We start from the raw sequence: 71,515 nt of genomic DNA on the forward strand, positions 1-71,515 counted from the left end.
ATCAGTGGGAGAGTTACGGCGGGTTAAAGTGTGTGTTAAAGGCTGTATCGGTCCCTGTGGACTGAGGCTTGAAGGGTTGAATAATGTATGTGCACTCCCAGAGTAATGAAGTGGAAGTGATAGGGAGGAATACGTCTGGCCTCCCAGGGATCAGCACATACTGTATACACACTCTAAAGAGCTGCAGGCACCCTGAGCCCAGGCCAGAACCTGTCTCCCTCTCTGTTCCTGTCTACCTCTGTCCATCTCTTTCACACACACACAAACACACACACTCGGTGCAGCTGCTAAGAGGGTTAGCATGTCTCTGTTCCCATATTCTACATCATTGATGAGAAAGACCAGGGCATTTATAGTATCCCGTTCTCTGGCTCTTCCATGAAGCTCCTATTAGACACGAACAGAGCAGCAGCGGATAGCCAAGCCAATATTCCTTGGTCAGACAGCTACTCGGTGTTGGCAGCCTTGTTTGGGGATCAGACCAAGCCTGGTTTGCACTTGTACTCATGGCACTATTGGTGTCTAACAAGAGACAGATAACGTAGGCCTTGTCTTGGTGGTGAAGAGAATGGGCTATTTCTTTCTCCTCATGATCCATTTATTACTTGCCCTCCTCTGCTCTGTCCTTTCCTCTCAGAATATCTTTTCTCTTCTCACATAAGGACAGAGCAGTGGCTGAAGGCTGGGAGAAGTGGAAAAAAGTTTCCTGGGGTGACGCTGTGTTGCGTTGCTGTGATGGCAGAATCTCTCACATCCTCAGTTTGTTTTACTTTGATTCAGAAAAGCTAAAGATTTGCATTTTAGGCAAGTTTCAAAGGGGAATATCCAACATATTCTCATTCCCAGGTCGTAAAATGCTGCAGCTTAGTTAAGCCCTTTTCACATCTGATACCAACGCTAAGGTTACCCTTCTGTGTCAAATCAAGCTTGCTTGCTTTTATCATGTCACTGTCACGTGGTTAGGTTTAGGCACCATAACCACTTGGTTAAGATTAGGGAAAGGTTAGGTTTAGGCACCAGAACAGAACCTGAATGGTCTCGGTGACACATGAAAGGTCTTGCCGAAAACGGGACTCAAACTCTGGTCTTGTGCATGAAGGTCCTGTGGCTTACCACCATCCATCCCAACCACCTCTCTTTATTAACTTTCTTGCTCCTCATACTATGTCACCCTCCCCTGCATCTAATACTGTCAAAAAGGGTGTGTTTGGCTTCTAAAGTCTGCTTTTTGCGTTAATGTCAGATGACGAACGGTGCCTTTGGCAGTGGTATGTCACACAAAGGGGGCGTGACCAAGCTGCGGTATTTGACACCTTGGGAATGACAATGGGCATAACAATGGTTCTCAACTTGTCTGACTTCAAGATCCACATGGAGTCTTAGTAAATCACAGTGCACAGCTTTAAGAGCCGTTGAACTTTATTAAAATGAAAACTGCAGTACTCCACAATGTTATGGTGCAGTGATTTAACATAAAATAACCAATAAGGATGTTTTATGTAAAAATAATCTTATAACCAAAATAAACAAGAAGGCAATGAAGACTTAAACAAGTAAATGAAGTAAAAAGCCACTGCAGCAGCATTTAGAGATGAAATAATGATTCCAGAACTCTGTAAAGGCAATGATAATACATTAATAGGTGTAACTTTAAAAAACAAAGGTCAATAAAATATGGAGTTTTGTTGCTGAAAGAATAAGAAATGCTTTCTTGAACTCCAGGCTGGGCATGGCTTGTTATGTTCAATATAAAGTTCAGTGTCATACTTGCCTTTGGCCATGTTGTGTGTAGAAGTTAATAAATGACTGAGTGCTATCTTCTCACTCTAAATGAGCCTTCATAAGAAACAACAGTCATGTTTTCACCCAGGCAGCTAAAAGCATTCAAACTTCAATTTAGCCTCACCCCCCACCCTACCCACCAAGTTCTATTTTATGCAGTAATAGCAAAAACCAAGACAAAAGTGGCTCAGAAAGCATCTACATGTTAAACAGCGATTAAAATTGCATAGTTTTCAGACTTTCAGGTAGAAAATATTCAAATGCATTGCGCTGTGATTGAAAGAACTTGTGATTGGAGTTGTTTGGCCTTCTCCTGCACACGCTCTCTGCCGAGGCATAGCCTTCGTCCTCTCACATTAACATGCTTCTATCATTAACCCCCATGCCCCACCTACTGCATAATAGCTTGCGCTGGATGCAGAGAGGAGAAAATAAGAATGTGTTTCCTTTTTTTTTTTTGCGGAGCATCATGAATGAATGATTGATGTGAAGGGAGGAGGATCAGAAAGATAATCACGGTCTAACGAACTCATTGCTTTAAGAAATATATACTGGAGGAATGCTATAAATATATAAACACACCATATATTAATATGTAAGTAGGCCATTGAATATTCGAAAAGAAGGAAATAATATTGTGTATTCAGCTCCATGCACAGTATGCGTTGTGTACCAGAGGGTAACAAAGGAAGGGTGAAACCCAAACTATCTATACTTCCCCACTGCATTGCTGTTTATTCATCTATACCTCACAAGTTTTTTTTTTCTCTTATAAACTTGTGAAACCAAGATTAAAAGCAGTCATGTTTATTGTCAGTGGCTAAACAAAGTGCCATTCCCTTTGAGTGACGCATGTTTTGTGCGAGGACATGCAACGCCAGCGCAGGGAGATAACTTCATTTCCGAGCTTTGAGCACAGATGAGGGCGAGACAGTTAGTCCGTGTTCAGTATATGAGCACCTTTCACGGGACAAATGGAATGTCAATCAAGCGCTGGTACACAGATGCCGGCTCCCTGGTGGGGCTGAAGAAGCTTTCTGGTGATGCAGCTCTGTTGTTCTGGCCTCACTCTGGGTGCACTGGGAATATTTTGTCCTTTTACCCCACTGCATCCCCTCGCTCCATTTCAAATCCCCTGCCTATTGATGATTTCCTCTGCTCCCCAAGTCTGTCTCTCCAGGCTTTCCCTCCTCTCCACAAGCCTCTCCTCGAGTCAGACCCCTTGCACGTAAAGGTGCTTACCCAACTCTTCTCCATCTCTGCCTTCTCACCTCATTCCACAACTTCTCTCTCTATGCTCTCTCTTTCTCTTCATTGTCTTCATTTCATTTCTCCCTTCCACTCCCTGCACTGCTTTCCTCTCTTTTTCTGGCTACTCTTCACCTTTTTTCTCTCCCTATAATTGTCTCGTGCTGGCAAATAGGCAACTATTGCTTGGAGATCAGCAAAGAAACTGACAAAGAGAAATATCTAACTTCTTTTCAACACCACAAACTCCTCTCTTTATCCTCTTCCATCAGTTTTTCACTTGCCATCAAGTCTACACCATCGGTTGTGTCTCAAAAAAAAATACAGGTGGACCTGAGAAGAAATGAGAGAAATGTTTCCGCCTCACCGGGGCAGCTTAAGACTGGTTATTAAAAACATGACAAGCCATTCAGTTGGTAAAGGTGCTTACTCAAGGGAATGAAAAGAGTGTTTATTGTTTGATTAATTTGCTTGGAGGAGACCTGCAATTTCCCTACTCATGAATATGTGGATGACAGGGAGATTTCTCTGTGGTGACAAGTTATCTAAACTACAGGGCAAAACGATTATGCTAATATCAAGCTGTAGTCATCAATCATCTCGTGTCAATGTGCTGTCACCACATCACGTTCCTGATCCCCCCCTCTGGCCACAGGGTGTGTGTAGAGGTGTGTCTGTGTGCATGCATATGAGTGTGTGTGTGTGTGAGTTTATTTGGAGGTAAGAACTGATCACTTTCTCATTACTTCCTATGCCTGGGGACTGCTGGGGGTTGCACTTGCGCTTGCGTGGACGTGTTTTCCTGAATAATAGCTGCAAGAAACTGGGAGGGAATTAATGAGGTGAGTTCCTTCATCTTGATATGAACACTGGGCTCCACACAGAGTCCAGGCTGACGTCAGAGAGACGCGTCTTAAAACCAAAGAGCGCATCACAGGGAGTCGCATGGCTTGATCTCACACACACACACACGCACACCTACACACACACTCGCTTTGGACTGTATGATGCGCCCTGTGATATTAGGAGCACTGTCAAGGTTGCAGAGTCTAGATAAATGTAGGTGGTACGCAGGAGAACCAGGAGGTTACTTTTTGTGACCCTCTATCTTCTGCCTAAAGTGGTGCGTAAATGTTTAAGTGGTGCGTAAACCTAAATGTATGCCAACTCCGTGCGCCCTCGAGTTGGATAAAGCGGTACAAGTTGCATTAAAGGAGGAAGAATTGGCAAATTTACTTGAAAAATAGATCAGAAGTAGTGTCAGGGAGCAGAACTCTACCTTACGCACGGATGCTGTTGGATGTCGCCCCGGCTCTGCGCTCCTGCTTTTGCCTCTTTGATCTTGTTTGAGCTATGGCTTATTCACAGCTGGGATACTCCTACTCTACCACGCCGCAGGTAGGCTCATTCTTTTCATTGTTTAATAAATCAATAGTATTACCTTTTCTCCTCGATCAATATATTGTTACAAGTACATGATTTTTTTTTTTCAAAGCTGCAAAAATATTCCTCTTAACAAGTCATTTACGTTAGAGTTGAGACTTAAAGAAGTGTTGTCTTAAAACATGGAATACGCAGCTGATTTTCTTGAGTTTCCAGTGAATTAAACTGTCCCAAATATTTTCTTGAACCAAGTGACAGAACCTTTGAGAAGGGAGAATAAAGCATATTACTTTAGCAGTGCGTCGCTTGATTCCAGGGGAAAAAATCCGGAGGTTGATTTACATTTGAAACAAGAGGAATTATCTCAACACAAAACGAAAATGTTACTTTAATTTCTGCAGTGTACAAGTTTTTTCTTCTTGCTTTTGTGAGTGAATGAAATAAATTAAATATAATTTCTCTCCGACATGTGGTGGAATAGAATAAGATAATGATGCGATTTTCCCTGCAGTTTCTGATGACCTCCAGCTCCCTGGCCAGTTGTCTAGAGCCCGGCGGAACGCCTCCGTCCCACCCGGTGCTGCGCTCCCCGGGCCAGCAGCTCCCCCCTGGCACCGGCATCGGGGTCTACAGCGGCCCTTATCCGAAAAGCCAGGGCTATTACAGCGCCTGCTCCGGCGACGCCACCGCCCTCTACTCCAGGGTGAGTTTCACAGCTTAAGTTTAGTCGATTTTATCATCATTATTATACTGAATCCATGGAAACGATGGCACAAACTGATTAACAAGAAGTGGAGAAGCGCAGTTACGCATGCACCACTTGTAGCCCATGTATAACAACGCTGGTAGACATGAAGGTTGAAACTAATCCATAATGAAAACTAATTATAATCCCATGATATATTTTAGAGAGAGATACAAATCTTTAGAAAGAGAGAAAACACATTACCCGCTACGAGAATAATGCAGTAATAAAATAACTATAATCAGACATTAATATACCATAAAGTATATAACTCTCACTATAAAGTGTACAACAGATATGCACATTACTATAGGATATTAGTAATATTAGTAATATTATGATCATTTTCCGTTTAGTGACTAAAAGTTTTTGTTTGTCCATGTTTCATTTGCAGGGGCCAATAGATCCCAAAGACGGGGCCGCGTCTGTGCATATGGGGACATCTCACACGTCCTCCTACTACCCTTATGAATACACATTTGGACAGTATCCCTACGACAGATATGGGTAAGTCGAGGTCTTAATACTACAGCTGCAGGTAGACCCTGTTATCGCAATTCCCAAATCACATTTTTTTCACTTTTATTAGACATCCATCACTTATAACTGTTGACTTCAAGTTTGTATGTATTCCCACAAGGGCTTACAGTGCGTCTCAACATAGAGCTTGTAGTGCTTTATGGTCATTTTTAATCTCTTCTGATAGCATTATACCAGTAATGAGTTTGTAGTGGCCTTGCCATAAGTTATCATAAGCTTTATCTCTTATGGTGTCTCTGAAAATGACATTATAGTTATATAAGAATAATGTTTTTTGGAGATATCTGTATAGTATCTCTGTACAATTTATTATAGATTGCTACATATCTTTTTCATGAGGTATTTTTGTCCATATAGCATTTACACTAGGCTGCTTTTAGCTATTTTTAGCCGAGTAAAAATAAACACCCTGGTTAGTATTGAACAACTTTAAATTTTTTAGGTATTCCTGCTCTGATGGAGCTTCACGGCGTAAAAATGCCACCCGGGAGACCACCAGCACCCTGAAGGCCTGGCTGCAGGAACACCAAAAGAATCCCTACCCCACCAAAGGAGAGAAGATCATGCTGGCCATCATTACGAGGATGACACTCACACAGGTGGGAAAGGGTTAGTTATGTGAAAAAGAGATTTAAGGATGCTCTGGGTGGCTATTTAATGACGTTCAATGTCAAAATAGGACTTTCTTATGCCAAAAACAGAATTAACCAGCCAACTGATGAGTCTCTGCTTTCTTTTTCCTTCCTTCCTTCCTCTGTACCTGTTTCTTCCTTCCTTCTTCTCTCCTTTCCTCCTTTCCCTATGCACTACTTTAAACTCTTTCTTTTTCATTCTTTCCTTAATCCTCTCCTTTCTGTATTCATTGTTACTCCCCTTCCCTCTCTCCTTGGTTCCCTCCTTCCAACCCCTCAGGTGTCCACATGGTTTGCCAATGCACGCAGGAGGCTGAAGAAGGAAAACAAGGTGACGTGGTCACCGCGGGCTAGTAAGAGCTCTGACGACAGAGGTTGTGATGATGACAGTGATGGAGCTGAGGAGCCAGTCAAAGAGAAGGAACTGCCTGGTAGGTGTCTCCTAAAACCCTCCATTTGTATGTTTTACTTTTTGGCTTACATGTTGCACTTGCCCCATAGCTTCACTTAGTCAATAATCTGTCAACTTCATCATTCATCGTTTCAGATCAACGGTGTACAGATCTGCAAAGTGATCTTGAGGACTTTGACCTGCTGGAGTCAGATGGTTCTGACTGTGAACAGAAATCTCAGTTTCCAACTGAGGATGATGTAGCAAACCCAATGACAGATCTCTCACGTGCGCATCTCACATGTAACCCAAACCCACTGCATGGAAAAGAAAGGTTATCCCCGGATTGCCCCAAACTCACACCGGCCCAGCACCAAAACAACACCTTCTACCCTGGATCGGATCTCCGAAGTACAGAAAACAAACCAAAAATATGGTCTATTGCCCATACTGCCATTTCTATGGATCCAAGCTTGCAGCTGGAATACCCTCCATGCATGCTGTCATCTACTGGGTCCTCTTCTCCCGGGTATCCATCAAATGTGGGCCTAACTGTGGCCGACAGGCAGCAGGACTCCCCAGTTGCTACACTCAGAGAATGGGTGGACGGAGTTTTCCATGACCCTCCTTTTCAGCAGAGATCGCTGAGCCAGGCGCTTCCCAAACCAGCTGCGGTGTGGAAAGGGCTGAACGATGCCATGATGGACAGCAGAACACCAGGACGATCCTTTGAACATATGACACCCACGTCATCTTTGTAGTCCGCACTCTGGTGACTAACTAACACTTGACCGAAAGTCATTTTCAAGGACTGGACTTCAAACCAAAAAAGTGTATTTTTTGTTGTTGTGACTTAACTGTTAACAATGTCTGATTCTATTTTGTCATTTTCATTGGCCCTGTTTCTCTGACAACATAGACTGTTAAAGACCACAGTAACAATGGGCCTCACTCAATGCCAACTGTCTATACTTTGACTCATTTGGTGAATATTTGTCAGCGCAAACCTGCAGCCAGGTTATATGATTCACCTACATGAAAAATATCCAATATTGTACACTTGCACTATAGCCTGCACATGCACTGAGTCACAAAAATAAAAGGTGTATTCCGTAGCATGGCAAAGTTTTCTGAGTGTGCATGTAAGTTAGCTGTCCATGGTGCTGAACTCCTAACATTTAGTTGCTGCAAGTCGAAGATGGTGCAAATTCTAGTCAGAAATAGAGGAATGCAAGTCCAGAGCATTGTTTTGTGGGTGTGTGTGTGTGTGTGTGTGTGTGTGTGTGTGTGTGTGTGTGTGCGTGTTTGCGTGAATACATGTGTGTTTTGAGGAAGTGAAAGGGGGGAAGTGGATGGTATTCAGCCGTGACTAATGGAAACACACAGAGGATGGTGCTGCTAAATTGTTAAATCGATGCCACTTCCACCTCGGCTCCAGATATAGCTGCAATCAGTGATGCGTCCCCTTTTCATTAGGCGGCTTTTGACTTTGTCAACCTGGGACAGCAAAAGAATCTGCCGCACACAAAATGCCTTGTAGCACCTTTTTATTAATTTTGAGTAAGAGTTACACCCTACTCAATAGGCAAATGTTTACCCACATCAGCGATCTTGCAATACAACCAATGAGAGGGAACATAATAGAAACAAACAGAGAACAGAAACTGTCATCATTAGGCCTAAATGTTTTATAAAAGTGAATTTCCATCATCTTAAATTATTAACATTAAATTCACAAATTTAGGACTCCCAAAACATTTAAACCAACACTTTCCAAAAGAAGCCACTACAAGGAGCAGTGAGAAGAGTTATTTTACTTTTCACCCCCCATCTTTCTCCTCTGTTTTCGATTTAGGAACAGTGATAAAGTATTTATCAGAACAGAGGAGGGATCTGCCGAGGCTTTGTATGGAATTAACCATTTCAGATTAAATAATTCAGGATGAATTCAACCGAGAATTTCATTCTGTTTCTGCCTCATAAATAAATGAGATTTAAGATGATAAATAATGACATCTGACTTCTTTTTTCTGTAAAGTTTTCTTTCTTGTACTCACTGTTTGAAGAGCACCCTACTGTGATAGGCTACAAACGCATTTTCTTTTATTTTGGTGTCAATATTTATTTTTCCTGTGTGAAATTAGTGTAATAGACATACTACAATGCCATTTACTTCAAAAAAATATATATCACCAGTTGAATTTGACGTCAGACAGACAGAGGGTAGTGTCATTAAGGATTCAGAGTGGCACTCAGATAAGAGGTTGGGGCCAGTGCCGAGTGCAGTTAAGAGAGATAAGGTTACACCTGTTCTCTCCCTAAGGTGCTAGGAACATGAATAGTCCCCCTGGGTCCAGAGCTCACACACTGCATAAAAACAGTGCAAAAAAAAAAATTGAAATCTTGAAATCTTATTTTCTTTAAAATAAGTGGGGTGAAAAATCTGCCACAAGCATGAGATAATTTAACTTGTCTCCAAAGCAAATCAACATTTTTCTTGAAACAAATGTAATTTTCTTGATACCAAGGAAGTGATTTTTTTTTATTTATTCTGCTTTGTGTCAAGAAAATCATGCATTCTATACTTATTTCAAGAAAAGCATTTAACTACATGGTGACAATGTTTCACAGTGGAAATCGCCACAGTGGAAATATCAAGCAATCCCTCCCCCCAAACTCCACACACCACCATGGTTCAACATGGTGATGCAAACCTTAAAAGCACTTTCATAAGTGACCATAATTTGGATTTAGCTTGGAAATTTTAAGTTTTTCTTGTGACCTTTCATCCCCATCTTCTCTCTTGCCTGTTTTCATGCTTTCTGAGTTGCTCCACTGACCTTTCACTCCTATCCCCTCCTTGTTTCTGCAGCAGTGGCCTCTTCTCCCCATCTCTCCTTCTTCCCCTATTCATTCCTCAGCCCTCATCTCTCTCAATATCCCCATCCTCCTCGATCCCACCCTCTCTCTCTCTTATCCCTCCCGTTCCTCATCCCACCTCTCCTAAGTCTGCTCTACACACACAAACAAGCCAGTCAACAGCAAGTCTGACACGAAGGCCTGCTCCCTGGGCCATATGATGTGATTAAGCCCCACTGTGTTTCTTTACAGGTCGGGGAATGTTAGACCCGATGTTTACTTGTCTAGCTCACACCACCAGGCGCAGTTTTCTCCCTTGTGTGATATGAGAAAATGCACTGAGAGGTAATATGCGTGCATAAAAGATGGTATGTTTTCCATTCAAAATAATCCAGAATCAGATGAAGCACAATAATGTTGATATGGAAGTGAAATTTCATTCATTTTCAAACAACAACATTTACAATATTCTTATTTTATTCTTCTATTCTATGCCCCTGTGACCCCTCTTGTGTGCCACATCTACATTTAAGATTTTAGATGGAATGTCTGCACAGGAAGTATTGACAACTTCAAATTACTCCTCTCTGCACCTTCAGTCTGACACTTATTCCCCTCTCAACACTGTCTGTGTCTCCCTTACATACCGGAACACACACACACACACACACACAGCCACACACATACACATACACACACACACAGAAGTCTCTTGCGTCTTGTCACACACACTTTGGTTTTCCGGGGCTATCAAAGTGCTGAGTGCAAACTCTCTCCTCCAAAAACTGTCACATGTCGTCAGAGGTGTCTCGCTCCCCGCGGTAACCCTCTGAGCTCTTGGCACTAGAACAAGTCATTATTTCCATGGTAAAGGTCAGGAGCTCTGTCACCTGACTCTGAAGTGGAGCTGAGCGGAGTCGCCCCCTGACAGTGACCAAAGGTCAGTTTTCTATTTTGCTTCCTAATACAGTGGATATGGATTGGAGGAGGACACACTGCTCCCAGATCTGTGTCGAGCAGCCCCTTCTGGCCAGTGACTTCCAGAAGCTTCAGATAATTGGCTGCAGGGAGCTCTATAATGAGCCTGAAGTGCTGTAATATGACACATCTTAAAGGAGGAATATTTTAATAGGGCAATTACAACAGCGCAGAGAAAGTTTTGCATGGAGAGACTGATTGTTGTGGAGAGGCAGTGTGTTAAGGAATTCAGTGGCATTTAGCACCATTATCTATGTGGCCAAGCGGTGTGAGGAGATTTCACTGTGATTACAATCTCACTGGAGCCTATCTCTGTCTGAATTATTTGACCTCACCATGCAGGCCACACTATGTTTCAGGGTGGTATTCTCAATTATCATCTAAGATTATGCAGAGAGAAATGGATAACTGGTTGTAGTCAGACCTCTCTAGAGATTTGACAGTTTAAAACCGTGAATGAGCCTGTCGGCAAACTGCATGAGTCTGACTTCAGACAATTCCAGCATAATCTGGAGTTATCTGAGGATTATTACATTTAAGAGTATTGCTGTTCCATTGCACTGTGTGGTGCATTTAAGAGCAATGAATAATTAAACACGGTGCTGTTTAATTCAACACAATTCATATGCTCAGTTTCATTCTAAGATTTTGCCCCTAGCAATGCCAGCCATCCACCACCTCTGAACCGCTAAAACTTACCAACCACAAAGCCGACCAGTCAGCTCCCTGACACTGACCCGGCTAGCCTGCCTCATTTTAACAATGCTCCCCTCTCCCCTTCAATCATCCAAACTGGCCTGACTATAGATGAGGTTAAGTACAGCATAAGCCCCACTTCCAGGAGTCACCAGGGCCAATTATATCAGCCTGACTACTCTTCCCAACCTGAGCTCCATGGTGTGGAAAATGCAGTTCCACTGGCTGCATCACTGGGGACAGGACAGGCTAGCGCTGTCTGGAGCCTGAGCTGAGCGCAGGCCAATTTGGCATGCAGAGGTCTATGGAGAATAAGCCTGATGAAATATATATATGATCTTCTTCAAACATGTATTGTTCCGCGCTGCTGTGTCTTATCAGGCTGGCTCCCTCCTGATGTCTTCCAGGCTTGGCAGAGCGAGACTCTACAGCGCAGACTTGGGAGGGCCGATGCACAAGGAATGCTAAGGCTCTTTCAACACTCATGATAAACAGAGTGGAGGCAGGCCATATGTTGCCTACTTATTGATGACAGCAGGTTCAAAGCACTGATATCACAAGGAAACAATTGTTCATGTATTTCAACATGCAGTGAAACCATCAGTTTCCTACTCGTTAGCAACAATGAACCAGATGAGTGTGAATATATAAATCTACTTAGCTGGTTTATTAAGGTTCACAGTGATCAAGCCAGTTTTATTACAGTTAAAACTAACAGAGCTCTTAGTGTCCCATTTAAAACCATGCGCCGTTCAATGTCTTAAGTGTGCACACACTACTTTGGCTATCAAATTTGCCAAAAAAATCTATGGGACACTGCTGACCTCTGCCTGTCACAGGGAAAAGTGCATCTGGCCATGCAGTACAAACTTACAACTTCACTGAGTTGCACTAATATCAGTTGGATTGACAGCCTGGATCACGTCTTGGTGACATGACAAGCATCTGAAATGTACTTAAGAAAAAAAAACAAAAAAAACAAAAATACATTAGCTGGATTACACTTACTACCCTTCCGCAACAGCCCACAGTTTATTTAATTAATCAGCAACAAACAACAAAATAACCTTACATAATGTACAGGCTAGAACCTTTTATAAGAGGAAACATTTTAATATATAGTTGTGTTATATTCACCATTTTGGTGATGGGCAATGTAAGTTTCGCAACTTTTGTCCAAACAGGACAAAGAGAAATCAATTTCTGAGGCAGATTAAAGAGTGAGTATAATTTATTAACCAGAGCGACAATTTACAGAGAGAAGAAAGGACAGAGGATGTGTCTCAGTGATGGTGTTTCTGCTTGAACTGTAATCCACAGTAGCCACATGTGCCCACTCTGGTATCTTTATCCTGGAGACAAAGAGAGGAAACATAAACTGTCAGTATCTACATCACTGAGGGCCTGTCAATGCACTCGAAAAATCCAATACAAAATGTCATGTTTACTTAGATTGTCTTCTCACGGTAAAATGACAGATGTTTATATAACCCAGTTCACCTTGAGTCAAAGTTTAGAATCATTATTTTGCCATGTAAACACCAAAGCGCAAGTTCGTCCACTAAATACACATGTCAATAAGGTCAAAGAGGAGGTTCACCCAAAGTGCAATGGCTGTATGACAGTTCATGAATAACAACACGGTGACAGAAGTGTTGCACCGTGCATGAATAAATTACATCATTTTCCGCTTTCAGATGTTGCTGAGAATAAAACAGCTTGAATAATGGTGTTCTGGCTGCATATTAATGTGACCTGACACAATTTTCTCACGTTTTGTCTGACATTGAGCTGACTTGATCTCCCTGAGTAAACCAGCATAACATTAAATAAATCCACGTAAACTGTGAAAACGGTGCCACTTTGAACCATGCACATGTTTTTATCTAATTCAGGGTAAATGGAAGTATTGTATTGTATTGATAGCTGCATGTAACCATTTTTAGAATACCGGTCCTATATGATGAACCATGGTTTCACATGAATGCTAAAGTGGGCAATAATTTGACTCATTGCTCATCACAGCACACTATCTGAATATTGAGGCCCCTGTTACTATACCAAGCAAATGGGGTCCTGTTTGTGGAGGGGAGAAATACAATGACCACAGCATTGTCAGTCTTCTTTCAAAGTGAGCAAATACAAATATATTGAATGAAATAGATATTCTTCGAGTAAAAGTTCAAATTATTTTATTCATACAGACAGACATAATGAGTGTCTACAAGCCCTTTATGAAAAAGGGCCTTCCTAGATCAACAACCCACACCGCTATAAACTGTGTAGAGCAACCACTAACTATTTGTGCCAATGTAAGTATAGTAGCATGGTGTGTTAAACATCAGGAGAAGAAAGTATACATGTCTTTTCCCACCAATGATGCAGTCACTGTGTGAGCCAGTTAGTTAAAATGTGCATCAAGTTTCCTTAGAATCACACTGTAGCAACTGTGGCCTGACAAAGTTTGAAATTCAGACCTTGAATTGTGGTGCCCCCATCAGGCTAATCAGTGTAGTGCATCAAACCATGGGGTTTCATGCAAATCAAACCAATGATATCTGAGATACCACCTGAGATTATCACATCTGACAGATAAAGTGGCTTGTTTTGTTCATAAATTATGCAAAAATGCACATCCACAAAAAATTAAAACAGTGCTGGAATACAGGGAATCTACTTAAGAAATAAAGGAAAAATGTAAACTGCAGACTTTATGACACAGTTCCAGAGTTTTCTTATTCCACAACAGGAGTTTTTTGTGATCATTCTAGTGTGTGTGAGCTCTCACCAGGTTGATGTAGACTTTGGGGTGGCCCAGGGCTCCTCCACCTCCATCACAAGACACCACCCTGGCCTGCACGTCAGCCACTGGCTCTTCTGCCACCAACTTGATGGCAAAGTTCTCGTTCACCTGGACACAAAGAGATAAAGATGGACACAGTCCAGGAATTGGCCTCATTACCCCTCAACTAATCTCCAGTCAGCACAGTGAGGTTTTTGCCACTGAGAGGGGTAGGACCAAGCTTTCAGGGAACTGAACAAAAAATGACTGCTGTTCAGTTTGGCACACAGGGACTATCAGGATATGCGCTGTTGCTGCATTATAACTCAGGTCTTGCAATGATGTCCACTTGTGACCCTAATATGCAGTGTCTAATCCTCAATTTGTCATGCCCTCCAGTGGCCTGTAGTCAGACAGCCTGAGTTAATGCACGGCATATCTGCACACTGTTTAACTTTTTTTTTTTTTTTTTTTTTTAACGATTTAACAGCGCAATAATTTAATTCATACTTTTAGGATTTTTCAATAATTTAACAGTGCAACACCTCTGTGTATATATTGTGTATATAGGCATACTTTTTACATATGCTTAAATTCTTTTTTCTTCATTTATTGTTGTATTATTTTTTGTAATTTCTAATGCACATATTTTAATATGTCTTACTCTTTTACTCAATTTCTTATAACTTCAATCATGCTGATAAAATATTCTTCTCTAGAGAGTTGGCAACTGACCCAATTCCCCCTTGGGGGTCAATAATATCAATATCAGTATTTCTGATTCTGACCTGTCCAATTAACTAAGCAACAAAAATTTCGCCCATAGTTATAAAATTGGTTTAGTAGAAAATAAACTGCCGTTTCATGCATAAAAAGACACATTTTCTTAAAGGCTGATTGTGTTGGTTTTTGATATTTAGTGATAAGGACATAAGGTGCAATGAGGAGCAGCTCCTGAAGACTTGAGAGCAACTCTTATGTGATGTTTCTCAGGTCTTTTATGATTGTCTGTGAGCAAGAAAATCCTGCAATTTACAAAAAGTTAGACTGCACAAATTTTGGAATGGGATTCTTTTTAGGGGTAGATAACATTATGATAAATGCTAGGATGGTGTGTGCGCCATGCGGCAACATATTTGCTGGCAATATTAAAAAGTAGCTGCCTTTAAACCTTTACTTAAAGCAAGACACCTTTGTAACTTGCACAACCAGCAGCCATCACTACGCAGCTTCCACAGTCTACGACTTACCTCTTTCTGTCTGCCAACAAATCTGGCTCTCCTGTGGTCCTTTTCTTCATACACCTGAGAGTAGGAAACATGTCAACAGGATTAGGATAATCAGGTAACAGCAGCAGCTTCTCCTATTTTATTGCTATTGTTATAGCGCCCATTATACTTATCCTAGCTAGCTCAGGCAAAATAATTAGTTGTCAAAATAGTGATTTTGGAGAGATAATGGATGCCTTGCCGGTATCTGTCCGATAATGGATCCACTTGCATTATTAGCAAACACTAACTGCTAAACGGCTAAGGTTAGCTAGTCCAGCTAGCAGCGCCGTCTCACCTCCGGTCGGGAGTAAAGCCTTACGGACGTGACAGATAAAACATTACCTGTCCGGTGTGGGTGATTGCCTCGCCAGTGCTGGACACCTCCACGCTGTAGCGACGTGCAGGCACGGCGGACAACCTCAGGGGAGACGCGAACACCTTAGCATTTTTACTGAAGGACAGAAACCTGCCCGCTAACGCCGCCATGTTTACACTGAACGAAGTTTTTTCCCAAGCTTCCTTGCAAACAGCGCCTCCTCCCTCAGGCTTTAAACGGCCCCAGTGTCTCTATGTGTTAATGTCGTTCACATATATGTCCTTCACTCACGCTGTTGAATAAATGCGATACATTATATTCCACTAACAGTTTCAAAAAGCATTTTACAAACTGGTCCATACTGTCACGGGGTCATTCATATCGTCAATTAAACTTCAATGGAAAGGAAACCGTCTCGCGGAAGGACCACGGGGAGCACCTTACGTATCTCCTGACGTCGCAGACCGGAAGCAGTTGTCTCCTTGTACAAGCAGCAGCAGTACCGTGCCAGTGTTGTGGCGATTAAAACGCTATATTCCGGGCTGTTGCCCCTGTTTTTGAGCCTTTTGGGAAGTTCATAAAGGTTTGTGTTGAGTCACCGCTCATACGACTGTGACAGGGCGAGATAAAGCTTTAGTTTTGGTTGTTTTTGTGTCTGGCCTTGAACACTAGCCGCACTGCACGCTGTCTCCTTGGCGTAACAGGCGTAACGCTGACGAGCGTAGTTGTATGGTGTTATGAGAAATTGAAATGAACGAGGCAGCTAATGATGATTGTATGTGTGTGTTGCACTGTTTACGTGTTTTGTTTCGCACAGCTTTTGCATCAGGTTCTCAGTTTTGGTTTATTTTGAGACGCAGCAAAATGGCATGTTGTCAGCAGTGGACTCATGTGGGTACATAATTAACATGAATTTGTGATAATTCTGTCTCTCTCAGGCATTGACACCATGGCACCTCTGCTGCTGAAGCACCTGGCCTGTGCCCTGTCCCGCCAAGTGGTCCAGATGAGCCGGTTTACCTTGAGCTCCTCGTCACCTGCAGCTGCTGCTTACAGATGTGTCTCCAGCCTCGCTGCAGCTCCCGGCAGGCTGCTCCTGTCCTCAGCCAGAGTGAAGTCTGTCCAACCCCCGTCACCAGGATCTTCTGCCCAGTGTGCATCATCCCTGCTGGGACAGTGTCAGCATCTTCCCTGCGTCCAGCCCAGTGCAGGGATGAAAACCAAGTCCGCCCTGAAAAGACGCTGCAAAGACTGTTTCATTGTTCGGCGGAGAGGCCGTCTGTTTGTGTTCTGCAAGACAAATCCGAGACACAAGCAGAGGCAGGGATAACATGCCGCCGGTTCTTGACACCGACGCTTTGAGAGTGTGGGAATTTTTGAGTTTATTGAACTGTATGAGGAAAATAAAGTGTTTGACTGCTCATGCCTATCATCGCTTCTTCCTCAGAAAAAAGATGCAGAAATATGCCTTGTGACATATTATAAATCCCATGTCATCAAATGTATCAAAAACAACTACACAACACTTAAAAAACAACAAAGAAACTTGTTTCTAGGGTTATTTTGGCCATGGCAAAATTGTTTATATGTGAATTTGGCTATTGTAAAAAATAACTTGAAAAATGAACTATTATTAAATGTGATTGCCTTTCAGCTAAACTGTGTGGCAAAACATGATAGCCAGCCATAATATCTCAAGTCACTGCCAGTGAGATACATCTGTTTGCTCATTGGTTTTATTGCCCTCTAATATAACATTGAAATTCTTTTAACTGTGTAAAAAGTGCCTCAAGTACCACAATGGATAATATTTGCACAGATTTAACTGTGTAAGCCAAAGCGGGACACAGTCACTCGTTGGCTAAACAGAAAAAAATCAATCTGTTCAGTGGAGTCATTTAATATGCAGTGAAAATCAGTCAAAGATAGTGAGCCATCATTAGCAATGCATGTTAAACAAGTCTGCTAAGTATGACCATATGTGGTGAAATTAACTTGAAACAACAGCAGCTTTTCTTTTAGGGCTCCTTCAAATTCCTGCTCAGCGTTTTTCTCTTACAGTTTGGTACTTTGTATTACCCTGCAGTAGCAGTGCATCCAGAGATCAACACCTTTGCAACACATGGAGATCTCTGCCAGCCGCTGTCAAATTCCACAGAGCTCCTTTATCAAGTGTTGAGGCCGAGTGCTTAATAAAGTGAGTAGGTCTACCCCAAACAAGCTCCAACCACAATGTCACAGCCAAAAACTACAAAACTGGATAAACACTTAAATGAATAACAAAAAAAAAAAAAAAAAAATACTCAATTGCAATTTCATGCTGATTGTTAAACCAGTGATGGAAATTTTGTCTTTATACTCAGAAACACTTGTTTTGTACACAAACACTTTTTCATTCACAAATTGAACCACATGAGGGAGCCAAATCATATCTATTCCCTAAACAGAATCTAACCTGCCACAACATTTGCCACTTCCCCTATTTTTTACTCTCAAAAGCAGTTTATTATTTCAGTGTCTGGTGTTTATTACTTCTCAGTTCCCGCAGATCGCTGTTTAGTAGTGTGCTTTAAATATGGAGTCACAGCTACATGCTGCCTCTCACGCATACACATTTTCAACAACCAATGTCTTGCAGAAAGAAATGGCAGCTTATCCTAACCACGTTAACCACATTTGTGTTGCTGGAAGGAGGAGAGTTCAACACACACAGCAGTGTTGACAGGCTGCAACCTGCAAACAACACAGCGAGGAGTTTGGCAACAAACACAGATCCTCCGATAGCTAGGTGACTGTGCTCGAGTGGCTCTCCTGAAGGAGTTTAATGAGTACAAAGTGCTTGAGGTTATGTGTATTTTTTTTTCCTTCTTTTTTGTCTGAATGTTTGTCTAAGTGATTTCCAGACAGCAGATAGTGATGGGTATTGATCTCAAACTTCTCTTAATGTGCCGCTATTATACTGAAGCACATGGACACACTTGTCTTTGTTAGGCCACATAGCTGCTCCCCAGTCCTCCTATGTAATGTGCACTATATGTGAGGGACATTTTGTGGATATTAGGGACATCAGCGCGTAAGAATATCCCCTTGAAAGACACGGATCAAATGGAGTTACGCCTCCGATCACAACCACGGCACAGGTCATATCAAATAGACTCTCCTATTTGGCGCATATCCAAAATGCTTTACAGTAATGAGTACATTCAATTTTAATACCGGAGGAAGAGCAGGAAAACAACATCTGACTAGACAAACACCTGTAGGATAAGCCAGTCAGCCCAGTGATGTGGTGTACGTTTAACGTGTGTGACTTCTGAAAATAAACCAAAACTTCCCCTGAGTGATGAAGCTGCTGTCATCTGATAGCTGAAGACACAAAAAAGAAGTCAGGCTGGGAGAACAAATTAATGGGTGGATCAAATACAGGAGGAAACACAACATCAAATACACATCTCACCCCAAACATCTCATGCACTCCACACACAGGCTCACAGAGTTCTTATTGTGTGTGTGTGTGTGTGTGTGTGTGTGTGTGTGTGTGTGTGTGTGTGTGTGTGTGTGTGTGTGTGTGTGATGAGCTCTCACGTAAGCGGCCTGAAAAGGTTTTCCAGAAACAATGTCAGGGGATAGAAGTCTATTTTGTTCTCCTTTAATGGGATTGACACATTGTTGCTCACTATTACCTCTGACCATCCATGCCTGCATTGATGCAAGTTTATATTTCAAAAAGTTAGGCAGGTATTGTACACATTTCCTTTTTCACACACATTGTTCTATAAATACATATTATTTCTTTTAGATAATTCATTATTTGTCCTATCAATTGATATTTTCTTGTGTGGGTGTGCACCAAGTGGAAGGTGTAGGACACTAAAAATATCCAGAGCACTAATGTAAACTCCCCTCTATAATGACTTCTAATGCCTGAGAGGTCTAATTCAAGTGTATGTAAAAGCTCGTCATGAATATATTTAGCAAATCAATGAATAACATTTCCTGGGTGTGACCCCACTACCACCATGTTACTTGTGTGTGTGTGTGTGTGTGTGTACTGAGCAACACTGAATGAATCAGCCAATGACTTTATTACTGACTGAAATCAGATATTATTCCATCTGTGTGCTGTTGGCCACACAGCAGCAGCACAGACCTCAGAACAGCCGACAGAGGAAACGCTGGACTCTTATCTTCCTGCTCTTTTTGACATCTGAAAAGTAAAAAGCAAAGAGCAAAGCTGGAGGCTGAACTCTCCCTGATGGAAGAAGCCATCAGCTGCAGCGCAAACTCATGTCAGAGTGAGGAGCTCCTCTGGCTAAAGTCAACTACAGAGTCCACCTCTGGACTCACTGTTTTGGTGGAGCCTTCATCCACTTCAGCAATGTGTGAGGATTCAACTAAAGATGTTGTTTTGGAGTCAGGCCTGTTCTGTGTTATCCTGTGGCTCAAATATCACCGAAATTTCCTTCACTGTGATATTGTTCATGTTGGCCATAAACTGTGTCCCACAGTTGTTCAGCTCCTCCATCAGGATGTCTGTCCTATATTTTTCCTTTACCTTTTCCACAGTGTAGAGGGTCTCCTCATCGTAAATCGAGCGGAGTGGACTGAGCTGCTGTGAGCGCAGGGCCGAGCACAGGCAGGAATCAGCTTCATTTGAACAATTTACTTGAATACCACAGTTCAATTCTGTAGCGTTAGCTGCTTTGTGGTTGCAATATCATGATGTTTTCCTCTTCAGAAGTGCCCATAGGACAGGAATGTGGCTGACATGCCATTTCATAATTAAAACCTGTACAACAGGTCTCAGTTTATAGCATAAGTTTTAGTGTAGTGATCAACTGAAATAAAAAACTTCCACCCATAGCCACACTTACATTGTCATTATATCAGTGTCATCTTCATCTGTCATATAAATTTATGATGTCCAATAGATTCCATTTTGTTTATTGATTGATTGATTGATTGATTGATTGATTGATGATTGGTGACCCATGTCCTCTGGCCACTAGAGAAACCAGTAACTGTTCCTCTTCAGATTTGGCGTCTTCAACTTCTGACAAGGGCTGATCTGGGTTTTAGACAGGACTGTGAAAGTAATTAGTGATCCAATTACTTTTTAGAGAGATTAATTAGTACAATTATGTGATTACACTTTGTAGAAAGTAATGAGTAATTTTACTTGATTACTTTTTTGGAGTAACTTACCCAACACTAGTATCCTGTATAGTCTTTTTACTTTCATTATAGGACAATAGTTTGTTTTCATAAGGGCCTTTGTGTGTGTGTGTGTGTGTGTGTGTGTGTGTGTGTGTGTGTGTGTGTGTGTGTGTCACCTTTACACAGCCACATGCTTGCAGCCATCAGTATTCTTCATTCAACTACGCCAATTGGCCAGACAGAGTGAGACACAAACAGGAAGTTGGGTGATTTTGCTTTCAGAAATAAAATTTGAAACTCTTTGGAAGACACTGAAATTCCCATGAGGATTTTTTTTGAGTGGAGTAACAGTAGAGGGCCAAACCTTGAAAATTTTTTTTTTTCCAAAAGCAGGGGACCACTTGGCCTTTTAACAGGTGAACTGACACCACTGAATCCTCACTATTTTTATTTTTCACTGTTCGAACTGTGAGACTGCTGAGTAGAAGAGGGATGAGTGGATCAAAAGTTACACAAAAAAAAAATTGTGCATATTGTTTAACTTGCACTGGTAATCTATTTGCGCCGTTTCGGTGCTAGACCTTCATCAGGCAAATAATTGTGAGCCTGCAATCAATCAATCTTCCACATGTAATAAGACCAGGAGCAATGACCAGTGCCGGCTCTACCCATGTTGGTGCCCTAGGCAAAATTTCTCCTTGGTGCCCTTCCATACTGTGAAGCAAGTCTGGTGCTTGTCTCTGTATTTTTTGTTTTGTTCGTCATTTGTTCTAATGTTAACGTAAATCTTACCATAACCTTAACCAAGTATATTTTCTGGCTCAACCTAACCAAACTGTGATTGTTTTGATGCATGTGCACCATGGCTTGTGGCATATCTTCTCTTGTCGGTAGGGGCGCTAATTTAAGAAATGCTCATGTGGGGTGTATTAGAGGGTGAAACCATCTAACTATGTGGTTGTAGGACTTGTTGGACAGTTTACAAAATCATACATGGAAGAGTAAAACACTATGTATAATGACAATCACAAATACATCCCAATCTTGTCCTTAGATGCATACATTATATGGGCAGATTTCTATAAAATAAAATTTTAGAGTCCCAAAGGCTGACTGGATTCTCAGAAAGATACATTCACAAATGTAACACGTTACATTAATAAATCAACGTATGGTGATACATTTATGTGACATAAAGTAAAAGAATCAATGATAACAAAAATAGATTCATCCATGATAATACAACAGACTACCATGTCTAAAAAAAATTACATTGGGCAAACACTACATCAATGTGTGAAGTAATTTTCTTAGGTAATTGTCTTAGGTAATTATCTTAGGTGGCAGGTGATGCCACCACCCATAGAGTACAACAGGTGGTGACATCACTCGCCAGCAAAGACCAGGCACTCTGCTTTTCACCATTAGAGGTCAGGCTTCACAGAGATGTGGATTTGGGGTTTAGTTACTCTTTAAAGAGGAGCAAGCCTACCGAACGTGGAAACATACATACATTCCCTACCACAGTAGCATAGAAAATAGTGTCAACCCATGTGTAAGCAGAAGTACATTGCCAATACTCTTATGGACACTGTGACACAACATTGCAGCAGAGGGTTTTCCCATATCTGTTTTGGTAACTGTTGCTGCGTGTGTCATATTTATATCAAAACAAAAAATAGAATATAATCATAGAACACAGAAGGCTGTCCAAATGAAAACATGAGCTTTTTCAACTGCTTTTTCAAAGACTGGTAAAACAGAAGAAGTAGCTTTTGGTAGAAAATGGACGCTTGTTGGAAATGGCTGTCGTTCCCAGTCAACCTGATCCAGGAGCCACTTCTGCTGTGCACTGGGATCAGCCTCAGTGGCTTGGGTCTCTGGGCGGTCACGTTCTTCACTGGAGGATTTTGCAGAGAGCCAGAAGAGGACAGCATCTCTGTTAGTGATGGTGAGCTGAAACCTCAGCTACTTAAGCTGCCTTAGACACGGCTTAGCATAACTTAACCTTAGTTATTGCTTCACCCTGGAAGATAGCCTGCTCTATATTAAGCTCCTTTAACTATAACGACAACCTCTACTACTACTACTATCAAAACTGCTGCTACCACTTACCAAACTATACCTCAGCCACTGATAAGTGAGGCTATTGCACTTTCACTGATACCTCTAATCATGCTCCTTCTGCAAAAAAAAATGACTCCAGTTAAGGATGGTGATGATGATGACAATGATGATGATTTTTTTTCTCCCATCAACAACATTTTCTTGAAAAAGAACCCACTGAATCTGAGGAAGAATCTGAAGACGAAGAAGAAGTAATTGTGTCAGATCAGGTATGAAGTTGTTATCCACAGGAAAGAAACGATAATTACGACATCGCCTATGTCCACTATGGCATTTGAGTGAGTGAGTGTGTGTGTGTGTGTGTGTGTGTGTGTGTGTGTGTGTGTGTGTGTGTGTGTGGCTGACTAATTTTCTACATGATAGGCTCCACTAAATCCTGCCCAGCTGGTGGGTAGCCTCATGGAGGCTATGCAGAGGCAGCTGGGAACACAAAATGCGGTAGGTGCTGACTTTCCAAAGTTGAATTTATGTGAATTTGGATATGTGGCATCATTTCATTCATTCTGCTCTTTCAACAGTCTCTCAGTGTATTGACGAACAATGTATTGCCGAGCTCTTTGGTTCATGAAGCTCCACAAATGCTTACATCTGAATTGGCAAATGCCAACCCGGGTGGACAACTGGTATTTTATAATATTATTTCAAATAAATTCAGTCAGTTTGACCTTTGTTACAGTCTAGTGCTGGACTAGTTCTTCCTAGTAAGACTGAATATGGGCTTCTGGTGTTCAACAGTCTGGCTCTGGAGCGCTGAGCCATGTGCGGTTTTCTGATGTCGTGCACATGCTGAGAGAAGTCTTAGAAAGCGACAACCTGGATGAAGAGGTAGTTTTCCATAATATGAGAAACCCATTTTAAGTGCCTCTTTTTCATTCTCACAACTACCTCCTACTGAATTTCTCTACGCTTGCTATTAATCCCATACATGTTATTCCTGCTGCAGGTGGAATGAAGCTCCAGCTGGGCCAATACTTTCATACTGAAGAGGATCAACATGTCACAGCACATATTTAATAAAAGTTTGCACCAAGAGACCTTGGGTGACTCCTGAATTGAAGGAGCTTCTCAATTTGTTAATAATATGAATGTCTCTTACTGCTGTTTTGAGAATTTTTACTCTAGATGGGGGACCAAGGCAATTAATACAGTCAGTAAAACACATTAGAATACAAACCTGTAGCTTTAACAGAGGGAGACATGACAGACATATTTATCAGGGTCAGTTCCAACAAATCTCATGGCCTTGATGGGATCATCTGCAGGACTAACTGTGCTGGTCAAGTGGCCAGTCCCTTCCCAGCAGCTGTTGCACCGGTCAGCGGATACTCGTTCTGTACCAGAGTTGTGGAAAAGGGCCTGGATCATGCCTGCTCTCAGAAACAGCAGGCCTGAGGAGCTGAATGACTTCACCCAGTGGCTTTTATCATCAATCCAGATGAAGTGCCTGCAGAGGGAAGTGCTTCATGATATCTCCCCTCGTCTCTAATCAGTTTCCTTTTTGAGGATGGTAGGGGTGTGGAGGATGCACTCTCAGTTATGACTATTTATAAACATTTGGAACAAGCTCACAGTTGTGTTAACATTCTCTTCATTGATCTAGTAATTGCTTTTAATAATGTATGGCCTCATTTACTGGGAAACATGCTGAAGGACCATAAGGTCAATCACAACTTCATTTTGTGGATCAGTGATTTTCTGATTAATTGCAGCTGGCAAATCAGAGTTAATTCTGTGGTATCATCACCTAGAAGAATTAGCACAAGTTACTGCAGGGTTCTGTCAGCTATTTCATATACATTGTTCACAAATAATTGTCAGGCTTCTCAGTCAAATCACATTCTGTAAATATGGTAAATATACTACAATATACTAATATTTTTCAACTCTTTAATATGTTTTGACAACGAAATCAATAATTTCTTGCAAGGGTTCCCTGCCAATGAGACTGGAGGTGAATCAGTTGAATGATGCTGATCATATGAGTGCAGATGAAATCCAGAAAGGTCTGGAGTTGGAGGTGGAGTGCCTGACAGCTCTTTATATTATTTGCAAGACAAAAAAAATAATATTGGACATTCACCAGTCCAGGGTGTGCTTTTGGCATATTTCAGAAACTATTAATGAGTAAACACTTGAATGATAACACAGATGCAGTTGTTCTGTTTAGTTTTACTGGTTTAATAAGCAAGAGTTCCTCGCCTCAGTAAGTGAAGTAAAACTGAAAATTTTGCATTCTGGACAAAAACATTTCTCTGGTATAGAGCCTCCTATGCAGCATAACAACAATTAGCAATAACTGGTAGTGGAGAAAAATGACAAATTGCTGTAATTTGATAACATTCAGCACCTCACAACATTGCCCTCTTGGTAGCAAAATAGGAGGTTTGTATATGCATGTATTTATATAGGTATGTATTTAAAAGAATAGCGGTTAAGTACTTTCAGGGGAGAGCCACAGTCAGTGAGCTATGTAAACAATAAGGTAATGCACAATATTAATAGGACATACATGTGATGTCGTGGGGAATACTAAGAATTCGCCAGGGCTACATAACAAAAACAAACAAACAAATAAACAAACAAAAAAAGAGTGTTTAGTGTTTATGTGGGTGTAGAAAATGACCAGTCCCGAGCTGAGCAAACACAACACAGACACCAGTCACGTCCTGTCCCCACTGGTCCCAGCTCCTTTAGTTATGCAAAGAGTTGGTTGAGAAGCTTTGGGGCCGCCAGAGGGCAGCTCGTCTTCAAACCGTGAGGGCTTTATTTTGACATTTGTAAGCGGATGTCACGCAGTGTATCCCGGCTCGCTTGACAGTGCTGGTGAGTGATCCTCCCCGCCCAGCCCACATCATCAGCCCCTCAGGCTGCGCCAGGCGGTCGCCAACAAACAGCGGACTACCGGGGGAGTGTGTCGGCGCTGAGGAGGACACCGAGGCTGAGCCGAGCACACCACACTCAGCTGCCGGGGACTTCACACCAACACGGCTTTCCTTCTCGTTCTGGGGCTTTCCTCTTGTCAGCAATGAAGTTGCCAGCCAGTCGCCCCTCCAGGATGTATGGAAACACTAACCCCTTCGTCCACGAACTGAGATTCACCTTAACAGAGAAAATTAAGGTAAGACTGTAGGAACTAATTAACCACAGCTGTATTCAGCTCTCCAACCGGGCATGCATGCTAATGTCGTTTCTTTTCCACTCGTCCAAAACTTTGAGACATTTGTCATTTTCACTCCGCTGAGTCTTATTAAATTACATGTAGGTGTGTGACAGGCATTTCACTAACAGTGGAAAACTCCCTTTAAATACTGAGTGGTGTTGGGACAGTCAGGAGACTGGCAAGGACAGTCAGTGTTCATAATAAAAGTTGGCTAATATGGTAAAGAAGCTCCTCCAGGCAGTGATTATGACAAGGTGAAGGAAAAGCAGTGATTAGGCTATAACTTAAATAAAACATTGATTAAAGCATGCCTGAAAGGAGCTGGCATCTTCAAACTTATATGAGCTTGATAGTACTAGAGGCAGTTTGGTACTACTTCCTAAAATGCATACTAAGAATTAACTTCCACACAGATCCACCACAGATTACAGATCTCATTTAGGTAAGGTTTTAGCCTAAGGAGCTTCATTTGAGAGGGTTTTTGTTGTTATAAACTGATGCAGGCTGATACTGCAGCCGCTGTGACTGCAGTGAGGAGAGCAAACTCTTATACAGTCATGGTACAAGCATTTAGTCAGTGCAATATAGTATGAAAATAATCCTCATTTTGCAGTGGACCCCTGGAATCACATGGGGTTCCCCTGGAGGTCCTCAAACCCTAAATAATGAATGAATGAATAAATAAATAAATAAATAGGAACTTGTACATGATCATCACATTAGAAATGCATTATGAATGGCCAACAAACTTTTCAGATATACTTACATATCAGTGTGTGCAGGTTGTCAGAAAATATTGAATATTCTTTAAAAAAAGAATAATAAAATCAGTTTTCAAAGGAAACATTAAAAAACGTTTTCATTGAAATCCCCTCCGCCATGCAGGTCTGTATCAGACTGTTTTGATTTTTACATAAATTTCAGTCTCAAAATTGGTCCCGTCTTTCATTATTACTGGAATTTACAGTGCTAAAAGGTATTAAATATAACTTCATGAAACATTCAGAAAGCCTGGGCAAATATGGTCAACACATAACACAGCACATAATGAGGAAATGCATTCCCGATGTCTAAAATATGATTCAGCTGTATATCATCACACACTTTTGTAACTAGTTAAGTTTGTGAATAACCACACTCTTGCAAACCTTGTGGGTGAACTGAACATATTTTTATTATGTAGCGCAGGGTAACAAGGAACAACTTACTTCACTGTACAGGTTTTGTCTAAGGTTCAGGTGGGACTTGGCAGTATCACAATATTATATTGATATTCTGATACATAAGTAGATTTTGTGTGGGATTTTGGATGTTGTGATATCATGAGGCATAAGTGCCATCTTTTCCTGGTTTTAAAGACAGTGAAGAGGTGCAGCTTTTTGTCATCCCTACAGTATCAGTACAATATCATTGTAGAGGTATTCAGTCAAGTATATCGTGACAGTTGATTTTGTCCCTTTCCCCCCAAGTTTAAGGCTCTTATTGTCTGAGGAATTTTGATTTGCAACAAGTCAGATAGCAGCATGTTGGTGCTTTGTAGCTTCAGCGAAGCTGATGGTACATTTTGTTTGTCATCTGATGCTGTAAACGGTGTCAGTCAGGTACTCGCCACGTCCCAGCACAATGATTGCTGCTGCTCAACCAGGGCTGAGTCTTGATCCACCAGATTTGCAAAGATTTACTTGTAAAGGCAGCTGCCGTGTGCTGCCATGCTGATCAGACACCATGCACATGACTTCCACACTCTCCCTCTATCAGTTTACCCCCCCAGCTAATTCTTTTCACCCCTGCACACACACACACATACACACCATGTTTACACTTCAGTGTCAGCACAGGCGTTTGGTGATTAAACAAGCTGATGGTTAAACATCACGTATAGGCGACTCAAAGGACTGTGCTAGGCCTGTGCCATTCAGGGCGAGGTGTGTGATCCAGATCCAACATGATTGTGGACAACAATAGTGGCTGGTGAGATGCTCCACTCTTGCTGATACAGATGGATTACTGTGCCTGGCTCTGTTTAGGCATCCTTAGTCCACCGCAGAAATCAATGGAATCTGTGACGGTCAGGGTGGGATCTGTCATCATCCATCAATCTGTGGATCAATGGGTTCTCATACCGAGCGATTACTGTGGTCTGTTAACAGCACACACACACTGTAAAAAGTGTCAGTTTCAACAAGTCATTTCATGTAGTGTTGAGTGCAGTGTCAAATCAAATTTAACTTGTTTTTCTTGTTCAAACCACTTAAAGAGAGCTGCCATCTGAGGGTCTAAAGACTTTCATTTGCAAAGCATTTCCTTAGTCAAATGTCATTTCCCTGATGCAAGTGGATTGATTTGTTTTTGTTTTTTTTTGTTCCTCCCTCGTTGCAAAATATTGACTCTAAAAAAAAACTGAAAGAAATAAACATACATTGAAAACAAGTGTAATTTTAGCATCCTGTTTGCACTATTTTTTTTTTTTTCTTTTTAGGATAAAAAATAAGGCTTAATGCCGAAATAAACACAACATTTAGAAAATATAATTTTGATAATCAAATTGTTTTAGTCATTTATCAAGTAAAAACAGCAAACATATGCTGGTTACAGCTGTACAAGTGCTACGTTTTGTGTTGCTTCTTTGTGTTTCATACCATTTTAAAATGAAAACTTTGGGACATTTTTGACTCCTGGTCAGACTAAGTAAGCAATTTTAAGATACTGTAACTAGCGATTGCATTTGACATTATTTTTGACACTTTTTAGAAGAAATGATTCATCGATTTATTGATGACACATTAGTGGACACATTTTTCAACAGTGAGAGTAATCGTTAGTTGCCACCCTTTAAGATTGAAAAGGAGAGCAGAGATTGACATTTTTTGCTGTGTAGAATGGAGCATTTTTCGCCTGCACACACGCTCACAAGGGGAGGAAGTGCACTTCCCCAGCTCTGTCCCCAGTGGGCTTATCTGTTTAGCCTTTTCCCCATAGCCCCCGGCCCCAGGGGTGCCTGCTTGCATTGAAAGCCTCATATACAAAGCAGAGGGCTCAGGAAATTGGCCTTCATGTTGGCACAGTGTGGTTCCAACAATTACATTCCACTGACTCTGCTACGCCGTGACCTCCAGAGTCCTGCAGGCTCTGGTTGCGACAACATGTGAAGCCACTGCCTCAAACCATTCAGAGGTCTTAAGTTTCATAACAAGCTCAATCAAGTTTCATTGTAAAGGCATGAACTGTGTAGCTACACCAGAGGTTAGGCATGGGATCAGCAGCACGGTCTGTTTTATTTTCTTTTGCTGGATTATGTGTCTCGCAGTTGCGGTTTACAGTATATTTGATCCTCTTGCATGTTAGATTATTTATTTCTGTCTTGTGCACACTCATAAATCCAATTCGACTTCATCAACATCCCCATAATTATTTTCCACATATTATTTATCTTACATTGCCCATAGCTTTCATCACCTATATCCAGGTTGCGTTTGCCAGGTTTTGGTCTAGTGTTTTGGTTGTTAAATTGCTCTTAAAGGGTCCAGTTCACCCATTTTGAAAAAGCTGACATTATTTTAACCCCTACCTCCCACCCCCACCCCCCAGCTGTTATGTAGGACAGTAGTTGTGCTATCTTCCTCTTGTTGTTACTGAATGCTGGAAACTAGCTGGATGCTCCACATGCTAACTGTTAGCCTCCTGCCATTGAGGCCAACTTTCCCCCAGTTAGTATTTTTCAAAATAAACATCTTAAGCTACTCAAAGATGGTTTAACATCACTGACATCATGTTTCACTTTTTGTAACTACAGTGCATGTACCATTGATAAGTGCACACAGATGATAGTTTTGCTCAAATTATTATTTGCAACTATTTTTATTATCAACATCCAGAAAGATCCGGTAACCTCTGCACTTCCTGTATCACTCCATGCCAGAGGAGCAATGACAGAAGTAGATTTCATGCGTTTGCTGTTGGTAGTATTCTTCATTATTTTCAGAACTCTGTCCCATGTACTAAAAGATTACTAAAGACCACTAGGTCTCTTTTAGTCCCAAGTACTAAAACATAACCTCTTCTTTTCCTCCGCTCCCATCTATCTCTCATCTTTCACATACCTTTCAGGCACCTGCCAGCCATTGTTTTAATTTAGTTTAACAATTTGAGTGGAACAGAATGGTTATTTTTGAGAATGTTCGCTGGGGGGAAGTCCACCTCAATGGCAGGAGGCTAACAGTTAGCATGTGGAGCATCCAGCCAGTATCCAGCACTCGATAACAATGAGAGGAAGATAGAGCCACTACTGTCCTACATAACAGCTGGGGGAGAGTGAAATAATACAAAGCGTTTCAAAATGGATGAACTGTCCCTTTAACTTCAATTACTGATAGCACTTAATAGGTCTTACAAAGTCTTATAATAGGTTTCAGCTAACCTGGATTAAAAACGTTCCCAGAACTGCTCTTGCTAGAAGGATCTCTGTAAAAGTAATACTTATACCCCGTTGTCAGTTTTTCCACTGGAGTTTGTAGCAGATTGTAAACAGTTGTTGTGTCTGCCCAGTTAAAGCAGCAGTCCGGGCTATCTGTGTCTGCTTCTCACCTCCCACTACCTGCTTCTAATGTGGCAGTGAGGTGTGTTTTTCCATTTGAGACACGTGTGATCACTCACTCACACACAAACACACACACACACACACACACACACACACACACACACACACACACAAACAAATAGAAGCTGTGCCTGAACAAAAACACAGCTTACTTAAATGCCGCCAGCAGTACAGCCATGATGTGTGTCTTTCCTCTGTGGGTATCTGTCTGCTTGTAAACCTGTGTGTGTGTGTGTGTGTGTGTGTGTGTGTGTGTGTGTGTGTGTGTGTGTGTGTGTGTGTGTAAAACAGAGGAAAGCTATTGCTGTTTGATGCACAAGCACATTCCTCCCCATGGCTCTTACCCTTCCTGGAAAGCCTTTTTTTTTTTTCTAACTCCCAGCAAACTTGATCAGCAGCCGAGTAAACCAACTAGGTCAGCAAGTGAAACAAACCAAGAGCGCTCTGTCCAGCTGAGTCACACATAACTGAGCAGTGAACATCATACAGACATGGCTGCCAGCTCTCCAACTCTCAGACAAAGACGTGACATTTGACAGAGCCACGGTGTGCAGAGACTGGACTGGGACCCAAAGCTGCATCAGGAGAGAACATGAAAATGATCCTCAAATCTGGAGAAAAGTAATCGTTCTTGATTTTTGGATAAGACCATCAGCTAGCCTATATGCAAAATGTAAATGTGAAAATGTTGTGTAATTTATGGAGCCACCAGGTATGTTGTGCTGTTGCAGGATTGTCCCTCCAATCAGCATCGGTGTTGTGCTTCCTGGAAAAATACAGGATGCTGGAATAAAAAACAAAATTGCTCCAGAGACATGGACTCTATGCAAAATGATGTTGTGTCAAAGTGCTGACAAAACAGCCATACCATTAGCCCTATAGGCTTTGGCCTGGCAGAGTGTTCCTGCTGCTCGGCCTTTCCCTCCGCCTGAGCTGTCAATTACAACATGGCAGGAGAGGAAGAGGAGTGCTCCCTGGGTCCCCTGGTGGAAATCAAACTGCTCTGTCATTGGCTCTCAAATTGAAAACAATTAGCCCAGAGCAATTAGCCCACACTCCTGGGTGTCCCTTCACCATAGGATAATGTGTGCTGGCTCTCATTGCACATGGGACTTTGATGGTATGCTGTATGGCAAGGAGGAGAGTGAAAACAGGATATCTGCTGGTTTGAAAGTCCATGAGCTACATTTAAAGCCTTTAATTTTTTTTTTTTTTTTTTTTTTTTTTTTTTTTTTTTAATTATTAAAAGTCTGCTGTAATTTTTTTTCACCATTCAGTGACCAGTTTCTGTGCATTGCATGTCTTCTCTTAGTTTTATATAGAACAGGATCATCAGTGCAACATGCTTCATTTCAGCTTTACTAAACTCATGTGTCCCTTAACATTTAATGCTCTGTTTTCCATTTTCTCATTCTGCTCATTTGTTGTTTAAGGACTTTGATTAGGTTTGTTCTATCAGAAATAGTTTTCTATTTTTTAAAGTCTCTTTTATTTGTATTTCTTTAATTAGTCTAAAAAAAAAAAAAAGTTCTAGGTAGAATTGAAAAGCGCTTAAAATTTCTCTTTTTAACCTCCAGTTACCCTGGAGAACGAAGTGAGGGTTGTGGGAAGAAAAGGGCAGAGAAAGAAAGTTACAGTCCCATAAAAGATGTTAAAGTATCAGTAGGAGGGATTTTTTTTTTTACCTTTTCAAGCAAGACAAGAGAGATAGTAGTGGACAAAGGTGTCTTGTTGTCCCCAACTGCTGAAGTATCCTTTAACAAGGATTAAAGAATGTAATGGATTATTACTTCAAAAATGTATATTAAACAAGGTTTAAAGATTAATAATATAGTTTCTTTCGTAGCACTTAATCTGCGATCCAGTTAAATTTGCAGGATTGTCAGCTTCCCTTTACTGAAGTAAGACCCATTGCACCTTAAGGCTTCTGGCCCCTCTCTCCATCTGGCTCATACCTCTGCACCGCCCTGCCCCCCCCATCTGTTTCTCCCGCTGGGTGCGACACCCAACCGTGTGTGGGTGTGTACATGCTTGGCATGTGTCTATCTTGTGTCTATCTAACATTTGTCTTTGCATGTTATGAATGTGTGCATGATATGGCATGTGTGCGAGTGTTTGTGATGCACATGTATGTTCAGGGGAAAGGAAATGCCCTGCTTTACAAAGGATGAGTAACTCCATGCCTTAATGGCCTAAGACAGAAGGTGTGTGTGTGTGTGTGTGTGTGTGTGTGTGTGTGTGTCACAAGACAATGCTTTTTTTTGCAGCACCCCAGAGTCTCCTGAATATTTCACACACAAGATGACTACAAACTCTTGAATTTTCCCCTCATGACACAGGACACACACAGCTTTTTCCACTCTAGCCCTCAGTTGCAATATTACATTTAACAATGTTGAAAACAAGTCGTTACCCACTAAAGTAATACGGTTATTGAAAAACTAATATCCAACCCTCATCTCATGATTCATTTTCATCATTATTTCATTGTCCTCTACACTAAACTAGATTAGATAGGAAATTACATTGACTGTTTTTAGGTTTAAGTATTCCCACTACTTCAATTTTATTGAGCACAAGGATGACAAGACATCAACACAGGATATTGAGCTGATTTTTTTTTTTTTTTTTTTTTTTTTTTTTTTTCCCAGTTTCCAGAATTGTGGTAAACAGTGTAAAAAATGACTGAGCAACTGTGTAGTAAGTTGAGCAAGAACATCGCTTCTGACCTGAGCATTGCCTCCTGAGTTATGTTACCGCTTTGACTAAAGAGTTGCCTAGGCCCATTCTTTCACAGCAAAAGATATCAGCCGTGGAGGGGTGGTACCCACATAAAAAGCTGCAACCCCCACCCCACCCTGTCAAAATCCCATCTTGCCCTCTGAGAAAAATGTCAGTGGATCCTCCCAGATGGGTTTGTTAAGCTGCGAGGATGAGTCCACTGTGCGTTAAGGACGGGGGTAGGGAGGCCTAAGAGCGTCATAAATCACCCCCATTACTGTTTATTTATTAATCTGGCCCTGCAGCTTGCACCTGGGCTCCTAGAGAGAAAGAAGAAGAGTGTGGGGAAAGGAAAGAAGCGCAGGAGGGGGTGTGGATACAATTCCCCAGAGTGGCAACAGAATGAACATAATTGCAAAGTAGGAAGGGGAGAGAAATAGAGAGAGAGGTGTGATAGATGAACGGGTCGCTGAGTGAAGAGATGCTCGTCAGCTGGATAGATAGATAGATGGCTGGATGGATGAATGGGTGGGGCAAGGAATTCCTCTGAGATTGGAGATTACTGTAAGGCAAGCCAGGACGTTGATGAGAGAGCTGAATGAAAGAGGGAGATGGATCTAACGGGACAGACACGGGGGTTTAAGATGTCACACAGTCAGAATTTACACTGGCAGCCGTGACTTTGTGACCCTTTTAGTACACCCGCACACCATATCTGCCTCATTACAGAGTAAGAGAAAAGGCATGACAGGTCAGTCAGCTGACATCTCATCTCTGTTCGGGGATTGTGGGCTTTACTAAGCTTTAGCTCCATGACTCACACTGGAGTCACTAGAGTTTGAACTCACCCTTATACAGTGCATGGTGTTGCCTGAGGGGTTTTTTCAGTTATTGGTCATGATCCTGAGTTAAGAGATCAGAAGGAGGAGTACCTTTTAATTGTCCTCTATAATCAACTATTAAGCAAGGTACTATGGACTGGGCTCTGGCCATTTGTCTGTCCGTCTGTTTCCCTGTGGAGGAAACGTGGGGGAATGATGGATTTTGACACTGCGGTCCAGTTTGTTTGTTTGTTTGTTTGTTTGTTTTTTGACTGGTGAAGCAAGACAAATGCACAACAAGCGATTTAACATAGACACTGCATGACATCACGTGCACACATACGATATTACAGTGGAACAAACATTACATTACAGAAACTGGGCCATCAGTGTAAAAGGATGAGTTGATATAAATGACCATGTAAGAAAAAGAAAGAAAAACAAAAAAATAAATAAATAAATAAAAGATTTTTTTCCCTTCATTCCTTCTCCTTCTCTCTCTTCCTCCTTCCCTGTTGTCCCTCTCTTCTCCCCATTCCTCCTTCCCTTGCGTTCCCCTCCTTTTTTCCACTCCTTCCCTTTTCCTCTTCTGTTTTGTTTTAAAATGTATTTGTTGTGGGTTAGAGTTTGATTGATTAATGGATTAATCAATAAATAAATACATTATTGAGCACAGTAAAACAAGGCTGTCCCTACTGTGGTCGAACTACAGACCCCCTGGGAGGTGACATGAGGTGGCAAGACCCTTTCTCCCAACCGGGTCCACTCAGGGTCCACCTGATCGGCCCAACACAGCTCCGCCGTCAGGCCAACAGGGCTCTAAGCCCCACCCGCAATATTTCAGAGACTGCTGGGACAAATCTGATGAACTTGTGGTGAATGAAACGTTTTTATATTGATATCCAGCATCTACAAAATAAAACTGCTTGGCTCGGTACAGATTTAATCCATCATGATGGATTAAATAAAAGCACAGGTATGTCACAGAAATGGCTCAGTATTAGAAGAAACAGAATCCACCTGCATGCTATTGACACTGTTTAGAGCTGCACGATATGGAAAAAAATAATAATTTTGCAATTATTATAATAGATGTGATGTTTGACAGATAGTTGTGGGAGATATTTTAGTGGGAATGATCATTTTTACATCATAATTTTCATTTTAACTGAAAAAAAAAAAAAAAACTTAAATAAGGATGGTGTGATTTTTGCTGGGGTCTGAACCAAGCCATCCTGTTTTTGTATGTTAGGGCGCCTCTCCATAATATTTCATTTATAATAGCTTACGGTCACATTTAATCTTTATCAAAACATTGCAGCTGCTGTGATTTCATTATTGCACTTACCCATATTGCGATTTTGATACGATTTCAATTAAGTGTGCAGCCCTAACTGTGATGCTCCTACACATAGTAGGTGGAGTTAATATGAGATATGCACACTGACTGTTCCGCTGTTTTAATCTGCTGAAAGACTGAAATTTTCTTGCACGTAAGTCGACAGTGTGCAGGAGTCTCCTGTTTCTTATGATTCATCATGGTGGACATCATCACTGCTTGCTTGTGTTTTGTCACTGCATCTGCAAAAACCTTTTTCTGCCGCTACCATTATTCACCAAAAACTCCTCAACATCTAGATTTACATGCAATCAAAACTATATTTCACTGGACGTTTCTGTGGTTGTGTAGACCTGTATGTGTTGGACGTGAGGCTGCCACAGTCTGGAGGATGCTAACCAGGACTTTGTGAGGAAGGCATGACAGGCGGTGTGTCTCCCATTGATAGACGACTGCCTTTTGCTTCCTGCCAGCAGAAATTCAATTTCCTACCCCCCCTCATGGCCCTGCAGGGCATGCGGGCATGTTCACTGCTGGAATGTGTAAATTTCAAATCAGCGTTTGACTGTTGGTGGATAAAAAGCATTCACAGGAATGTTAAATGAATGTACTGTACAGTGAATAATGGGTTGTAGAAATACAGTGGAATGCTAAAAATGTAACCCATTCATCTCTCTCTTTGTGTGTGTCTCTCTCTCTCTCTCTGTCACACACACACACTCTCCTTTCTTCTCTTCTGTAGATAGGACTGATGTCGGTGACGGTGTTCCCAGTGCGCCTGCTACTAGCGGCCTTCCTCATGCTGCTTGCTTGGCCCTTCGCCTTCATGGCTTCCCTGGGACGCTCTGAGTACACGATGGAGCCGCAGTCATGGTGGAGGAGGTGCGTGAGTGGGAAAGTGTGAAAAGCCATACGTGGTCATAGCCAGCCATGATAGGTGGGAGAGTGTGTGTAAAGTGTGTATGTGAATTTCAGTGTTCTTTCAGTGTCACTATTTGTGAGGATAATGACGGTAAAACAAGCCCATTCTCAACCACCAACTTATATTCATTTGCTTATACGATTTCTCATGACGAATGGAATGAGTAACATGGTCCCCTACCTCAACATCTACTGTTCAGTAGCTCTTGAGCAAGGTAATAAATGCCCAGATTGTTCCAGCAGCAACCCAAAGACTGGTTGTACTTGGCAGCTGCCAGTGTGATTGTGGGCAGCTGTAAATGTGAAGCAGGGCGTTGCTGGAAAAGAGCAAGCATGTTGAGTCAACCTTCCCTGAATAAATAAAGGACACACACACACACTCTTAACCATCTTTGTGCTCCCTCGTCAGACTGGTGGACCTGTCCCTCCGGGTGATCATGCGGGCCATGTGGTTCTGTGGAGGGTTCCACTGGATCAAGGTGAAAGGGGAGCGGGCGCTGCCTTCTGAAGCGCCCATCCTCACACTAGCACCACATTCTTCCTACTTCGATGCCATCCCAGTCACCATGACCATGTGCTCCATAGTCACCAAACTGGAGAGCAAGAGCATCCCTGTCTGGGGCAGTGAGTAACACACATCACCGCTACTACACCTCGACATTTTGAGGGAAATTATATTAAAGGCGTGGCATTTATATACTAGCATAATAGATGGGTTGCAAAGAAGATATTTCTTGGCTTTACTCAGGAGAATAAACATGGCGGATTTCGACTGGCCTTTCACTTGTTCCAACATGTTCTTCTGCAAGAAGCTATGAAAGCTATAAAATGAAAGCTGTACCTCTGTTTGTGCTGAAGAACAGCATCCTCTTCCTGTTTTGAGCTGTAAAGCAGTCTTTAAAGCAATCAAGATTTCTCACAAAATTTAATTTGGTGGTACAAGATGTGAAACAGTGGAGACACTGTCAGTCTTCTTGCAATTGTGCTGTTTGCTTTTTGTAATCATGCTAATGTCTCAGAATTAATGTGGTAACAATTTATTGATGTTCAAATGCATGTATCACCTTTTCAGATGTAACTTACTACATAAGAAGTTTTCACAATCACAGATCCTAGGTAGGCTTCAGCTATTGCAGACAGGCATCTTATATCTTTTGCATGCAGAAGCTGGGCTGATACAGTCAGGGAAAGGAACAGTGTAGTGTCTATTATGCTGCATTCTACGTATCTTACTCAAAAGAGCATCAGCCTGGTCCAGTATCAGCAGAACTAGAGCTGTAGCATCATACTTGTCAAACTCTGGAATCAGCAATCGGTCCGCACTCCCTTACATAAAAACCCAGTTTGGTCTTTGAATTTGTGATTTCTGATGCACCCACTTCAGAATTGTTGAGTAAACTCTGATATTGTCCATCTGCCAGCACCCATGGGTGAACTTTAATTTGACTTTGAATTAAGAATTGGTTGTGTCCTGATCATATGGAGCTGACAGAGCCCTATACTCTTGAACCTGATTTTTCAATTTCTCATTAATTACTAGTGTTTTATAATCAATAAATGTATAATAGGTTTGCAGACCTGAATGTTTGTGTTACGGGATGTGTTGTTATCTGATTACTCCAGTTGCTGGGCCTCAGCTTATTTCCCTAAACACGCTGTACTACCTGTTGCATTAAGTAGTTGGGTATTAAACATCACTTGTACAATTGTTGAATGTCTGCAGTTTCAAGTTCAGCTTTCTCACTTTACGTCACCTTCACCTTGCTCCCCCCAGCTCTGATCAGCTACATCAGGCCGGTGTTTGTGTTTCGCTCTGACCAGGACTCCAGAAGGAAAACTGTGGACGAGATAAAGCGGAGAGCCCATTCTGGAGGGGAGTGGCCTCAGGTAACACTCACACACACACACACTGACCTAAACTCAGATTACACTGTATGTCCCAGGTGAACTTGGTCATAGAAATGTGATAGCATAAATACAGTTGCACAGTTCATACAGTTCAAGGCTAATTTAACACAGTGGGCTGAAAACTAAGTGAGATGCATTTCTGTGTTGTTGTTGCTGTGTGTGTGTGCGTGTATGTGTGTGCGGCATGCATGTATGCGTGCATGCATACATGGGTGTGCCTGTATGTGTGTTTGTTTCTACCAGATCATGATTTTCCCCGAGGGAACATGCACCAACAGATCGGGTCTCATCATATTCAAGCCTGGTATGTGTTTAACTTCCTGCTTTGTGCTGACCTTGAAACCAGCTGGAAGGCAGCCATGTGTGTGTGTGTGTGTGTGTGTGTGTGTAAATGGTGTTTTGGTGTGTGTGTGTGTGTGTGTGTGTGTGTTAAACATATTGTTTATAATGCCAAAGAGGGTTTCCACTGAACAAGGAATTTCTAGGATATCAGTGAATTTAGAGAGAGGTGTTGCCGACAGGGAAAGACAGGAGATTTAATAGATGTGTTGGGGAAGTCAGGGAAAAATCTGGCACAACTTCATCCAAACCAACAAGCAGCATGGAATAGTCAGGATCACTTGAAAAGCCACTCTAGTAGATAAAAGAGAGACAAGAAATTTGTTGCTCAGTTTGTTGCTTTTGGCACATTCTTCCCTCCTCCTTAACCCTTCCTCAGGGTTAAGATCTCTGAGACTGAAACAAATTATTTGGGGCTGCCTATACAGTGTGCCGCTCTCTCTCTCTCTCCTCCTCTAGATGGTTTTCAGTTGCAAGCCCAACTGTTGTGGGACCCCACCATGCTGCTTCCTGACTCCCGCATTAATAAACCCAGGGTCAGCAACAGGTCATGAAAGAGCCCTGGCTTACTTTTGCAAAGTGATGAAAACCTAATGTTTAAAATTGTAGCCATGGTGGGAAGCCTGCCTTGCTAAAATGATTGCTAAAGAAACTCTGTACTGTACAGTTTCGTCAACAAGCCAGTATGAGCCGGTTAGCTAGCATAGTCCATGGGTGTTGCGGTTTAGAAAAATTTAAATCACAGTAAAACCCTATGTGCCATGTAAATCCTCATGAAGAAGCCAGGCACTGTTACAGACACCACTCAAGCAGAGAAAACAAAGTTTCACGGGGGTGTCCGCGGCAAGAAACCAGCATTTTTTATCCAGCAGCCACAGTGCCCAGCAGACCTCTAAATTTGCTATCCATTTTCACTATCCTGCCTACCAGACGATGCTTGGTTTTCTTACAAAGTGCTGATAGAGAAGACTGACTTACCAGCATCCCCTAAACTTTATGCTTTGGCACAGTGTTTGGCTGTGGTTGGTGGCAGTTTCCCATGTGTCTGCATGTAAGTTAGAGAGGATGCGTGCAGTCATTTCAGTTCAGTTCATTTCAGTAGGCTGTGTCTCGTGTGCTGTGCCTGTGTTTGTACATGATTATGTATGCACAGACTGGCCCTTCAGATCCCTGTGGGTGTGTCCAGCTGTTGATGTTGGGACACATTCATTTGTACACCATCTTTCCCTATGTTATGACTTGCCTCTGTTCATTTCAGTGTTTCTCTCTGAGAAGAGATTGTTTTCACACGATTTCAGTTTTTTGGACATTGACATGTCATGTTCTAAGCATTTAGCCGATGCTCTTATCCAGGTTCTAATGAGTGAGCATGTTGTGTGGTTCAGGTGCAAAACCAGTGGTAGATTTTGCTGCTCAAGCTCCTTTTATTTCTAATGGGTAATGTTTTCTTTACATGTATGTGTTTGTGTGCGAGTGTGTGTGACCTACAATAACCCAATTATGCTGCCTCCATTGTTCCCTGTCCCCTCTATCTAATCCTCTCTCTCTTCCAGTCCTCTGTTCACTGTTGTTCCCATTAAGCCCTGTTGGTCACACTCTAGCCTGCTATGGTTGTGTATGTCTGTGTGTGTGTGTGTTTTGTCCAGCTCAGTCTGTCTGCTCTGTGCCACTGGTCTTCTCTGAGTTTAGTCTCTTCTGGTTATGTCTTTTCTGGTATGCAGCACCACAGTTTTGTGGATGTGAGTCGGCGTGCGTGTGTGCCTGTGTTCACAGGCACACACGTGTGGCCGTGAACATGCTGTGTACTTAACCTCCCCTCCTTTTCTCTTTTTCTGAAGGTCTCTTAATAGAGCGGTCACTTTCATGTTTGCCCTCCTTCTCTCCATCCTCTCATTATATTCACATCATTATTCAGAGTGTTGCGTTACATCAGGCAGTGATCATTTATAAACTCCTACACCAGGGGTGTCAGACATCAGGTAGTAGGCTGCATTCGTTCAAATGAGAGCTCACAGGGGCCGGATTATTCTTTGCTAACATCACTGACTAATTTATCATTTTAAATCAATCAATTTGTAGCCTACCAGTCAAGGAGAAACTGCACGTTGGCACATGAAAATAACACGTAATGCAGAATTACATAACGCAGCGGGCTGTGTCTTTGACATCTGTCCTGCACATTCTTTCTCAACAGCCTCAAGGTCTTCAATCTGGTAAACCTGCTCTGAGAACTGTCTTTAAGGAGCTATACATGTAATTTGACTGCATATAGTTAAGCCTTTTGCCTTTAGCTGTCATAGGTAGGTTACAGTTGACATTTAATTTGAATTCAGTAAAAATATTCCCCATATTGGGTGAATATGAACAAGTATGATCATGTTTGACTCTTGGCTATATCTTGGCCTACTTGCTTTAAAAGCAAATTTAGTGCTCAGTGTTGTAAGTCACCTGTGCGCTCACTGCTATATGTTCGCTGAGTAGTGGGGGGAGAATAGACACAAGTGCCTCCTGTTTTTCCTCAAACTGCTGTGGCTTTAACTATGTTTTGCCACATCTTGGTGTTAGTTCAATTACGATTAAAGTAATTAGTAATGTAGTTCATTTGTTCTTTATTTGTTCTTTTTCACTTTATTTTTGTCATTGTGATGTGTATTTAACCAATGCAACTACCAATTTTTGCTATGAAATGCAAGGAAAACATTTTTTTTTTAATCCTGAAGGAAACACTTTACATTTTATCCACTTACATAGCCATTAAGATAAGATAAGATAAGATAACACTTTATTTATCCCCATAGGGGAAATGCAGGTGTTACAGGCAGCAGCATTAGGAAAGACGATTCAAAACAAGGGACACAATATACAATATACAATATACACAGTATAATACACTATACATAATATGAGGCAGTGCAAAGAAGAAAACAGTAGTCTTGTGCAAGAGTCAGTCTGCAAAAACACAGCAGCAAGTGTGTACCAGCACAGTGCAGCATTACACAGTACTGGAGTTAAACAGTCTGATTGCAGTGGGGATAAAGGACCTGCAGAAACATTCCTTCTTGCAGGGTGGGTGCTGCTGAAGGTGCTGTTTAGGGCCCCCACCGTCTCATGCAGGGGGTGGGATGGGTTTTCGATGATTGATGTCAGCTTGGCTAACATCCTTCTCTGTCCCACATCCTCAATGGTGTCTAGAGGGCAGTCCAAGACCGAGCCAGTTCTCTTGACCAGTTTGTTCAGTCTTTTCCTGTCCCTCTCAGAGCTTCCACAGCCCCAGCAGACCACTGCATAGAATATTGCAGATGCCACCACCGAGTCATAGAAGGTTTTTAACAGTGTCCTACAGACTCCAAAGGACCTCAGTCGTCTTAGCAGGTGGAGACGACTTTGGCCCTTCCTGCACAGGACATCTGTGTTGTTTGTCCAGTCCAGTTTATTGTTGAGGTATCTGTACTCCTCCACAATCTCTTGTTTCTTACCTTGTTTCTGAATATTAGCACAATCCAAAAGTATTGGTTCATGTCAAAACCCATATCACTTCAACCTTCATCTCACAATATTCCTCTTTTACTCAAAGGTCAGACAGTAGGTGGTAAGGCGATTTGGTCAGTAATAAATCTTGTATGTATCCATTTCTCAGTCTGTCTGTCATCTGCAGGACATTATAGGTTTTCAGTGCAGCTCCTGTCTGCCAGGGCTAGAGGTTATCCTGAGGTTGTCAGCTTGTCACTCATCCAAACCAATACACCTGACTCCAAATACACTGTTGTGCTGCTTCAATCTATTTCTGCTCAGATCAGCTTTGCTGTGCTGTCAAAGAAATATAGTATTGGCTTAGGTCATTTATGCATAAGCGGATAACTAAAAACTGCAACTACAAGAAGGTTTCAGTATCAATCAATTTAAATGTAATGTGATCCTGGCATATACATACGTTGGTGTTACAGTTGTGTAACCACTTGTTGATAAATGATTTGGACTTCTCTGACATAAGTATTTCTGACATTTTTTTTCCCTTTTATCTCTTTCCCTTGCTTGCTGCTTTTTTGCCAATGCAAGTCACAACATGTGAATTTTCCAAAAGGACAACTAATATAATTTTCTTTTTCTCCACCCCTCCCCCCACCCCCACCGCCTCCTTTCCTCCCAGGTGCTTTCATACCAGCACTCCCCGTGCAGCCAGTGGTCTTGCGCTACCCGAACAAACTGGTAATTATCCTTCATCTATATCTCTTCCTCTTCCACATTCTTGTCATCTTTTCCATACCTGCTCAACCTTTGAAGTTCAAGTTCGGTATGACTCCTCCCACATACACACACACACACATGCGCACACCTGTGATGTAATGGTTTCTTTCCCACATGTCAGCGTGTGTATGTCTCATGTTGAATGACTTCATGTTCTAGTAGGATGATATTTCAACCCCCCTCCTCCTCCCCTCCCCCCACACAGGTTTCATGTCTCGCTCTCAGCACCTCTCCTCACTCTTTCATGAATTATGCAGTTCTTATTACCTCCCTGTCCTTGTCTGTTTTCCCTAGAAAGCTTGTGTCACCGTTCCCTTTGCTGCTGTGTGTAGTCACCAAGGGAAAAGGTGGCAGTGTGGGGCAGCGTTAAGTGAGGAGAGAAATACTCGACTAAACCACCGTTGTACAAACTCATCCCCAGTGTACATATTCCTATTCTGGCTGTATATTTCTACATCATCAGCCATATTCCCTTCCATTTTCCATCCCTGTATTTAGTTGTGGTGGAATTCTGCAGCTTAAAAACCTGTTATTGCTTAGCTGGATGTAAAAAAGAAGTAACAATTGTATTTACAACAAAAATGTATAAATATTCAAATAAGTGTTGTTCTTGTAACTCTGGAGTAAGAACATCACTGAAGCATGGTCTCACAATCCAAAAGTACAACCAAGTATACAAAAAAGAAAGAAGGATATACTGACTTTTATTGAGCTAAATCAAAACATCTGTTTTGTATTCTTGGATGTTTTGCATATCTACTTCTACTTTTTGCCTTTTTCACTGTCAAGCAGCCCTAAAATGCTGAGAATGAAGACCTTTGCAATACTAACAAGCATGGCAAGACTGGTGTCTGTTGCAAGCACCCAGACGGCCTCTGTGGATCTCGAGCCAACTTAATTGCCATTTGCAAATGAAATAAAGAAATGAATGAAAGTCAAAATAAAGAAAAAAATACTTTCTTGGGGTTAAGACATGGAAAACAAAAATTGCATGGACTAAACAATGCAGCAGTGCAATGGTATGTCAAGCGCTACTTATTGAATTATACATCTGTTTCCAACCACACGTTGTGATGGGAGAGGAGTGTTCCATGAGTGCTTAACCGCAGTATATGATCTTGTATCTTAATATTTGAATATCATATTAATTTCAGCTAAAAATGGTATAAAATTATATAACAAGTGTGGATGCTTACCAACAGGGAACTTTTTTCACGGAGGGCTAAAATATAATTAAAATCCAAAGCTTGCACCTTTGCTTAACATTTGATAAAATTGTAAAATGTAAGCATATTGATGTAGCACTCCCTGTTACACTGTATATATTATTGCCTCAGTATTTGTATACTGCAGTAAACAGTAGTCGTTTAAGTGATGGATGCAGGGTAACCTTAGCAGCATTCATTACTGGGCCTATGGCATGGGCTGATACACACACACAAACCTGGCAGAGGTAACTGCAGCTGTACCACTTTAAGGGAAAGGCAAGACAGAGTAAGCGGAGTTCATAGGAAATAGATTTCTTGCAGTGTGTGTATCCTATATGTGTCTGTGTGTATTCTGAGGCGCTTCCTTTTCCCTCTTCCTCTCCACAGGATACTGTTACATGGACGTGGCAAGGTCCTGGCGCGTGAGTATCTCTCTTCCTCTCACTCACACACATACTAACTACATACAGCTGCCGTTGTTCACTGCCTGTTATGTGGTCAAAACACTAGTGACCTGTTTTCCATTGAAAGGGAATGCGGCAGACTGCTTTAGGGGAGCCCCACATTGTTTCTTGTACCATACCATCTGCTCAGCCTTGTCTTATTTTTATTTTTCTCTTTCTGATTCTCCTCACCTCATCCCACTCCTTCTCCCATTATCTTCCCATGTATTTGATTAAACAAACTCCTCTGTCTTCCAGATTTAAGATCCTGTGGCTCACCCTGTGCCAGCTACATAATCCTATAGAGATAGAGGTGAGTGCTTTGGTTTAACGATGTCACCCTGTCCTCAGACTACCTCCAGTCCCCTTTCCAAGCTGGAGAGATAATATTGGAGTTAGTTGGCAGGATATCAATATCCCTGTCACTGGGGGCGGCAAGGATAGCACTAAAGCTATGGAAGTAAGATCAAGTCTTTATTATTGCAAAAGTGTTACATTAGATCTGCAAGTATTTACTGAAATCTGCAAGTGTGTGATTAATGATCTCCCTGTGTCTACGTGGGTTTCCACCGGGAGCTTTGGTTTCCTCCCACTGTCCAAAGACATAAGACAGGTGAATTGGAGATACTAAATTGCCCATAGGTGTGAATGAGTCTGTGTGTGTCTGCCTTGCAATGAACTGGCGACCTGTCCAGGGTGATTTTTCCCACTTTCTGCTCAATAGGTGCTGGGATAGGCTCCAGCACTCCTGCAACCTTAATTAGGTTAAGCGGATTGGAAAATGAATGAATGGATGAGTGAGGAAGCAATACCAGCAGTTCCAAAGAAGCCTGTCAAATGCCTAAGAAGGTGCAGATTGAGTGACAGGGAGCATATTCACGAGATAGCAGATAATTGGAGGTTACCCGGAAACCCTCAATTAAATATAGCCCTGGACAGTATATGAGATGCCGTTATCAAAGGTGGAGAAGCTACTGTAGAGAGATCGGTCAGCTCATATGTCAGGACATGGCCTGAAGTCTTACATTGACTTCATTTAAGTTTAGTCATGTAAGTTTAGTAGAGCAGGAACTCTTGAACAACCTTTATCTAGCCTAACGAAGGCAAAGACAGGTACTACAACAAGTGTAGTCAACATGAAGATACAGGCAGGTGCTACAAGGCCATAGGGATCTCGGAACAGGGCAACCTCTGTGGAGTGAGGAAACTTCAGCAGGGAAGTAAAAGTGGTTATACATCAAATAAACTGACAGGAAGAGGCAGCAAGGCAGGCAAAGGCCTCTTCCTGGATCTCAGCCAGTGGGTAGGTGAAGATCCTGTCTGTCCATTGTGTTCAGCTGTAACTACACTTACTGCCAGGTTATAAAATAAGTTCGCCACAGGAAGATAAACTTGGGGACTTATCCAAGTGCTTAGGTCGTCTAGCAGCATCAACTGAAAGCAAACAGTTTGAGATTAATTGATCGCCTGATGTGAAGAGGGTATTAAGTTTGTAGGTGAGGGAAAAAAACATCAGGAGGGTTGACATTATAGTTAGGCTTGTTGTTGGGCAGCTGAGTGTGGGACAGTTTTGGCAAATGGAAGATTTACAGAAACTGCTTGTAAAATAGTGGGATCAGTGAGCGGATGTGTTAGATGTCCAAAGTCTACAAACTGAAGATCTTCCATGTTTGTGTTAGCCAGTTATGAATAAAAAGGAAAAAAATTCACTGCCCATAACATAAGCTTAAAGTGATATGCCCTCATTTACAAGCAGGATTAGAATTCTTGTGGTCTTGAAATAAAAACTACAAATCATAAGTGGTCCCCTGGTCATACCACGGCCATTCGGAGAAGGGGGGGACCTGGGGACATTTTCAGGGGCAGCTCCAGCCAGGGACAAAGCATCAAAAAAGGGGAATGTGCCCTGAAGATATGGGACATCTGGTCACCCTGTTGTGGGTTAGGAGAAAGCATGCTAACTGTGGCATAGTGTAGCTCTTGTAGGTAGTCTGCCTCTTATAACTTAGTGTATTTGTTTGCACATTCATATTGTAGTAGTCCCATGCAACCATATGAGTTATATAAACAGTGAATGTTGCTGGACAGATGAGTGATCAAATGAACAGCCAGACAGACTTAGCCTGAGCAGATACAATGTGGATATGCAGTCTACTGAGTTGGTCAAATAGGATCAACTGATGCTACTTAGGTTTTGGTCAGTGACACTAAACAGCCTATATTAAGTATAGATCCAGTATTTGAAATGAAACCACTGCAATCTTTATCACATAGAGAAGAATTAAACTCGGTAGGAAACTATAAATGGTTCTGAATTCTCAGATTTCCCACCATGAAAATAGTCAGATGAAACCAAGCTGCACAAAACATCAGCCTCAGCTTCAGTCCAGTGGTATTAGTACTGGAATTTGATATTAATTTGTGGTTATTTTCCTTTCTCTCTCCTCAGTACTTGCCTGTATACACTCCTTCAGAGGAAGAGAGGAACAATCCTGCCCTGTTTGCCAATAATGTCAGACAGCTTATGGCAAAGTAAGTTTGTGTATGTCATTGACCAAAGTGTGTGTCTGTGTGTGTCTATGTGTCTTTGTGTCTCTGTTTGCATGTGTGTGTTTGCACAAGTTCTTGTGTTTGACTTCCATGACCTCAGCCATTATTTAGGCACACAGATATTAATTACTTGCATCAGATGGGACTTCACAAGCTCCTCCCTGCATCCTGACAGGGCGCTGAAGCTGCCACTCACAGACCTGTCTTTTGATGACCGCCTGCTCACCCTATCACAGGGTCCGCTGCGTATCCCCAACAACAGCAGCCTGCTTGAGTTTAATCGTCTGGTGTGCCGCTTAGGGTGAGTGGACAGAGACTGGCCCGACTGGTTGGACTGGGTGCAGGATGGATGTGGGATGTGGGATTTGTGGCACACTGAAGTTGAACCAACAGTGACACCTACTGTTAGGAGGATGGAAACACAAGCAAGGCTGCTGAGCTGTGTATTATGATTAGATTGTTGAATTACATATTTATAGCATACATTATGGATATTAAACTGAATGGTGTTTTTACATAAAATGGCCAAAATGAAAGTTTTACATGTAATGTCGGCTGCACAATAATGTCCATATTAATGTTCAAGAATGGTCAAGCCTTCTCTTCAGGGTCCTGTGGTTGAAGAAGACACCATTCCTATTTTATAGGCAGTTTGGGGAATATCGCCCATGATTAGACCAAAAAGTTTAATGTAAGCTGTATGTTTGTGTTATTTATTTATTTATTTCTGCTGTATTGTGTGTATCTATAAAGTCTGAGAGCAGGGATTACAGACACTAAGCTAGAGGAGCTGGCCAAAAGAGCCAGAAAGCTGTGGGATGACAGGCTGGGTTTGGAGGACTTTGCCCAGTACCTCAACCTTCCTGTTTCTGACACCCTCACACAAGTCCACAGCTTCTTTGACCAGGTAAACAAAACATACGCTGATATGAAAAGAGACAGATCCAAGGTAACTGCAGTCGTGTTTATTCATGTCTTCATTTTTACATTAAAATCTATCTGTTTAATTTCTGCTATTTCAGTAAAGATAGTTCAGTGGAGACGTGGATTGGCGCAGATTTCATCACATATGATAAATTCCTATCTTGTTTTTGAGTAATGTTGTGTCTGTAGCATGCAGTGGGTGTCTATGTCCACTTCCAACTGAGGGCACATGCTTTCAAGAAGGATACAGTGACAGTTTTTGCAAGAAATATTAAGACTCATTTGAAGATATTTAGATCAATGCTTAGCATGGCCTATAATCTCACCGATCAACTGAAATTTTGCTGTGTTTTGTTTTTCCCAGAATGCAGATGGGCAGATAGACATGAGGCAGTATGTTGTCGCTCTGTCTTCTGTGTGTCGGCCATCAAAGGCTATGGAGACCCTCCAGCTGGCCTTCAAGGTGAGTGTTTTTGCTTTTATATCCGGTTTGACTTGGTTCACAGTTATTACAATAAGAAGTGTTTTTTGTACAGATGTATGGAGACGAGGAAAAAGGGGAGGTCCATGAAGATGACCTGGCCATCATCTTGGAATCCATGTTGGGATTTGGCCGGGTGGAACTCTCTTTACTCTTCTTGAGTTTTGAGTCACCCACCAAAGAGAAAATCACATTTGGTAAGTGTTTGTGATAACTCCCACATTTCTCTCTAAAGGTGCTACAAAGAAGCATTTTTACACTTGAATATGTCAATGCCAGATTAATTGTGATGCTGTGGCATTATCACCGTAAACAAATTTCTCCATGGATGAGGACTGGTAATTGTTAATGCTATTATTACTCAAAATAACACAACATTTCGCCAAGTGGAGATTGCTCTTCAATCAAAGGTTTCTTGTTTTACTGGAGAGAATAAACACATTGGAAAAGATTTTTTCCACAAGAGAAGACTCTTCCTGTTTTGTGCCATAAAGAAATCATGTTACATTTGACCAGCAGGTACACAATTTAAAATGCACTGTAGAGGCCATTGGAGGCTTTTTTGACGCCAACCTAAACCCACAGCAATGGCAGTCCATGGGATCTGACTCTACCATCCTATGAGAATAATTGCCTGACATCATTGTATTCCTTAACTAATTTGTTTCGGTTCATGTTCAGACAACCAAAGGCCCAGTGATCAGGGTGTCCACCTCTTGAGTAAAGATCCTGCAGTGGATGAAACTTTGACACCGATCTCAAATGTCTAGTGCTGTTTTGGTTGAATGTACATGCTCGCTACATGGAAACAATTTTTTATGTAAAAAGTACACCCAAAAATGAAAATTGTCATTATGTACTCATCTTTCCATGAACTGAAACCTTGAAATGCATTATTATCTCAATAATAATATGTTAGTAAAGAACTGATTCTTAAAACATCAATTATAAAATTTATGTGACTGTCCTCTTCATTCTACTATTGTAGCTCGGAGAAAAGTGTTACCACTTAGCTTCTGTTTTCAGCTCAGAGTAGTTTTTAGATGCAATGGCAGAAGGACAAGAAGGGTATTCACATAAGATAACATAAGTAATTGATATGCAACAAGTTAATTCTCATAAAATTCAGCAGACTTCAGTGTCACATGTTGGTCGGAAGTGGGAAATTTGGCTTTCCCACTTTATTTACCTCTAATGTGGCTTGCTCAAGCACACTTCACCTATAATTACAATACCTCAACAGGGTTTGAGGGCAGCATGTGCTTGCTACTGTTGCAACAGTTGGCACAGTGCAGAACAAACGAGAAAAGACTAGAAAATAATGAGGTAAACATTTTAAGGACTTGCAGCTACAGTGCAGCTGTCTGGCCTCACAGTCTTTGTCCACCCCGGTTGTTTTGGACAAGGCTGAAATGAAGTTGTTCACTTCACTGGTGTTTCAGCTGACATGAGAGCTTGTCAATAATGACTATATTTACTATTTCTCTGTTAAACAAAGGTGCTCCTTTTACGACAAAAAAAAAAAAAAAAACAACAACAACAACAGCAAAAATTCACTTCCCTTTTAAGTTAGTTTTTATTGGTGTCATCACTGTCTATCCTGTCCTCATTGACCACCCAGTGAACTTCATCAAACTGACCCAGATCAAATTTTCCACCATAGAGGAAGGCAGGTCCAGCCCCCATGTGTGGCCAAGACTTTGAAATTTCACATTCATAATAAGTGTCTTCAGGCAAAATAGATGCTGCCTACCCTCTTGGTGATGGTCTAAAATGTCAAAAAAATATATGTCATATTGATTTGCTAATGTTAAATACTACTTGTAGCACCTTGAAATTTAAATGTTTCTTTTCCTGTTCCATGAAGTAAAATTCATATAATACAGAGACATATCCAGTATAGCAATACAATGGACTAAACTTTACTTAATTTCTCTTTTTTTTTTCTCTCATATCCCTTTCTCTAGATGAACTCCATAATTTTATCAAGCAGAAACCTTATTTTACCCAGGATTACCTTCAATTCCTCGACTTCCCCCGCAGCACCTGCCTCGGCTGGCGTTACAGCAACAACTGCCAGACCAAAGAGAAAGACAACTGAAAGATGGATCAGAGGTTTTCACGACCCCATCTGCTTGTTCTGTCTGTCTAACGGCTTCCTCTCGTACTGCAGCTCTTCTACCACCTGTGTGCCTTTATTTAAGTCAGGGTGATGTGGTCAGGGGGCAAGAGCTGGGAAGGAAACAGGAATAGAGGACTCTGGATGGAAGAAGAGTAAAAGAGGAGATAGTAGATGTTAGGGTGAAGTGGTGAAACACGGGTATGATGAGAAAATTAATAGAAGACATATGGAGAGACTTTATGTGCATGAAGGAATTAATCAGGGACTACTTCGCCTGTCTAGATTTTCTTCTTAGCTCTTTGTTTTTGTTTTTTTTTTTTCTTGTGAGACTACAAGATGATTTAAAGAGGCATGGTATATTTTTTTTTAATGCTCTCCTGATATCTTGGGTATTTATTTGAAGGTGATTTTCTTAAGTGTAACGTATCAATATTTATTTTATCAGTCAAAAAAAAAAAAAAATAGAGCTCTCTTGTCGTCAGATTGTGCTCAAGATGTTGTCGGTCAGGGGACTGAACATCAACAGAGGTCAGCATTGCATTCTACCAATAACAATCACTTATACATAGCTTTTTAAGACTTCATTGGTAAAAACATGAGTTTGCATTTCCCATGCCTTTAAAATAGCAAGTAAAGGCCACATTTCAATAAAAAGTACTTATCAAAGAGAGGTCCAGCTGCCAGACTGATGTTGCATTCAAGGCTTGGTTGTTTTCATACCAGCTCTCTCACTGCCTTTGAAGTATGAGCCAAGATACCTTACAAAAAGACCTAAGTGTTTATCAGGGTGACAAGACAGGAACCAAATTTTAATCAATCGGCTCAGGCAGTTGCTGCCAGAATGACATTTATCATGTTTTGATGATAGGATGATGAAGACTGTTTTTAGCTGTGAACTGCCTCTTGTCACCGTTCAGAAACACTTACAGTATTGTTTGCAGTTTTCCGCTGGCGGTTCGATGACTGAGAAGAACAGTGCTGTTTTAGCTCTGTGTAAATGTCAGCACTTTCTTCCAGGAAAGGCTTTCATCCAAGGGCATATTTTCTCTTATCAGGTAAAAGTTGCCCCAGACTGATTTTAAACTTAAAGACCAAATACAACACATAGGAGCACTTCCACTACCGCTTTTCTGGATCAACAAACCTTCCCTGAAAACACAGAGTATCCACAAATCTTAAATTTACTGCGCTTCTGTATCTCTCTTCATGGTTATTGTTTAAGTAGTCATCTCAGATGGTTTACGCTTGACTTACAGATTTTGTACATTTGCGACTGTAATGTTCTAGTAATATTTGTAAGTATTTCTTTCTCAGCAATTCAGATTGAATGCAGATGTACACAACCAAACCTCCCTGCCTTTATTTTGCAAATAAAAAGCTTTAATTTATGTTTTTGTCTCTTCCTGTTTTGATCAGCAGGGGGAGCTCCGCTTTCATACACTGACCGAAAGCATGCTTGACTTCGTTGACCCCATCAGAGTAATTTACCTTGACTGCTATTTTACACATTTTACACCTTACTGAGCAGAGGCAATAGTTTCTATTTATATTTATATAAGCACCCTGGTTCCTTGTATGTTTCTGCCCCTGGATCATTCTTGCTAATCATTCAGGTGATTACTTACAAACAGACAACACCAACCCACAATATGCTGTTTCTTTAATAATAGTTCCTCTTTTATTAGTCCACATGGTGGTGCTAGCTCCCTGAGCTTTACCCACCAGAGAGACCATGCACCGCTGCCCACCTGATGGACAGGAAAAAGCATTACCTCATCCCTTCCTTTCATTCCTTCAGGTAAAAATAGACAGATTAAGCCTGGGCTTTGATGAGAGAGAGCTACAGAGGAGGTGTGGAAGCAGGGAGAGAGGGATAGAGATGGAGGAGAGAGACTAAATGGATCGTTCTGCTCCAAATCCAATTCCTAATAGCTGGAGGGAGGGCGGGTGGGAGGAAAACAGTCAAAGAAAGAAGAGAGGGAGAGGAGGAGTGGAGATATCACGTCTAACAATTAAGACCTGCCTTCAGGGTCTAAAGAAGAAGCTTTGTTGAGAACATATAAATTGCTCATTGAGCACCGCCTCTCTGCAGTCTCTCTCAGATACCCCTGCCTCAAAGGAATATGCTGTAAAAGACAGCAGCAGCCTGCAGCCCACCACACAGGAGGGCTGGAATCTGTTCACAGTAGTTTGGGATCCAGCTCCAGCCAGCATCCAGGCCAGGCAAAATCCCCCCCACAGTAAACATAAACCTGGATCTAGTCCCAGTGATGAATGGAGCTGGGGAAACATCACTGTAGGACCACTGTAAATCCCTTTGAGGTACCTGCACCTTTCAGGGTCAGAGACTCGGCTTGGTTAACAGTTGCACTGTTTACTTTTGCCACACCGGCCAAGTGGATGATCCTTTGACAGCCCATGCCTGAAAATTGGTCGGCACACTTTTCTCTGAGCCAAGTTGTGAAGGTTGACCGGGGCAGTTATTCCATTTTGAACCGAAATTGAATCTTTGTGTTTTATACAGGGTGATGTTGCAGTGACTCCCAATGTGGAATCCAGGGAGTCCTCAGTAAAATAAAGACTTTAATTTTGATAATACTTTATTCACTACATATTGAAACAATTAGGAAAACAGGACTACTCTGATCATATGTTATCACCCCACTTACAGTAGAGTTGTGGAATTTTGTACCAGTTTATATTCAATGACAAATGTCTTTTTAAACAACATTCAACATCTCCTCAGATGATGGGCTGTGGTCTAATGCTGATCTAACTGAGGACTTTTGACTCGAAAATGTTTCTGCTCTAAAGGATGATCAGTCTTTTCTGCTGCCTCATAAGGATGCTTGACCTTAATTTGTTTTAGCCATGGCTTGGATTTCACCCATGAATTTTTGTTCAGCATTTTTGTTCCATTACAGTGCACCTCAGCTGGTTTTGACTATGACCTGATTCTGCTCAACTGTCCTCTGCTACTGGGGAATGTGTTTTTTCAGTAGACCTCATCTGATGACTAATCCCCGCAAGTATGTCAGCTGCTCTCGTCGTTCTGCTTGATGTTATTCAGTGTTATCGTGCCGTCGTGAGGTTTCTCCAAGTCACCTTCCTGTTGAATTCAATAAGATAACTGACACATCAGCCTATCACAGCGAAATTACTCAAATCTAATGTTTACAACTGTGGCGGTTGAGTCACACGTTTGGCCAGAGAGTAAGGACATGCCGTACTAGACAGTTATGAAACACAACTAGAAGGTGCTTTTCCTTTTGAAAGCTAGCTGTTATTTCACCAACAGTTATATGCTGGTCACACCCAGGCCTTTAAATCCCAATACACCTCCTGGCTTCAATTGTGAATTCAGTTGTTGTGGTTCTCTATTCAGAATTCATCAAAAGGCAGTAGATAGGTTTCTGTGTTGTTGAGTGTGTCAGGGTTTTGTCATCTAAACTACAGTGTGTAACGTTTTTAAAATCCATACCTCTAGTCAGAAATTAGACATGTCAAATCAATTCATTTTCCCTTAAAAAAAAACATATTAGTGTTTTACACAGCTTTTCACACTTTATTTTTCTGTTTTGATTCAGATAATATCGATGTACATGTATAGTATATTTCTGGAACTGTTTCTATACAGAATTAAAATGAAAAAGGCATTAAAATAAGTGAGGTTTTGTACCATGGTCAGAGTTGGAAGGATTGGATGTGTATATAACCTGACCCGAAATACACCAGCGATGTTAAAGTGAAGTTGGAGTGGAATTTCTCTTTGAATGAAACATTTTACACCATTTTAACTGGCTCTGAACTATTAGGTCACACACTTCTCTGCACGGAATACTAATTTAATCTTTTTTTTTCATTTTTTTGAGTAGATGATGTAGATATTGCACATTTTTCATTACTGATCATCTTGCATGACTGTTCATCTTCTCACTTTATCTGGCATGGATGTGATGCACTCATTTTCAGGGGGGAGTGAGCGCCAATCATTATTGCTTCTTTGAATAATCAGGACACAAATAGCTTATCATTCAGTAGTATTTCATGCACTCCAACTGTATGCCAGTACTCTTTAGGATAGTGGTAAATAACGCTGTTTCAGATGTCACTACAGAATTTCAAGTAGGATTGACAAGTCATACAGGGTCATACTTCCACTTGGAAAGAAATGCATTCTGTGCTGGAAATCATCATTCAAAATCATTATGTCACAAGTGATTAAAATTATTCAGTGACTCAGTTAGGAATGGGCAAACAAGAATCTTAAGATTAACTAATCCCTTGTGCTCAGAACTGGTGCATAAACCAAAACCGGCAGCATAAACAATAGCTTGGTCTACCCTTTTTACATTTTTTAATCATTCAGGGGAGAACAGAATAAATGGTACAGCACTGATAATGGCCCAGAGCTGCAATGTTTGCCTATTCTTCTGCTCTCCCCTGAATGATTAAAGTCACAATGAAGTGGAAAAAAATATGCAAAACATTAAGGCTATCCTCTTCAAATTGAGTTGCTGTCCCTTTTGCAGAGTCCAGAGTCTCCTAGCTGAAAAATCATTTTCCAACTTGTCTGGTCCTCTTTATCTCAATCTGCTCCTTGGTGACTGGTAGATTTAATACAGGAAATCGATAAGATAACAGCTTTAACCTGGATTCACCTCCACTGTGCTTTATAACAAGAGTGAGTGTTCCAGATATTTTGTACATTCACTTTGTACGTTCCCGCACACTGGATCAGTGCTCCCAGCACATGTATTTGTACATCATATGGATGTAATATTTTGTCATGGAGTCTTCATCGGGCAGAACTGTATTGGAGGCATTGATCTGATATGTGGCTCTGTTTTCCCTAATTTCCCTGCTTCTTTTTTGTCCTAAGCGCCTGGCTAATGTTGGGATTCGCATATATTCAGTCCTTTTTCTTGTATACATTCACTGTGCAACTATCAATGCTACCAGATTTAGAACATTTCACTGTCTCAGATTTTATATCAAATCCCATTGCTGCAAAACAGCATATGTCTAGTGTTTATCTCATGATGCTCCAGAATGTGTACATACAGTATGAATCCCTGCCAATACTATCACAGATATTTGAACAATTCCTCCCTTCACCGCTTCCATTAGATAAAACCAGCTTCCCAATAAAACCAACTTCACAATTAGTGACATCAGTGGCATTGACATGAGCATTGGTGGCCTTATATTTAAACCATTTCAGTTGAAACAGGCTCTGCCCTCAAAAAGGGAGGCGAAAATTGAATCCCCCACTTTTTACAAATATCCACATTGTGGCAAACTGTTTTATTCAAAGATGACACACAAGACACTGCTTCAAAGCTAATGGCTAGCTTTGATTGCTTTGATTGATTAAATTCTGCAAATACACATAATTAAAAGAATCTCTATAAGCAATTGTCAAGGGTTAAATACTCCACTTCCAGACCAATAATGCATCAATAACACGAAAGCCTGGCATGAGCTGTCCATGGTGCTGAAAGAGCATGAACTGCGATTTGTTACAAGTAGTTTAAGACATTTTTCATTCTTAAGCAAAATATGACAAGCATGTGTTGTTAATTTAATGTGAGGGAATTGTTCACACTGTTTTTATATCAGCTGATGCATAACACATGATGCTATTCAATGCAGACTGGTTGTTTAAATTTTTGATAATAAGACCTATTTGGATTGTTTCTGTGTTGACTGCCCATGATGCTGAAAGTACACATAAAGGCCTGGTGCACCAAAGCAGCATCAAAGAACTAGTGGCAACAAAGGCCAACTGTTGGGTCGCCTAATGTCGCCTGTGTTGGGGCCAAAAGTTTCACTTGAACACACCACAAAGACTGCAGCCTGCAGCCCACTAGCAGGGACGTTCTGCACCTGCATAAGAGGAAATAACTCTCCACACCAGCAGGTGGCAGTAGTCTGTATTTATCATCCGAAAAGGGAACCTGGAAGACCCAGGAATGCCAATATACATACCATAAACAAAGCAGTGCTTGCTTCCCATTTTCATACGACTCTCACTCACCACAGACAGTTTGGTAATATAGTCACTCCTACTTGAGAATATGTCTGGTGAGAAGTTGCAAATGGCACACACCACAAATGGCACACACCACAAAAACTAGGGCTGCAGAAGCTTACTGACAGCCAAACATTGGCCAACTGTTGGCCAATTGATGCAAACCAACTTGAATCCTCGCTTCACCTTTTCTCTTATTTTAGCTCTTGAAATAGGACCCCAGATGTGTGAGGCCACCACTGGACATGAGTTGCAACATGGTGGACCATTTTTTGGGCCTCAGTAGGTGAGGGTTTGTTGCACTTCCTGTTTCAGCCGCCTTGCTGCTTTGAACAGCCACTCCTCATCTTCGTCTGAGCTGTCTGTTTCAACCAGAAATGTGTTGCATTTTGGAAGCAGGACACCATCAAAAATACTGTTACTTTGTGAATTTAAGGAACATGCACCCTACTTTTTGAATCTTTGGTGACTTTTTGTTGTTTAGATAAACACCACAGTAAAACCACAGGAAATGCTGATTGTGTTTTATGTTGCTGTCATTTAATCCATACCATGTGCTTTACAGCTATAATCAGATACGGTTTTAATTCAGAATGAGATAGAATACATCGAGCTAGCACTTAGTTTCCCTTGCCACTTTTATGCTTGACAAGCTCAATGAGTGGCTTTGGAATTAAAAAAGGCCTCTGTTGACAAGCAGCGGCAAAGCCCTTTCAACTAGCAGCCATTAAAGAAGTAAATAACTCAAAAGGATGTTGAAAATGGATGTGTTTATGTGCCTGCTCTCTGAGTGCTGCATATTGACGGCCAATGGGGCAAACTCATAGAATATTGCCATACAAATGATTCATCCTTTGTGCCGTCCTATATGTTGCTCGTATGTGGCATGGATACATCCATTTGATCAAGGAGCCCTCACCATAAAAGATACACTGTACTGAAGTCCATTAGGCCATTGAGACGAGGAGGAAGGCAATGCTTGCATTCAGAGATGGAGAGCTGTAAAGAGAGGGAGATTGTGGCTGAAAGGTTCAAGGCGAGTGCCAAGGAAATAAATCAGAACCTGGCTGATTCGATTCTCCATGTACAATCAGGATGGAGAGCATGCAGGTAGAACAGCCTTTCAGCAAAAAAAGAGCAGACTCTGGTTTCTATATAGGAGGAAAAGGACGACAAGGACAATGATGATGATGATTACAGATGGATACTGTAGGCCTGGACACAAAAGTGTAGGACATGGCCGTTAAAGCGGGTCTGATATATTACTGAATATATAGGCGTCAAGTAGAGGGTAAACCCCCCTAAACACAAATTGCCCATCACTCCATTTGCATAAAAGTGTTTACCCACATTTTCACAAGTAAACTGGGACTAGAATTCTTGAAACAGACATTACACCACATTATACCAGCTAAACTGTGTCCCTGTCTAATTAGAGGACAAGCTTTGAGTCCTATCAGCTATCTAACCTCTAAAGACTTCCTGCTCCCTTTAACTTGAGCTACATATACTCATTTACAGTTATGAAGCACTATGTTCAATTTGACATGCCTGAGCAAATTATACGCAGATTTGAGTCAAATATAGGCATGTTTTGGAGGGGAAAGCTATTTTTTTAAGCTGACAGAAATCCTGATGAAAATGCTTAGTATACCTAATAGGAAGTAGGCAACTGATGCAAGCCAAATGAAGATAAGCTCGTAAATAGAAAGGTCTTTTGATTGTGTATTTTTTGTTTATACTGGTGGCTCTTTACCCTACGTTTATCACCGGCTGGAGTTGTTTATTCATCTTCTTATTCACCACCACAACACTGAGAATAGCTCAATCTTTAAGGTATTATACATACATTACACCAGGTGACCAGGTTTTGCGGTGCTGATTAGAAAGCGGAAGCAGGTTTAATTTATCATATCTAGTTAGTACCATGCTATTCCCATCCTGGTGCCAAACGGACAGGTCCTCATTTTGCCTGCAGCAGCCTGTCATTGGGACTGAGGGCTGTGTGTGGTTGAATATGTTAGTGTTTGAGCGTCCAATCCGCCTTCAGCGTCAGTCCTTTTCACTCCGACCATAATTACCACTGTCTGAGGGTAACCAACAGTGGCGGATCTCATTATGCCATGATATGGGTCGCGTCTGCATATACAGGCACACATACACTGCCTATTTACATATGAATGTATCCAGCGTGACACACACACACACACACACACACACACACACACACACAGATATATGCACACACTCACCCATCCACCCACATGCACACACAAACACACTCACCATTTACATATAAAAGCGTTAATGTGCGACACACACGTTGGTGCACACACACACACCACAACCTATTCATACATGCAACTCACACATGTGGGCTACTCATAAATTTAGACACTTCCGTCAGAAGCCCCCCGCCAACCGACAGGGATATGAACCCAATATAGCATCCCAGAGATAAGCCGGTGACTCTGGAAGCAGAACTAATATTATTTGCACGGTGCCGAACGTTTATCTGGCGCCGCCTGCAAAGTGATGGTTCGGTGTCACTTTTGTTTAATAATGATGTGCCAATAGTAATATGCCTGCTGGCTGGAAACCTATTACAGTTCAAAAGATTATCCAAATACAATCTAATTTGGAATATTGCATTTTGACAGCCTGTGACTGGAGGAGGTGGGATGGTAATGCGATATTTTCTTTCCTTTTTAAAAATTCCAATTAACATTTTTAATGCTCAACAAACCATTGGTGACTGCAAATATGCACAGAGGTGTTTGACTGTGCCAAATCTCCTGATGGGTTTCCGACAAAGAAGTGGAAAATAACTTTTGCACAATGCAAACTTTTGATTAGGTGAGTGTCATATTTGGACTCTCCTGACAGTGACTTTAAACTGACATTGTGAAATAGAGATAATCTTTAAATATATATTTTGCCGGGGAGGACACACTGCCAAGCTGTTATACCCTATAAACACAAAGATCCTTATTTTACATTCATCATTCTTATCAGGGATGACAGAGTTGTCCTCTGTGTGTCACACTAAGTGGGATAATCTCACATACAACCTACTTTAATATCACACAGATTTACAGCAACGGCTTGATAAATGGGTATTACACAAATAGCAGTCACTGAGTACACTGTCACAACTTGCAGGAGAATAGTTTAAATAAAAAGAAGGAAATTAGTATAGAGGAGTTTGACATGGAGGCTTTCAGTGAGGAACCATATGTGATTATTATATCATTTTTTTTTTTTTTCTGAGATAGTATAAGGTCTAATCATAGAGTATGTGACTTAACTACCAATACAGCTTTATTAAGGGCTGTGTATGCATATCTGGAGATACCTGGAGCCATATCATGTATAGGTACAGCTACCTTATTATGACCTACCTCATAAATACTTAAATACACCAATACCTACAGTAGACCAAATAAATTAAATCATGTGGGGGAAAAAATGAGTTTCAAGGTTTTTCAAAATATCCGTTAGAAAGCCATCTTTTTTCTATTTGGCTTGTTATATACAGTATTGATGGTAAGATTCACCCCTTGATTGCTTTTTAAAATCAGTCTGCAATGTTCAGTGATTTTGAGGAGTTATGTTATGTTCAAGTGTTTTAAAATACTTTTACGGTGAAGCCACTTTCCTACAAACTGCCTCATCGGCTTCAGATAGCAGTTTTCTATATTTCTCAGAAAAGACTTTCAACAACCCCAGACAAGAAGGATTTCTGTGCGGTAGCTACACATGTAGGTGGAAAGGGTTATAGTTTATCTCGTCTAGACAATGCTGTAGTTTTCTTTGTCTGAAAAAAACAAAAAACAAAAAACAAAGGAAGATGTATTTCACACACCACCGACAACAGACCGAGCAAGGCATAAGCTGTAGCTACACTGCATTCTGGTGTATTGGACCTACTGTCAATGGAGAAATTGATATATCTTACTCCTGAACAATTAATTTCTCTCTTTATGATTATTGAACATTAGTACAAAATCATGCATCTAGATAGAAATCCTTCCTCTCTTATTTCCCACATTCCCCAGAATGCCTTTTGCCAGCCTTTGGGGTTGATTGTGAATTTGTTCCTTTGAGTCAAAGGTGGTTGTACTCACATACAGTATAAACATAGCCAGCCAGCTACTTTGCGAACACTGGTGCGTGTCTAACCCCTTAGTCAAAACAGCATGTCTTGTGGCAGCTTTGCATTCTGGTCGGTAGAGACTGGAGAGACTGATACAGTCAGTGGAGAAACGATATCTCTTCCTCTTGTGGGATGGATTTGACCTGTAGGATTGTTGAACTTCTGTCCAAAATAATGAGACTTAAAAGAAGTCCTTGCCCTTGATTCTGAGAGACTAATACCAAAACCTGATCTTTACTTTTTTAGTGTTAGGTAGTCTGCTTTGGTCAGTTATTCACAGAAATAATAAAAAGTCTGGGCCCTTCGTAACGAGTGCTTGCCTGGCGTTGTGCATGGCAGGGAACTGTAAGTAGTTAATTTGTGCATTTTCACCTGAAGGTGGCAGTGGAGGAAAGGTCACAAGATCACCAAAACTATCAAGATTCATCATTTGAGGAGCATGAATATGTTAATCAAATTTCATGGCAATATGAAATTTCCCTAATATATTGTGAGATATCAAATTTGATATTTTGTTCAAACAATGGTGCTGAAGGAAAGCTGATGGTGACACCAAAATTGATAGGGTTCACTCCTTGGGAAGCATGAATATGCTCAGAAAAGTACTGGAGATGGATGGATGAACTGATGGACCGAACAACCAACCAATAAACACAACCAGCCTTAGACCCTGCCTGTGGGGCAAAAATATAGAACCAAACAACAAATAGGCCCAAAGTGGAAATTTTGCACAATGCGTTTTGCCCCCATGGCCATCATTAGGCTGCGAAGGTACACTATATATAATTATATAATTTTTTCCAGTATGAATGCCTTTTTTATTAGAAGTTGAGAGGCATTCCAGCTTCCTATCTCTTTTCCACAGTAGATGAAAGCTTATCATAACAGTGCAGTAGACTTTCATGCACCCGGAGATACAGCACCCACACACAGAAACAGACACACTGGGATGGAGAGGTCTGCCAATCAGCCAAGCAGACACAGACATGTAGCAGCCCAATCCTAGGCAGTGCATTCCCCCATAGCAATGTGACTCACTGCCAGCCTCACAGTCAGTGGAGCGCGTCGGCCTCCATCTTCACAGGAGACTCCACTGCGGTTCCCACTTGCCTATCTCCCTATGCACTGTTGTACACTTAATTCATTAACAAGTGCACAAATCAAGCAGGCGACCATACATGCAAAGTGTGTGACAAAAGGGGCCATATTAGAAACAAGTCCACAACATTTAATGATACCCCTGACACAATGCAACCAGGATGCATTGATACATTTGCCAGAGAAAGACAGAAAGATACCAAGGGACGAGTCACCATAGATGCACATGCTCTTAAAGACGAACAGTGGAATATCCATATATCAGCTGACCACTAAACACAACTCATGCACGCACACACTCTATGGTTTTTGAACTCCAACACATTAGACCGGGGCTCATCTGGATCCATTATTTTTTCGTCTATCGCAACAATAGGATTTTTGGTTCCCATTTGCCAGTAATTTCATGCTTTAAATATGTGAAACCATGACATTAGGAGGACCAAAGGGTGCATCTGCTACACGTGTTATTAGGTTAAAAAATTATTTGCTATCAAACTAAGACCAGAAATGCCTCCCAAGATGTTGACTTCGTTGTCAGCTACCATAATGGGAGCGCGTGTCTGTGTGTGTGTGTGTGTGTGTGTGTGTGTGTGTGTGTGTGTGTGTGCAAGTGTGAGTGTGTTGGGAGGGTTCTGTAATGGTCGGTAACTGATTGTTAAGTGGTCCTCCTGTCAGTGTGTGACATGGGAGATGAGATGAGATGACTCATACTCACAGCTGTGAGTCACTGCACCAAAGTAACATCATGTACCCAAGCAGACCTAAATACAATTCACTTCACTGAAAACAGACACACACACACTCACACACACACACGCACTCCGGCATTGATCCATGCGTGCACGTCCATTCATGTCACACATCCCATTCTTGTTGTTTCCATACTATTGCTTGCATTTAATATTTAGTCTTTCACATTGTTGCTGTTTTTACTGTTTTATATTGACTCACTTTGTACTTCACTTGTCCTGCCTTTCAAACATCCTGTTTGAAAGGAACAAGGTTGCCTTGGGAGTTTTAATTGCTGCTGAATATTTCTATAGCTCTGTGCCTTTTGAGGCAAGCTGTGTAATATCATAAAGATTTCCTCCAAAAGTCACCTTTATAGTTTCACTGCAGAAAAACTGGTTGACTTCACTTGGGATTTTCTAAGCATATTTTTACTGTGTGCTTTGTCCAAGAGGTTGTTTTCACTGGTGGGAGACCGTGTTAGCTCATACAAAGGAAGAGAGGAAGGGTACTGATGTTCTGTGAAAATTGATTCATAAAATATAAATGAGCACTGCTAAAGGTTAGATATGCAGATCACACGTTTATTTTGGATATTTGCCCCACTCCAGTGACACTTGACCCTCATGCCATTCCATCTAGTTCATCACAGCCAAAAACACAATAAAAACAGTAAAACAATGTTAACATCTAGAGGAACCCGGGGCACTCAACCAGTCAGGATGTCATGATTGTTGGACATTTTTATTTTCAGTCATTTGTTTGTGAACTGGTTGCACCCTATTTTCCAAGCTATAACTAAACTGGAGGACCAAATAAAACAAGTGGCCTCGAAGGTGCCAGTGCAAATTTCTCTCTATTCAATGCTTCACTACTTACTCGCTTCTACTGTATATGCCTGCACACAAATGATGTGATTGGTGCAAAAAAATAAAGAGAGTGGAAGTGACGGACCAATCAGAGATGAGGCTTCTTGTTCCAGGTAGAAAATAGAGCACTTGAGGCCCAACTGTTGCTGGGAGACACAGATTGCAGGCAATTATGAAGCCAGATTACAGTGCGGAGAAAATAGGTGATATTGTCAATGGAGCAGGCATGTGTGTGTGTATGTATGACTGTGTGTGTGTGCGTGTGTGTGTGTGTGTGTGTGTGTTTGCGGGTAGGTGGGTGTGCAGCAGAGCAGGTGAATGGCTGTTGAAGAGGGTGTGAATGTGCATGTGTGTGTCTGTGTGTCAATGCAATGAGACAGTCATTAGTAGAAATACATGAACCTATGAATACAGACTTACTACAGTTGTTTACATCCTTACCCTCTTCTGTGTTAGCACATTTTAAAATTTCCCATGAGGTGTATGTGATTGTAAAGGTGCGGGGGGGTTGAGCAGGTTTTACTAAGTGGCTCTTGTTATAGCACTGTCTCTTCACTTAATTAACTGCTTGGCAAACTGATACCTGAAAAGAATCACTGAGTGAAATTAGAAATCTATTAAAGAGATAACAAATAATAGTTTCCAACCATCATTCACTGGGTTCTCCTCAGTGTAAGTGTCTTAGCTGGACTTTTTCATTGCTTTTTTTTTTTTTTTTTTTTTTTTTTTTTTCAAATAGAACACAAGTGCACTCCACAAACACAGTCTATGCAGCAGCCAGAAACCATGGCTCTGTGCTGCCCTACAAGGTGTGAAGACTTTGTGGACAGGACATCAAAGCACCACAAACAAGAGATGTTTTCAGGTTAAAATCAGGGCTCTGATCGAAGTCCTCGGGCCTCATTTATAAAAAGGTACTTGGATCCATGTCATTTTGAAATCATTTTTTTCAAATTGTGCTTATGTTTGATTTATAAAAAGATATCTGAGACAGAATAATGCTGAAAATGCTCATGGACAGAAGAGTACCTGTGTGATATGTATTTGTGAATATGTGAATCACAAAAAATATCTTGCACTTGAATGTGAATGCATCCCACCAGTCATTGCCCTGTAGCCAGTTGTGTCCTTATATTATCAGCTTATTTAAAGCATAATTTTCTCTGTCTTCAGTGTGATGCACATTGGAAGGTTCATAAGGAATCTCATGCCTCAGTTGGCAAATTTTTTGCACACTACCGATAATTGGCCACTTTATGCAACATTTTATAGACTTAAAATAAAATCCTAAACTAGCTACAATCTATTTATACTTTGTCATGTTAAGATTTTATTATTAACTACTTTGATGTGATTTTCTACCAGGTATGTAAAATCAAATATGATAATGAGGTCTTCCTCTAAATGAGGCCCCTGGACTACAACAGAAGCCCATACACCATGTAGCTCAATGAGGATCTTTTCATGAAGTGGGCTGGACGCCCTCTACTTTTGACAGTGTGACGGGTATTTTTCTTTCCTCTATACCTGGCGGCTTAGTGATTGCCTCTCCTGCATCCCTGAAATCTCTCCCCTTTGATCCCCACTCTCCTCTCCTTTCTCCATCGTCCTCTCTGTGGAAGAGCCCCTCCTTGAAGTCAGCCCTGAGCAGGATCCAGAGCACGACCCCTATCATGGTGAGAACCGAGCCCATGCAGGAGAGCCCAATCCCCGCCGCAGTGCTGAGGTGCAGCCCCCTGTTGAAGCTGATGGCCTGGGTGTCCACGAAGAGCAGATCTCCATCTCCAAATGACTCAATCTTGCGAGGGGTGGAATAGCCGACGGACAGGCTGGCAATACCTGCAGTAAGGATGAGGAGACCCAAGGCCAAGGACACCTAGGGAGAGAGAGAGAGAGAGAGAGAGTGAGAGAGAGAGAGAGAAAATGTAGTGAGACAGAGAGAGGGATTTTCATTTATTTATTTTTGCTGTTGTTGCTGAAGTTTGAGTTTCTGCAAGCGGCACTCTATGCCAAATAAACTGGAAATCCTGTGAAAAATCTTAGGATTTTCCCCCTAAAAGAGGTACCAGATAAATATCACCATAGTATTATTGAGATGACTGACATGGCCTTGATGATTATGTCTTAATGTGGAGCACATTTTAAACCAAATGAATTTTCATCTCCATATGGTTTGAAATGTCAACTAGCTTGATCAACTGCTTGAGTATTTTTTTTTTTTTTTAAATATACATTTTGTCGTCATCTTGTTGATTGCCACTGAACTGAACATAACACAGATAGACAGAGGAAAGGGAAAAGACTTGTGCCAAGAAATATGACACAAAAACATCCCAGCAAAGATCATTTTGGATATTGCAGTTCCTTCCCTCTACCTTCCAGACTGCTGAGCTCCACCGCTGGGTTGATCTCTGGCTCTGGACGAACCCCTGGTCTTCCTGGTCTCTCTCCCACATCGAAGACGAGCACTCCTCATAGAAGTGGTGCAGATAGGAACGAACACCAAACTGAAGACAGCTAGAGCCCGTCTGGAAGGAAATACCACTGCAGTCAACAAACTGTTTGGAGATTACAATAGATTTCATGCCAGGACTGTTCGACTTGTGCAACAGATGAGCAGAGTTTTACAAAAAAAAACAAAAAAAAGTTTGATGAGTGTCATAGAACTACACCAATACCACAAGTGTGGTGACAACATATACAGTGGTGGAAAAAAGTTTTCGGACACCCCATGCATTTGTGAAATATTGCATTAAGAATCACTCTTAGGTCTTCAAATGCAATTTCTTTTAGTACAGTCACAGCCAAAATACTAAACAAATCTTAAAAAAGCCATTAAAAACTTAAAATTGATTGGTTCCATAAAAATACATAAGAAGAGTATTGGGTCATTTTGGTACCAGTGATGAAGGTTGTTCTTTTTATTAAAAGACACAATTTTTGTTGCCAAGCTTCGTGTCTATATAAAGCCAGCACATTTGAAAGTTCTTCAGACACAAAAAATGGCTAAAACAAGGAACGTAACGCAGGAAACACGCCTGAAGATAAAGATTCTCAGCCAGGAAGGGTACAGCTGTCGCCAGATAGCCAGGAAGTGCAGATGCAGTCCTTCAGCAGTTGGATACACTCTGCAGAAATACAGACAAACCAACAGCTTGGAAGACAAACCAAAACCTGGGCGTCCGAGGGTTTCTTCAGCAAGAAATGACCACATCCTGATCCGCATGTGCAGGCAAAACCACCGAATGACATCACAGGAGCTTCAGCAGCAGTGGTCAAACCAAACTGGTGTCCAGTGTTCCACCCACACTGTACATGGCCGACTTTTAGATCATGGCTTAAGGTCCTACAAGGCTATCAAGAAGCCCCTGATCAATGAGAGACAGAGGTTAGCCCGGTGTCGTTGGGCCCAGGCACACAAGAACTGGACAGCCAGAGATTGGAAGAAGATTCTGTGGTCAGAAGAATTTGTCAAGAATTTAGTTTTGTTCGTTTTTCTTGTAAACAATAAACAAAAAAATATAATTTGTATTTGTTTGTATCTGTCTAATGCAGCCACACCTTTTGAAACACAAAAAAGATTTTTCTACAAATATTTCATGATAATATTTGAGATTGTGTAAAATTTTAAGGGTGTCCGAAAACTTTTTTCCGCCACTGTAAATCCAGCTATTTTATCTGATTTGATTCCACATTCAAGTTTTCATTCATTATACACATGGAAATAAACAACAAAGTAATAATTCCCCTTGAAATTAATTGATGTTCAACTTAAAATGCAAAGCAGGTAAAGCAGTACGTAAAAAAACATGATCTCCTATAACAACCATCAATATAAACAACAATAAAACAATAATTTAAGTTCAGAACCACCTGAATTTCTCCTAATTTCTTCTTAAAAGACCCTCTGTTCATGTAACTTAAATCAGTTGATACTACTTACTGTACTATCACATGATATATATATAATAGAGACTCATGTTAGCCTGCAGAAGGGTAACCTGTATTCTTTAAATAAGGAAGTGGGTTTATGCTTCAGTGTCTAACATGATTCCAACCCTGATAGCTCATAAGGTGGAATTTGTACATCTGCACTATAGGATTTTCCAAACAATCCTTTATTCATGTTGGAGTAACAGTATAAAAGTTCTCTCTATATCTAGGAAATGTCAAATGATCACATTACTGTTTTAGTGGTACTGAAATCAAATCAAAGAAGATCATCAACCATGGCAACCAAAGCTCACCTCACTCCCAGATGATTCTCCTCCTGAGCCGGAGACACAGGCCTCAGAGCACAACGCCATCACGCCTCACACACCGCGTACGCCTGGAACATATACACACACATGGTAAATAAAACCCATCCACAGTTAATTTGTGCACATATGTTGCTATAACTATGAATTTCCCTCCATAAATCCCTGTCTTCGGAGACTCATTATGAATTTTGGTTCATGTCTCATGCTCGCCCTAGTTATTGTGGTTGCTTGTGAAGAACGGAAGGGTACTGTGGTCCCGAAGTGGCTGCATTACCACCCACGGATGAGTCACACGCATGCAATTGCACACACACATGCACAACCTTTCTTGACGTACAAATACACACACATCCTTGTGCTGTTACTCTACTGTTGCTGCTCAGTTGACTTAAAGTAATTTTTATACCCCTGGCTTTTTTAACCCTGTATCAAAATCTCTCTGGTCTGATCCAAGCTCTTATCAAAATGTTGACCAGGCTTTAATTCTAGCCCGTACACTGATGACTAATTCAGTAATCGCTCTTCTCCCAATCATTTTTCAATTCATTTTCATCTCATTTCCATTTTTCAGTGCCCTCACAAAGGGTAAAGATCCTGTGTTTTCTGCTCTTGTGAGTCCCATTTGAACCTGAACAAACAGGAAAAGTACTCGGCACACTTCTGGCATCAGCTGCCATATAATCTTTTCTTGAGGATATGGAAGAGGTTTTGCCATGACAGGTTTCGTGTCAGCTTGAATAAACACATTCACAACAAGTACTGTTATAGCAGTTTGTGCAAAAAAAAAAAAAAAACTAGTTTCTAGCAAGTTTCTTTTGCTGGGTAAAAACAATGCTGTTTGAGCGCTGGTGGCACAAATAACACTGACACCTGAAAGTACAAGTCTCAGGCCTCTTCCAAGGCAGCTGTGGTGTAGTTTGTCAGGAGGGACAACATAATCTGACCCAGCTGCAGGAAACAACCCCCAAAATGCCAGGTTTTATACATACAGAGACATGAACATCAATGTTAACATCAGATAGCCAGCAGTAATTCATGCTTGGAAAGTCTAGTGTAGAAAAATGAACTGAGGGCAAACTTGAAGTCAAGATGAGAAGAAATGCAATGCTTCAATACTGGGGCAGAGGAACAAATGCTGTTTAAATACCACAGAAAGCAAATTACAGAAAGAAGTAAATCCATCATGCTAATGTTACAGGCACTGGATTCAGAATTATATTGACTGCCTTGCTACCAAAATTGCTAACTTACTAAAACTCTGACCAGTAAGCAAGATTCTTGTGGGTCATGTGACTTTATTTACAAGGCCTGGTTCACTTTTATTGGGCCATGTGAGCCTAAACAAACAAAATACAAAAGTGCAACCAGGGACACTTTTTTCATTATAGTTCATGCCACATAAAACTAACCACAGATGTTGTACCCTAAGATAAAGGTCAGGCTAGCAGTTAAACTGGGATACTGAAGACACTTTTTGCAGTCAACTTCAGTGGGCTGACATAAAATAAAGTACGTCATGAAGTTTATGCCATCACCTGATTAAGTGAAGCTAAGTAGTAATATATCCTTTTGTCCAAATGGAGTCAATATTGGATGCAACTGGATCATGTCAACTAAAAACTTTATCTTGTGTGCTGTCATTCATAATCCCTTGTTATTTTCTTCCTTGTTGGTTTTCCTAGCCTTTCTGATTTTATTCACAAGGGATGTAAACACTGTGTTGTTAGTTTCTTGGTTTGATAAAGGTGAACCAAGGTTTGTAAACAAAAGAGGGACCAGTTCAAGGGATCAAATCTAAGTCATTGCAACTAATTTCATTTGCCACCAAAACTTCCAGTTCAGTGACAAACAAGATATTACTGGACAAGGCGATAAATTAGTAGATGCAGGGCATCAAACTAGCAGCTTTGGGTGAACACCAGTCGCTCTCCTTTTTTATTGTATTATGCAGATAATAATACTTAATACTTTTCTACCAAAGTTTTTAATGTTAATAATGATATAAGACTCACGTTGGACTTAGGTTAAGATATGACAAGTTGTCATATAATAAATAATCAATTAACACTCATAAACGCAGATACCTAACATCAATGTCAGAAATGGGCTTTTTAACGGCAGATTAGGAGACCTTTTCCAAAGCCCTGTCCATGGTCCTGAAACGAGTGCATCACCAGCTTGTTTCCTATGTAAAGTTTCCTCCCACTTTCTTCTTCAGTCAGAAACGAGCCTATGTCTAGGTTCTAGTGTCTAGGTCAATATTTCTAGGATTTCTTCTCTCCAATAGAACCCTAAACGAGTGTAAAAATGCAATAGGATTTCCCTGCTTTCCAGCAAAACCGGATTTTAGTTTAGCTCCCTATGCAGCCTGATAGGATTCAACAATTTTACTAAGAAGGGAAAATATCAGTTTGGTCGGATTAGTCACACTTTGTAAACACAGGTACAATCAAAAGTCTTCATTAGCCCCTCGGTGTATAAACTATCCGCCACCGCTGGACACCAGTGAGTCATCACGGCCATGTAGCCTCAGTCCAGCTCACACTTTTCTCCATAGCACTTCATCACGACTCGGTTTCTCTGTGTTCTCTCCCTCTCACAAGTGAAGTGTCCTCTCACCAGTCTAACGACGCGTTTAAGCACTGAAGTACCGGGACGCAGTCTTACCCCCTGGCCGGAGTGCTCGCTGTTCTCACAGGGGATCCATGTACCGTCAGATCGGTGGATCTTCAGCGCTGGTGCTGATGTCAATCGGCTGGATAAGAGCCACTGAGCATGCGTATTGATGAAAAAAGCGTGTCTGTAAACTCCAGGCATTTATATTTCAATCAGCAATTTTATTCAACGTGCGTTATCTCTGCACTTTGGTAAAAAGAAAAAAGGTCCGTCAGTTCAGAGCTCTTTTACCAAACTTCTGAACCAGCTTAAATAAATGAAATTTTCAATCAATAATAATTATTACCTGACCAATGTGATAGATTACACACCTAAAGGCTATCAAAGTGCCAACTTTGAGGGAACATTGGTCTTGGACTTAAAGGGGGGAAGCCTTTTAAGGCTTTAAAGCCAATTTATTTATTTCTTCCCCTCCTGAAAATATTTTTGTTCATATTGGCGATTTTGCCATCTAGTGATCATGGACTGCAGGTCATAGTTAACACTTTTCTTTCCCCACTATGCATCCCTTGCTATATGCAGAGGATATGGTAGGCTACTGATTTACATAAGTCAGTTGATCCACTCAGGGCAGCCTTCATACGATATCACATTTTATTATTCAACGTATTTTAACCATCACAGTCTCCCTTTTCAAAAACAACCGGAGGCATAGTATAAAGCTGTCACAGCAAACCATATCATGAGTCTGTAACACACACACACACACACACACACACACACACACACACACACACAAGCACGCACGCACGCACGCACGCACAAACTCCTATAGTTATACTACAAGAGATATAATAATAATAATAATAATAATAATAATAAAGCCCCGTCATACACAGCAGCATAATGCAGTCACAATAAACTCAACATTGAGCACCACAAACTAGAAGTCCCTATAGGAATATCATACTAATATGGTAGATTAAAATACCATAAGACATACCATAATAAAGAAGATACCATTAAAAGACCATAAAATACCATAAGATGGGATCGCTGTTA

The 71,515-nt window shown here is 41.3% G+C and overlaps 5 protein-coding genes across 5 annotated transcripts; 3 read left to right on the plus strand and 2 right to left on the minus strand.

The window, feature by feature from the left end:
• Positions 1 to 4,351: 4,351 nt before the first annotated feature.
• On the plus strand, positions 4,352 to 7,815 carry irx4b (iroquois homeobox 4b). Its single transcript, XM_030063973.1, has 6 exons — positions 4,352 to 4,428; positions 4,925 to 5,116; positions 5,553 to 5,665; positions 6,141 to 6,297; positions 6,611 to 6,761; positions 6,878 to 7,815. Exons 1-6 carry the CDS (start codon positions 4,384 to 4,386, stop codon positions 7,480 to 7,482), a joined length of 1,263 nt encoding a protein of 420 aa, XP_029919833.1. The 5' UTR covers positions 4,352 to 4,383; the 3' UTR covers positions 7,483 to 7,815.
• Positions 7,816 to 12,467: 4,652 nt separating this feature from the next.
• Positions 12,468 to 15,966, minus strand: ndufs6 (NADH:ubiquinone oxidoreductase subunit S6). The gene is made up of 4 exons (XM_030064239.1): positions 15,650 to 15,966; positions 15,287 to 15,340; positions 14,043 to 14,165; positions 12,468 to 12,606 (listed from the first exon to the last, which is right to left on the minus strand). Exons 1-4 carry the CDS (start codon positions 15,791 to 15,793, stop codon positions 12,538 to 12,540), a joined length of 390 nt encoding a protein of 129 aa, XP_029920099.1. The 5' UTR covers positions 15,794 to 15,966; the 3' UTR covers positions 12,468 to 12,537.
• Positions 15,967 to 16,050: 84 nt separating this feature from the next.
• On the plus strand, positions 16,051 to 17,046 carry mrpl36 (mitochondrial ribosomal protein L36). Its single transcript, XM_030064240.1, has 2 exons — positions 16,051 to 16,206; positions 16,562 to 17,046. Exon 2 carries the CDS (start codon positions 16,573 to 16,575, stop codon positions 16,951 to 16,953), a length of 381 nt encoding a protein of 126 aa, XP_029920100.1. The 5' UTR covers positions 16,051 to 16,206; positions 16,562 to 16,572; the 3' UTR covers positions 16,954 to 17,046.
• Positions 17,047 to 25,700: 8,654 nt separating this feature from the next.
• On the plus strand, positions 25,701 to 52,074 carry lpcat1 (lysophosphatidylcholine acyltransferase 1). Its single transcript, XM_030064334.1, has 14 exons — positions 25,701 to 26,025; positions 36,288 to 36,427; positions 36,876 to 37,090; positions 38,241 to 38,353; positions 38,618 to 38,678; positions 42,861 to 42,919; positions 44,554 to 44,588; positions 44,868 to 44,922; positions 47,059 to 47,141; positions 47,335 to 47,460; positions 47,913 to 48,066; positions 48,448 to 48,546; positions 48,620 to 48,761; positions 50,532 to 52,074. Exons 1-14 carry the CDS (start codon positions 25,933 to 25,935, stop codon positions 50,663 to 50,665), a joined length of 1,509 nt encoding a protein of 502 aa, XP_029920194.1. The 5' UTR covers positions 25,701 to 25,932; the 3' UTR covers positions 50,666 to 52,074.
• Positions 52,075 to 63,296: 11,222 nt separating this feature from the next.
• nrsn1l (neurensin 1-like) lies at positions 63,297 to 70,581 on the minus strand. The gene is made up of 4 exons (XM_030063869.1): positions 70,505 to 70,581; positions 67,823 to 67,905; positions 65,951 to 66,103; positions 63,297 to 65,451 (listed from the first exon to the last, which is right to left on the minus strand). The coding sequence occupies exons 2-4, from the start codon at positions 67,880 to 67,882 to the stop codon at positions 65,038 to 65,040; spliced, it is 627 nt and encodes a 208-aa protein (XP_029919729.1). The 5' UTR covers positions 67,883 to 67,905; positions 70,505 to 70,581; the 3' UTR covers positions 63,297 to 65,037.
• Between the last annotated feature and the right edge of the window lie 934 nt (positions 70,582 to 71,515).

This window comes from Myripristis murdjan, chromosome 11 (genome assembly GCF_902150065.1).
Source record: "Myripristis murdjan chromosome 11, fMyrMur1.1, whole genome shotgun sequence".
In the NCBI taxonomy this organism is placed as follows: domain Eukaryota; kingdom Metazoa; phylum Chordata; class Actinopteri; order Holocentriformes; family Holocentridae; genus Myripristis; species Myripristis murdjan.

Coding starts and splice junctions, on each gene's coding strand:
- nrsn1l (XM_030063869.1), bottom strand. CDS start 67,882: ATGGCGTTGTGCTCTGAGGCCTGTGTCTCCGGCTCAGGAGGAGAATCA. Junction 66,104..67,822: donor GAGAATCATCTGGGAGTGAG/GTGAGCTTTGGT, acceptor ATTTCCTTCCAG/ACGGGCTCTAGCTGTCTTCA. Junction 65,452..65,950: donor GGAGCTCAGCAGTCTGGAAG/GTAGAGGGAAGG, acceptor CTCTCTCCCTAG/GTGTCCTTGGCCTTGGGTCT.
- mrpl36 (XM_030064240.1), top strand. CDS start 16,573: ATGGCACCTCTGCTGCTGAAGCACCTGGCCTGTGCCCTGTCCCGCCAA.
- ndufs6 (XM_030064239.1), bottom strand. CDS start 15,793: ATGGCGGCGTTAGCGGGCAGGTTTCTGTCCTTCAGTAAAAATGCTAAG. Junction 15,341..15,649: donor CAATCACCCACACCGGACAG/GTAATGTTTTAT, acceptor TCCTACTCTCAG/GTGTATGAAGAAAAGGACCA. Junction 14,166..15,286: donor TTGTTGGCAGACAGAAAGAG/GTAAGTCGTAGA, acceptor CTTTGTGTCCAG/GTGAACGAGAACTTTGCCAT.
- lpcat1 (XM_030064334.1), top strand. CDS start 25,933: ATGAAGTTGCCAGCCAGTCGCCCCTCCAGGATGTATGGAAACACTAAC. Junction 37,091..38,240: donor GAGCATCCCTGTCTGGGGCA/GTGAGTAACACA, acceptor TGCTCCCCCCAG/CTCTGATCAGCTACATCAGG. Junction 48,762..50,531: donor CAAAGAGAAAATCACATTTG/GTAAGTGTTTGT, acceptor CCCTTTCTCTAG/ATGAACTCCATAATTTTATC.
- irx4b (XM_030063973.1), top strand. CDS start 4,384: ATGGCTTATTCACAGCTGGGATACTCCTACTCTACCACGCCGCAG. Junction 5,666..6,140: donor TATCCCTACGACAGATATGG/GTAAGTCGAGGT, acceptor TAAATTTTTTAG/GTATTCCTGCTCTGATGGAG. Junction 6,298..6,610: donor CGAGGATGACACTCACACAG/GTGGGAAAGGGT, acceptor CCAACCCCTCAG/GTGTCCACATGGTTTGCCAA.